The following is a 70,320-nucleotide window of genomic DNA, read 5'->3' as shown; positions in this document are numbered from 1 at the left end:
AAACTCCATAACGGCGGTTCCGACGCGTAGGAGGGGAGCCACTGAGTATAATCTCCTAATACCCAACCCTATCCCTAACCCTATCCCTAACCCATCTCTATCCCTAACCCATCCCTGTTCCTAACCCTAACCCTATCCCTAACCCATCTCTATCCCTAACCCATCCCTGTTCCTAACCCAACCCTATCCCTAACCCATCCCTGTTCCTAACCCTAACCCTATCCCTAACCCTACTCCTAACCCAACCCTGCCCCAAACTGAGAAGACGACATATCGAACAGATCGGAGCACAAGCATTCTATTTGTCAAAATAAAGAAAGAAAAAACATCTTAACTAAATAAAATGGAAGTGTGAGTGAGGAACTTGGATCATTGTTCACTAGGTTGGCATTTAATTCACATCTGAAGTAGCTCCAACAGAGTCCCACCTCCAGGACCACCTGACCACATCAGCACGGGAACTTCTCCCAGATGTTGGGATAGATCTAACATCTGGTTTTCGGCTCTAATTCGGGTTCTTCTCTGAGACTAGGCTTCAGCCTGAGGAGCAGAGCACTCCCTCCTCCCTCCATGCCTCCCTCTCTTCCCCTCTTTCTCCTCCCACCTTTCAGTCCTCTCAGCCAGTCCACAGTCTGCTGATCAGTCCTGCAGATTTAGCTTTTCCTGCTCAGAATGTCCTGGATTCGAGCGCTCGTGCTGTCGCTGCTGTCCATCCTCGTCCTCCTCGCCTGTGAGTATCTCGCCGTGGTCGGGGGGGAGAGGGTGTTTAGGGATTTAACATCTTTAAGGAGAAGTTTTTAAGGTGTGAAACCCTGATATGTGTGTGGTCCTCCCTCATAATCAGAGGAAATATTTCATCATTCTGACAATAAAATGATTCTAAAATGTGTAAAAGAAGGTTTTCCTGTGATTATGCAAGAATTATGGATAATTTCTGCCACATTAATGATGATTAGGTCTGTCTGCCAAAGATAGAAGAAGAACCCATTAAATGCTGTTGTAAGATTACTTTACTAAAAAGAGTGAATTAGAATAGTTTATAAATAGTTTATTTCATGATTCTGGCCAGAGTTTCTGATCTGTTTTTTTTGTTTTGGGGGGGGGGGTCACCTCATTAGATACAACAGCAGATCCGGCTGTGTACAATGTTAATGAAAACAGAAACCAGCGATTTAAACATCTCAAAACAATATTTAATTAACAATAAAAGATAAAATGCTGAAAATGAAATTTTTTCTCAATTTCAACAAATCTGAAAAAGGTCTGGAAAAGTAATGTGGTCCAAAAAAGAACCATCAGGATCACCATGTTACAGCCTGTTTATCATCAACAGGTCAGTAACATGGTTGGGTATAAAAAGAGAACCCAAAAGAGGCAGAGTCTCTCAGAGGTTCAGCAAACTGCTCAAAACTGTTTGCAAACAGTTTAGCAATTTAGCAGCTCTAAGCAGCTCTAAAACACCAGGTGAAAACATCTGGACTACAGAAGCTCAGTCCAGATGTTTCACCACCTGAAAACATCTGGACTACAGAAGCTAAGTCCAGATGTTTCACCACCTGAAAACATCTGGACCGACCAGCCCGAAGTCCAGATGTTTCACCAGCTGAACACAGTTCCAACACAGCAGAATCCTCCATCAGGCAAGAACGGGACAACATTTCTCTGCCAGAGGTCCAGCAGCTGGGCTCCTCAGGTCCAGATGTTTACAGATGTTGTTAAAAGCAGAGGGGATGCTGCACAGTGGGAAAATGTTGGTTTAAGGTTTACAGATCATTGCATTCTGTTTATATTTACATTAAAAAGTGCCCCCACCTCTTTGGAACTGGGGTTGTATTTGGGTTGTTAACCCTGGGCTTCAGAATAAGAGTTTGTGTTAACCCTGGGCTTCAGAATAAGAGTTTGTGTTAACCCTGGGCTTCAGAATAAAAGAGTTTGTGTTAACCCTGGGCTTCAGAATAAAATAGTTTGTGTTAACCCTGGGCTTCAGAATAAAAGAGTTTGTGTTAACCCTGGGCTTCAAAATAAAAGAGTTTATGTTTACCCTGGGCTTCAGAATAAAAGAGTTTGTGTTAACCCTGGGCTTCAGAATAAAAGAGTTTGTGTTAACCCTGGGCTTCAGAATAAAAGAGTTTGTGTTAACCCTGGGCTTCAGAATAAAAGAGTTTATGTTTACCCTGGGCTTCAGAATAAAAGAGTTTGTGTTAACTCTGGGCTTCAGAATAAAAGAGTTTGTGTTAACCCTGGGCTTCAGAATAAGAGTTTGTGTTAACCCTGGGCTTCAGAATAAAAGAGTTTGTGTTAACCCTGGGCTTCAGAATAAAAGAGTTTGTGTTAACCCTGGGCTTCAGAATAAAAGAGTTTGTGATAAACCTGGGCTTCAGAATAAAATAGTTTGTGTTTACCCTGGGCTTCAGAATAAAAGAGTTTGTGTTAACCCTGGACTTCAGAATAAAAGAGTTTTTGTTAACCCTGGACTTCAGAATAAAAGAGTTTGTGTTAACCCTGGGCTTCAGAATAAAAGAGTTTGTGTTAACCCTGGGCTTCAGAATAAAAGAGTTTGTGGTAACCCTGGACTTCAGAATAAAAGAGTTTGTGTTAACCCTGGGCTTCAGAATAAAAGAGTTTGTGTTTACCCTGGGCTTCAGAATAAAATAGTTTGTGTTAACCCTGGGCTTCAGAATAAAAGAGTTTGTGTTAACCCTGGGCTTCAGAATAAAAGAGTTTGTGTTAACCCTGGGCTTCAGAATAAAATAGTTTGTGTTTACCCTGGGCTTCAGAATAAAAGAGTTTGTGTTAACCCTGGGCTTCAGAATAAAAGAGTTTGCGTTAACCCTGGGCTTCAGAATAAAAGAGTTTGCGTTAACCCTGGGCTTCAGAATAAAAGAGTTTGTGTTAACCCTGGGCTTCAAAAATAAAAGAGTTTGTGTTAACCCTGGGCTTCAGAATAAAAGAGTTTGTGTTAACCCTGGGCTTCAGAATAAAAGAGTTTGTGTTAACCCTGGACTTCAGAATAAAAGAGTTTGTGTTAACCCTGGGCTTCAGAATAAAAGAGTTTGCGTTTACCCTGGGCTTCAGAATAAGAGTTTGTGTTTACCCTGGGCTTCAGAATAAAAGAGTTTGTGTTAACCCTGGGCTTCAGAATAAAATAGTTTGTGTTAACCCTGGGCTTCAGAATAAGAGTTTGTGTTAACCCTGGGCTTCAGAATAAAAGAGTTTGTGTTAACCCTGGGCTTCATAATAAAATAGTTTGTGTTAACCCTGGGCTTCAGAATAAGAGTTTGTGTTAACCCTGGGCTTCAGAATAAAAGAGTTTGTGGTAACCCTGGGCTTCAGAATAAAAGAGTTTGTGTTAACCCTGGGCTTCAGAATAAAAGAGTTGGTGGTAACCCTGGGCTTCAGAATAAAAGAGTTTGCGTTAACCCTGGGCTTCAGAATAAAAGAGTTTGTGTTAACCCTGGGCTTCAGAATAAAAGAGTTGGTGTTAACCCTGGGCTTCAGAATAAAAGAGTTTGCGTTAACCCTGGGCTTCAGAATAAAAGAGTTTGCGTTAACCCTGGGCTTCAAAAATAAAAGAGTTTATGTTAACCCTGGGCTTCAGAATAAAAGAGTTTATGTTAACCCTGGGCTTCAGAATAAAAGAGTTTGTGTTAACCCTGGGCTTCAGAATAAAATAGTTTGTGTTAACCCTGGGCTTCAGAATAAGAGTTTGTGTTAACCCTGGGCTTCAGAATAAGAGTTTGTGGTAACCCTGGGCTTCAGAATAAAAGAGTTTGTGTTTACCCTGGGCTTCAGAATAAAAGAGTTTGTGTTAACCCTGGGCTTCAGAATAAAAGAGTTTGTGGTAACCCTGGGCTTCAGAATACAAGAGTTTGTGGTAACCCTGGGCTTCAGAATAAAATAGTTTGTGTTAACCCTGGGCTTCAGAATAAAGGAGTTTGTGTTAACCCTGGGCTTCAGAATAAAAGAGTTTGTGGTAACCCTGGGCTTCAGAATAAAAGAGTTTGTGTTTACCCTGGGCTTCAGAATAAAAGAGTTTGTGTTAACCCTGGGCTTCAGAATAAAAGAGTTTATGTTAACCCTGGGCTTCAGAATAAAAGAGTTTGTGATAAACCTGGGCTTCAGAATAAAAGAGTTTGTGTTTACCCTGGGCTTCAGAATAAAAGAGTTTGTGTTAACCCTGGACTTCAGAATAAAAGAGTTTTTGTTAACCCTGGACTTCAGAATAAAAGAGTTTGTGTTAACCCTGGGCTTCAGAATAAAAGAGTTTGTGTTAACCCTGGGCTTCAGAATAAAAGAGTTTGTGGTAACCCTGGACTTCAGAATAAAAGAGTTTGTGTTAACCCTGGGCTTCAGAATAAAATAGTTTGTGTTAACCCTGGGCTTCAGAATAAAAGAGTTTGTGTTAACCCTGGGCTTCAGAATAAAAGAGTTTGTGTTAACCCTGGGCTTTAGAATAAAAGATTTGTGTTAACCCTGGGCTTCAGAATAAAAGAGTTTGTGTTAACCCTTCCTTATCAGAGGTGACACCTTCAGAATAAAAGAGTTTGTGTTAACCCTGGGCTTCAGAATAAAATAGTTTGTGTTTACCCTGGGCTTCAGAATAAAAGAGTTTGTGTTAACCCTGGGCTTCAGAATAAAAGAGTTTGCGTTAACCCTGGGCTTCAGAATAAAAGAGTTTGCGTTAACCCTGGGCTTCAGAATAAAAGAGTTTGCGTTAACCCTGGGCTTCAGAATAAAATAGTTTGTGTTAACCCTGGGCTTCATAATAAAATAGTTTGTGTTAACCCTGGGCTTCAGAATAAAAGAGTTTGTGTTAACCCTGGGCTTCATAATAAAATAGTTTGTGTTAACCCTGGGCTTCAGAATAAGAGTTTGTGTTAACCCTGGGCTTCAGAATAAAAGAGTTTGTGTTAACCCTGGGCTTCAGAATAAAAGAGTTTGTGGTAACCCTGGGCTTCAGAATAAAAGAGTTTGCGTTAACCCTGGGCTTCAGAATAAAAGAGTTTGTGTTAACCCTGGGCTTCAGAATAAAAGAGTTTGTGTTAACCCTGGGCTTCAGAATAAAAGAGTTTGCGTTAACCCTGGGCTTCAGAATAAAAGAGTTTGCGTTAACCCTGGGCTTCAAAAATAAAAGAGTTTATGTTAACCCTGGGCTTCAGAATAAAAGAGTTTATGTTAACCCTGGGCTTCAGAATAAAAGAGTTTGTGTTAACCCTGGGCTTCAGAATAAAATAGTTTGTGTTAACCCTGGGCTTCAGAATAAGAGTTTGTGTTAACCCTGGGCTTCAGAATAAGAGTTTGTGTTTACCCTGGGCTTCATAATAAAATAGTTTGTGTTAACCCTGGGCTTCAGAATAAGAGTTTGTGTTAACCCTGGGCTTCAGAATAAGAGTTTGTGTTTACCCTGGGCTTCATAATAAAATAGTTTGTGTTAACCCTGGGCTTCAGAATAAGAGTTTGTGTTAACCCTGGGCTTCAGAATAAGAGTTTGTGTTTACCCTGGGCTTCATAATAAAATAGTTTATGTTAACCCTGGGCTTCAGAATAAAAGAGTTTGTGTTAACCCTGGGCTTCAGAATAAAATAGTTTGTGTTAACCCTGGGCTTCAGAATAAGAGTTTGTGTTAACTCTGGGCTTCAGAATAAAAGAGTTTGTGTTAACCCTGGGCTTCAGAATAAAATAGTTTGTGTTAACCCTGGGCTTCAGAATAAGAGTTTGTGTTAACCCTGGGCTTCAGAATAAGAGTTTGTGTTAACCCTGGGCTTCAGAATAAAAGAGTTTGTGTTAACCCTGGGCTTCATAATAAAATAGTTTGTGTTAACCCTGGGCTTCAGAATAAAAGAGTTTGTGTTAACCCTGGGCTTCAGAATAAGAGTTTGTGTTAACCCTGGGCTTCATAATAAAATAGTTTGTGTTTACCCTGGGCTTCAGAATAAAAGAGTTTGTGGTAACCCTGGGCTTCAGAATAAAGCCCTATTCGGACGGGACTAGTTTAATGGGGGGACCTGGGGTAAAGTAATAATAACTGGGAAATCTAGTCCTGTCCGAACGCGCCATGTCAGTAAAGATAGCGGAGTATGTCGGTAAACTTTGCCGAGAATTCTACCTCCTGTGAAACGGTCCGGAGTATCTACCATAGGTAATACTAATCCCGTGCGAATGCGACCTTCGGTAATAAGTACGGAATATATAGTCACATCCTTTTAAAGAGAGAAACAATTAGGTGTAAAATAGAAAATGACACTTAAGTTTCGTTGTGCAATCCTTTTTTTAAACTATACTTTACATTCAGGTAAAATAAGTATCCTGAGCAAAACTTTTGGTGAACAGTACTTTACATTAAGGTCAGAAATGAATAAATCTTCTGTTCTGTTATACTGTACAATACGTTTTAGTAATACTTATCATTCAGGTAAACAAACAAAAAAGTCTTCTGCATTTGTATACAATAATTTTGGAGCAGAATGCTTTATATTCAAGAAAACTCCTCCCATGTCAGATGAATATTACAGGGATTTCTTGTCCCGTCCGAATTGGTCATTTCTTCTCCCTGGCGTCGTCTGGTTAACCAACATTACCATACGTCCCCCCATTGAACTAGTCCCGTCCGAATAGGGCTTAAGAGTTTGTGTTAACCCTGAGCTTCAGAATAAAAGAGTTTGTATTAACCCTGAGCTTCAGAATAAAAGAGTTTGTGGTAACCCTGGGCTTCAGAATAAAAGAGTTTGTGGTAACCCTGGGCTTCAGAATAAAAGAGTTTGTGTTAACCCTGGGCTTCAGAATAAAAGAGTTTGTGGTAACCCTGGGCTTCAGAATAAAAGAGTTTGTGGTAACCCTGGGCTTCAGAATAAAAGAGTTTGTATTAACCCTGAGCTTCAGAATAAAAGAGTTTGTGTTAACCCTGAGCTTCAGAATAAAAGAGTTTGTGTTAACCCTGGGCTTCAGAATAAAAGAGTTTGTGTTAACCCTGGGCTTCAGAATAAAAGAGTTTGTGGTAACCCTGGGCTTCAGAATAAAAGAGTTTCTCCTTCCTTTAGTCTCCGGTGAGGTGAGGAGCGCAGCCGTCCCTGATGGCTCACAGCAAGCCGACCCCAAAGGTGACGCCTTTCCAACTCTTTCTGCTACTTTAACTCCTTCCTGAGGTGCCAACCCTTTGACCTCTGACCTTTGACCTCTTACCTGCAGGTGCTGCACGGCAGGTGTTCGTGCCCGAGTCTGAAGCCTCAAACTTCTTCAACCGTCGCAGTCGCCGTTCAGTCAAGTACTACGAGTTCCAAGGTATCTGTTCTGTTCTGTTCTGTTCAGTTCAGTTCAGTTCTGTTCTGTTTAGTTCTGTTTAGTTCAGTTCTGTATCTGTTCAGTTCAGTTTAGTTCTGTTCTGTTATGTATCTGTTCAGTTCAGTTTAGTTCTGTTTAGTTCTGTTCAGTCCTGTTCAGTTCAGTTCTTTCAGAAGCTGCAAAAGAAGCTGAAAAAAGCTGAAAAAGCAGCTGAAAAAGCTGAAAAAGAAGCTGAAAAAAGCAACTGAAAAAGCTGAAAAAGAACCTGAAAAAGCAGCTGAAAAAGCTGAAAAAGAAGCTGAAAAAGCAGCTGAACACAGCGTTCAAACACATTCATGCTTACAATTCCAGTTTTAGGAACAGATTTAAATTATCCATTTAAGTAAGTGAAGTAAGAATGTCTAAACTTGCCAAAGTGCTGAAGACAGTATTTCCATCTTTTCGCTGAAGTGGAAAAGCCATTAGAGACGTCTGAGCCGTCCTCCAGAGACACTTTAATCTTAATCTCAGCTGCCTATTGGAGCTAAACCTGAATAAACAGTTCGGTTTATCGTGTTTATCTGTTTATGGAAGAAAGTTTAGGTCATTCAGATGATTTAGTCTACACCCAAAAAGGAGGAAGCTGAAAACAAGTTTCTTTGCTCACCAACAAATCGAGTAGATGAGAAGTTTCCAACAGATGCTGAATGATTGCATAACCTGGAACAAGTTCGGTCTGATGCTCGTCCTTTTCCAGTTTATCGTCCCGACTCGTGTTCCTTTCACCTACTGAGGACTTTACTGCTTAGAAAGTCTTCTAATTAGTTTGAACTACTTTAGCATTGCATGTTCCATAGGAAAAACACGTGTGACTAAATGCTAAAGGTAGAATATCCAAAGAGTCTTTTTAAGCATCTGTGTGCAGCAGTGTTTGGTCTCAGTGGTAAAACCAGCATGCTAACAGGGGCATGCTAACATAGGCATGCTAACAGGGGCATACTAACAGGGGCATGCTAACAGGGGCATGCTAACAGGGGCAACGCTACCGTGATGTTTAGCAGGTGTTATTTAGCATACTAATTAACACTAAAAGAAAAGATAGTTATAGCTGCTTTCCCCGTAATTAGTTTAGTTTATATGAAACTAAAAGGTTTAATCAAACCATCAGTTTTAAATGGTTTTATTGTCTCCATAAAACTCAAAGTAAAAACAAAATTAAGCTTCATTATCATCACATCTCTACAAAACTCCTTTTTCTTTGTCACTTTATTTTGCCTCAAACATAAAAAGGTGGAATTCTGCAGCGGGTTTCACAAACTGGAAGCTCGAGTAACTTAACAGATTCACGAGTGGAAAGTTCAAATACGGTGAGCTAACAATAATGTTTAGCTAACATAGTTAGCTATGATGCTAGCCATACCCATCGATCCTGTGCAGCTTTATGTTGATGTGTGAGTGTTTTTACTGAAATAAAATGCTGCAAATACTGACAAATTCTAAATATTTCAGTACTTTAAAAAGTATCAGACCCTAGGGGGTGAAAAGGTCTATTGGAAAGTAAACGAGACCCTGCTGGGTGACACTGGATAAAGTTCCTGAGCTGGAGCATTAAAGGGGAACTCCGGGGCATTTGAAGCGTGTTTCCATTGCTAGAGGTTGTCAAATAGTGATAGTAGGACACAGAGAGGTGCAGATCTGTGCTCCCTGTGTGGAGATCGCTCTGTCCGCCTACCCTGTCATGCGAGGCTAATACGTGGTGGCTAAGGGGCAAGCGCTAACCCTTCCACGTAAAACAACAACTTGCACACTGCAGAAACGTCACACCACTTTATAACCCATCCGACAATAAAGTCACAAGCCTTACCATCAAAACCATATGCATGGTTCTCACATTACTGGCATGGGGACGTTACAAAACAACTTTATAAACAGCAAGTAACTCACCGGCTGGTTGTAGGCTCGCGCATGTGAAAGCCCAAAAGAGTCGATGGAGAATAATCCCATATACAAAACAATTATATTCTCTAGAAAAACTGCGTTCAAGTATTTAAAACATTACAACAATACATGCCCAGTAATATTCTTGTAATGTTTTAAATACTTGAACGCAGTTTTTCTAGAGAATATAATTGTTTTGTATATGGGATTATTCTCCATCGACTCTTTTGGGCTTTCACATGCGCGAGCCTACAACCAGCCGGTGAGTTACATGCTGTTTATAAAGTTGTTTTGTAACGTCCCCATGCCAGTAATGTGAGAACCCTGCATATGGTTTTGATGGTAAGGCTTGTGACTTTATTGTCGGATGGGTTATAAAGTGGTGTGACGTTTCTGCTGTGTGCAAGTTGTTGTTTTACGTGGAAGGGTTAGCGCTTGCCCCTTAGCCACCACGTATTAGCCTCGCATGACATGCTGTGCGGACAGAGCGATCTCCACACAGGGAGCGCAGATACGCACCTCTCTGTGTCCTACTATCATTATTTGACAACCTCTAGCAATGGAAACACGCTTCAAATGCCCCGGAGTTCCCCTTTAAGAGGAACCATAAAGAAGTTTTCTGATATTTTCATCCGGAGCATGTTGCTAACGTAGCTCATGTTGCTAACGTAGCTCATGGAAATCTCTCAGCTTCAGTTCATTGAGGGTCAGAATGAAGCTGCAACCAGGCTCAGGCTCGTTTAACCGTAATGAGAAGACGGGAAGGTAAAAACAAACAGAACCATTTACTGGTGAGAGAGTTCTTCTGGCTGTGAGTTTCCAGCAGCCAAACCCAAAATCATTGGGCTCTCTGGAGTGACTGTGGGTCTGTGTGTTTACATTAAATGCTGCGATGTCAGTTTGTTAAATGAGTTTAAGGGCGTAATAATGTCCACGTATACAGAGGCGGTTCTGTCGGCCCAGGATGGAGATAAACCCAAAACCTCATTCAGCTGATACTTCACATACTTAACCACGTTTTAAAGGAAATGTTTTCAATGCATTACCCATAATAACCCAAAATGTTACCACGGAGATACAAAAACTGCCAAAACATTTCATGAGTTTGGTGAAAACTTTGGTTTCGATGTGATATTTTGCTTTGCTTTAAGGGCTAAATATCCTGCAGCTTATGACAAATAAAGACAAATAAAGTTGAAGAATGTTTTAAATAATCTTTTTTTACTCATGTTGTGGTGTGAAACATACAAACTTTCAGCTACCAGATGGTGCTCATGGATTTAAGCTGAATTAGTCGTTATTGGAGCAGCAAGGAAATCTGGATTGTGTCTCTAATTACTGCATAAAAATCTTAATTTCTCCTCTGAAAGCCGAACAGAGACAGAAGCGAGTCGTCAGCGAGCGAATGAGAGAGTACAACGAGGATCAGAGGAATGCGTACGAGAACTATGCCGAGGAGGACCGGAACGGTGAGACCTGCATTCAGTCCCATTTAAAATGCTTCCATCTCACTCCTAAAACAGGCAGAAAGTAGAAAAATAATCCCAAATGAGTTCAGCACGGGGCTGAAAGGAGAAGCGTTTAAAACCTGCTCATCCTGAGGGCCGATCCCAGCAGATCCCAATGAAAACATTTACGGGCTCAGATGGCTCTGATGGACGGAGCTCTGGGTCAGATCCAGGATGGACGAGCCTGTGCACCGCAGCACAAAGCCAGACTTCACACCAAATCTAAGCCTCCATTTGTGGTCCACCCAAAGTTCCCAATCTTCCCCGAGCTCGTCAGAAAGCTGTGATCTGGTTTCTAAACTAAGAACTACGAACCACCGAGATGTGACTTGGCTTTAAATGTAAACCACTCGGGGTTTGGGTGGAATTTATAGAGCAAAACAAACAGATCTCTGCCAGCTCAATATATCCGTGCACTAAGGTAAATCTGAACTGTTGCTTTGCTTTCATTTACATCATATTTAAATTATTCAAACCCTCCGGTGCTGTGAAATCTTTTAGATTCCGTTTCCAATAATCTCATAAAGTCCAACATGTTTTACAGCTCTGTAATCAAACAGCTGAAACCAGAGAGCTTTACGAGGAGATACCAACAAAGAAAGTCTCGAAAGCCAGATCCAGGATTTCCCTGAACACTGAGTTCCACATGGAGGAATCTCAGGATGTGGTAGGAAGCCAATCCCAGAAGAAGTCCAGTTGACCTTATTCAGGCTCTTTGGATCCCGATAACCTGGAAAACTGAGAATCTACACCATCATCTGAGCAGCTGTTTTATTCCCAGCATGAAGACAGAAGGAGGCTGGACTCTGAAAGGTGGACCAAACAGATCCTGAACGTTCAGCAACAAGATGAAGCTTAAAAACCTTCAGGCAGAGAGTTCAGAGATGCTGAACAGAGATTAATATCATCCAGAACCTGACCAGCTATAACAGCGTGGAAGGAAACAGAACCAACTCCTGGATCAGGACTTTGTCCTGGGTACCAACAGTTCTGGGCTCAGGGTTAACTCTAACCCTCATCAGCAGATTAACTCAGATTACTTTTACTTTTCAATTCAATTCATTTTTATTTATATAGCGCCAAATACAACAAATGTCATCTCAAGGCACTTAGATAATAAAGTCCAATTCAAGAATAATACTTCTTGGGCATCACCACAGATGTGATCTACAGACACTGAAGCACAGATAATAACACATGTTTTATTGATCCACAGAGATAAGCGAGCGGTCGAGCGAGATGAACGAGCAGCTCAGAGAGTATCACTACGACGGTCTGCATCCTCGCTACCACTGGTTCCACTGAGGGGGGGGGGCACACCGCCTCCCGGAGCTGACCTTCATCCTCCTTTCGGCTCCATTTATACCTGAACTGTACAATATGTGTGAGGCTGTATTCAGAGTGCAGTTTCTGTAGTTTTGCATGCTTCCTTTAACGTGTACATAGAAGCTTTTCCTGCATCTAACCCATGAACCGTAGTAGCAGTTAGAACTTTTTCCATACTCAGTTTGCAAGGAACATCGTGTCTTTCAGTCAAAATGACAAATAAAGATCTGTTTCCAATATTTAAGCGTCTGGTATTCGGAGCATTCGGAGGAAGCTGGAGTGGAATAAAGGAGAGGATGAGGTGGGCTGCAGAAGTCATCAGGATGTAATGAATCCCACATTCCAGAGTGGGAATATCAGACTCAAAGTGGGAGGAGAGACAGAAGGAAGAGCTCAAAGAGGGGAGCAGAAACGGTATAATGGGCTGAACTGAAACCCTCAGAATCTGTAACACATACCCAACCCTAACCCTCAGAATCTGTAACACATACCCAACCCTAACCTTCAGAATCTGTAACACATACCCAACCCTAACCTTCAGAATCTGTAACACATACCCAACCCTAACCTTCAGAATCTGTAACACATACCCAACCCTAACCCTCAGAATCTGTAACACATACCCAACCCTAACCTTCAGAATCTGTAACACATACCCAACCCTAACCTTCAGAATCTGTAACACATACCCAACCCTAACCCTCAGAATCTGTAACACATACCCAACCCTAACCCTCAGAATCTGTAACACATACCCAACCCTAACCCTCAGAATCTGTAACACATACCCAACCCTAACCCTAACCCTCAGAATCTGTAACACATACCCAACCTTAACCTTCAGAATCTGTAACACATACCCAACCCTAACCTTCAGAATCTGTAACACATACCCAACCCTAACCCTCAGAATCTGTAACACATACCCAACCCTAACCTTCAGAATCTGTAACACATACCCAACCCTAACCTTCAGAATCTGTAACACATACCCAACCCTAACCCTCAGAATCTGTAACACATACCCAACCCTAACCTTCAGAATCTGTAACACATACCCAACCCTAACCCTCAGAATCTGTAACACATACCCAACCCTAACCCTAACCTTCAGAATCTGTAACACATACCCAACCCTAACCTTCAGAATCTGTAACACATACCCAACCCTAACCCTCAGAATCTGTAACACATACCCAACCCTAACCTTCAGAATCTGTAACACATACCCAACCCTAACCCTCAGAATCTGTAACACATACCCAACCCTAACCCTCAGAATCTGTAACACATACCCAACCCTAACCCTCAGAATCTGTAACACATACCCAACCCTAACCCTCAGAATCTGTAACACATACCCAACCCTAACCCTCAGAATCTGTAACACATACCCAACCCTAACCCTCAGAATCTGTAACACATACCCAACCCTAACCCTCAGAATCTGTAACACATACCCAACCATAACCTTCAGAATCTGTAACACATACCCAACCCTAACCCTAACCCTCAGAATCTGTAACACATACCCAACCCTAACCCTCAGAATCTGTAACACATACCCAACCCTAACCCTAACCCTCAGAATCTGTAACACATACCCAACCCTAACCCTAACCCTCAGAATCTGTAACACATACCCAACCCTAACCCTAACCCTCAGAATCTGTAACACATACCCAACCCTAACCCTCAGAATCTGTAACACATACCCAACCCTAACCCTCAGAATCTGTAACACATACCCAACCATAACCTTCAGAATCTGTAACACATACCCAACCATAACCTTCAGAATCGGTAACACATACCCAACCCTAACCCTCAGAATCTGTAACACATACCCAACCCTAACCCTCAGAATCTGTAACACATACCCAACCCTAACCCTAACCCTCAGAATCTGTAACACATACCCAACCCTAACCTTCAGAATCTGTAACACATACCCAACCCTAACCTTCAGAATCTGTAACACATACCCAACCCTAACCCTCAGAATCTGTAACACATACCCAACCCTAACCCTAACCTTCAGAATCTGTAACACATACCCAACCCTAACCTTCAGAATCTGTAACACATACCCAACCCTAACCCTCAGAATCTGTAACACATACCCAACCCTAACCTTCAGAATCTGTAACACATACCCAACCCTAACCCTCAGAATCTGTAACACATACCCAACCCTAACCCTCAGAATCTGTAACACATACCCAACCCTAACCCTCAGAATCTGTAACACATACCCAACCCTAACCCTCAGAATCTGTAACACATACCCAACCCTAACCTTCAGAATCTGTAACACATACCCAACCCTAACCCTCAGAATCTGTAACACATACCCAACCCTAACCCTCAGAATCTGTAACACATACCCAACCCTAACCCTAACCCTCAGAATCTGTAACACATACCCAACCCTAACCCTAACCCTCAGAATCTGTAACACATACCCAACCCTAACCCTCAGAATCTGTAACACATACCCAACCCTAACCCTCAGAATCTGTAACACATACCCAACCATAACCTTCAGAATCTGTAACACATACCCAACCATAACCTTCAGAATCGGTAACACATACCCAACCCTAACCCTCAGAATCTGTAACACATACCCAACCCTAACCCTCAGAATCTGTAACACATACCCAACCCTAACCTTCAGAATCTGTAACACATACCCAACCATAACCTTCAGAATCTGTAACACATACCCAACCCTAACCCTCAGAATCTGTAACACATACCCAACCCTAACCCTCAGAATCTGTAACACATACCCAACCCTAACCTTCAGAATCTGTAACACATACCCAACCATAACCCAGTACAACAAACAATTCACAGTTGAACTGTAAAAATACCTTCACAATATAATCATGAATGGTCGTAAAAATAAAAAAATAAAAAAACGAACACAACATATGCAAGGCGTGGAAAACTCACTTTCCATGAGACGTTTTTGTGCGTCTGGGCATGATGAATGAGTGTACCGAATTTCGTCGTCCCACGTGAAACTAACCCCAATGCGGGGGCCATTTTTAAGCATCGTAGGGGGCGCTACAGAGTCAATGAGCGACTCCCAAAAATATAAAGTTTAGATTCTTTCATGTTGTCGACTGGCAGGTGGCGCTCGCAAAATTTCCTGAGTTTTCGAGTTCCTTTTGCAAAGAAGAAGACGGAATAATAATCCTTACAGATACATTAGGGTCCTTAAAGTTTCACTGCTCGGTCCCTAATAATCCAGCAAAAGAATAAAAGTATTTTCCTGTTGAGTCTAATCCTTTGGTCCAGAATTAGCAGCCCTGTTCTTATCCTGACAGTTTCTTTGTTGGAAAGTGTGAATAAAGCCTACCGGATCAGATGTAATACAGGCAACATCCAGCAGAGGGCGCATGTGTTCCAACCCTGCAGCAGCACAGCTGCCTCGTTTCATTCAATCAACTGAACTGAAGATCTTACCAGTTCAGTAAATCTGTAAATTCGCTTTTAAAATCAACAGTTCTTCATCCCAGCCTAAGTCAGCCTAAAGTAAACAACATGAAATAAATATGCCTAAAATAAGACGTTCTGTGAGTTTAAACACAGAAAAAGTCCATTTCCGGTCTTAATTGCTGCTTGTTAAGGGTTAGCGGACAGAAAAACAACCCTAACCCTAACCCTACAAAGTCAACACCAAACATTCACCATCTTTACTGAAAATAACAGAAATTTACTACTTAGCTTTCCGTTTGCATGAATTTACTTTACTTTTCACAAATATCGCCTACAGAAAATAAAATCCATGTTTTCCACTCACCAAGTTCCGTTTAATCCAAGTTCATAAATCTCCAAAACCAAAACTCGGATAGAAAACGTCTATTCCTTATTGAAGTAAAAAATTTGATTTTTGATTTATTTACTCGTTGTCTACTCTTAATTTATTCCTTTTTTCCTCTGCAGCACTTTGCAGATATCTGCCTGGGAATAAAACCTGCAGCAACCTGATTGGCTGTTGAAGGGTCACCAACAACGTGCCCTTCAGAATAAGAGTTTAAATTAGTTTAACCCATTTTTAAAACGTAAATTAGAAGAATTTGCACATTTCAACATGTTTTAACCCAAAACAAACGTTTAAACCAGTTTTTAATGATTATGTAACCACATTACTTATTTATTGGCTCTACTTTTCAAAGTATTTGTTGCTGTTTTTATGAACATGCTTTATACCTTCTCTGGGCTGGATTCTATCAGACAAACATCTGCAGCTGGTCCAGAAAGCAGCAGCCGGGCTTCTTCCTGGTTCTGATGGGGTCACATCAGCCCAATCCTGGCTGCTTTAGAACTGATTTAGAGGTTTTATTGATGACTTTTAAAGCTCCTAAAGGTCTGGCTGCCCCCATGTGAGCCACCTCACAGCCTTGGAGGCGGAGCCATATCTAATATAAACATAAACAGAATAGTTGCAGCTATCCAAATGACATCACAAAACTACCACCTGAGGTACTGGATGACACCAGAACACCAAGGGTGAAACAGCTGACTGTGCACGTGGGTGCAGAGGACATCAGAGAGAAAAAGACTTTGAGAAACTGTTTGAGAGTCTTGATAAAGTGGAGATACCAACATTCATAAGTGGACCTCTTCTCATCCCAGCCGCTTCACACTCAGCTGCGAACCGCTCCAGTGAGAGCTGAAGGTCACGGCCCGACGACGCCAACAGAACCACACGGTCCGCAAAAAGCAGAGACCCGATTCTGAGGTCGTGAAACCGGACCCCCTCACCGCCCTGGCTGCGCCTAGAAGTTCTGTCCATAAAAATTACGAACAGAATCGGTGACAAAGGGCAGCCCTGACGGAGTCCAACCCTAGGGCTGGGCGGTATGCCCTAAAATGTATACCCCGGTAAAATTTGAGCCACTGACGGTATACGGTATATATCGCGGTATGGTACTTTTGTATATAAATTACAACAGAACAGTTTCTCAGTGGTTACCATAGCACCAAATAAACACTTTCAATCAGGATGTTTGCAGCAATATTAAATTAAATGTATTGTGCAAAACAGAAAACACAGGAAATATAAAAATATATACGTTACATTTATATTTAAAAAATAAGAAAAGGTACATTTCCTCGAATAAACTCTGAGAGAAAAGCCGCTGCCTCTTGGATAACGTAACTTTCATAGGCGCCTTCCACTTATTCAACATGCTCAAATATGCGTCATGTTTCAGACGCCCCATTTGTGCATGTTAAACTGCCTGTTAATACGATAAGTTTTTTTTATTACTTTGCATGTCTTCCAAAAGAGAAAATAATCAGGATTTTGAGGATGTTACCGTTACACACCAGCTGAGACGCAGGGCAGCAAAACATTATGGGCGTGAAAACGAAACTTAGAAAATCGGCTCGGCGCATGCGCAAAACCACAAAGTAGCAAATCTCGACAAGTAGGAGAAATCGACAGAACACCGGCTTTGACTCGTTTCATATTCCGGAGCATGGTTAGCCCGCAGGTGGTAAAACAAATTACTCGTGTTACCTTGTCTTGCGATTACTGTCGCCCGGCATATCTGCATTACTGCCATCTACAGGACTCATGAGCTATTGCGGTATAAGGTATGGCAAAAAAATCTCTACCGTTGTTGAAAAATACCGCATAAGGTATGATACCGTGCATACCGCCCACCCCTATCCAACCCTCACAGGAAACATGTGCGACTTACTGCCGGCAATGCGGACCAAACTCTGACACCGGTCATACAGAGACCGAACAGCCTGTATCAAGGAGTCCGGTACTCCGTACTCCCGGAGCACCCCCCACAAGAGTCCCCGAGGGACACAGTCGAACGCCTTCTCCAAGTCCACAGAACACATGTAGACCGGTTGGGCGAACTCCCATGCACCCTCCAGGATCCTGCTGAGGGTATAGAGCTGGTCCACTGTTCCACGGCCAGGACGAAAACCACACTGCACCTCCTGAATCCCAGATTCGACTATCCGGCGGATCCTCCTCTCCAGTACCCCCGAATAGACCTTACCAGGGAGGCTGAGGAGTGTGACCCCCCTATAGTTGGAACACACCCTCCGGTCCCCCTTTTTAAAGAGGGGGACCACCACCCCGATCTGCCAGTCCAGAGGCACTGCCCCCGATGTCCACGCGATGCTGCAGAGGCGTGTCAACCAAGACAGCCCCACAACATCCAGAGCCTTGAGGAACTCAGGACGGACCTCATCCACCCCCGGGGCCACCGAGGAGTTTTTTGACCACCTCAGCAACCTCAGCCCCAGAAATGGGAGGTCCCACGTCCGAGCTCCCCAACTCTGCTTCCTCATCGGAAGGCGTGTCGGTAGGATTGAGGAGGCCCTCGAAGTATTCCCCCCACCGACTCACGACGTCCCTAGATGAGGTCAGCAGAGCCCCGCCCTCACCATACACGGTGTTGACGGTGCACCTCCCAGGCCCGAGTTTTTGCCTCAGCAACCGCCGAGGCCGCGTTCCGCTCGGCCTGTCGGTACCATCAGCTGCTTCCAGAGTCCCGCTGGCCAAAAAGGCCAGATAGGACTCCTTCTTCAGCTGGACGGCTTCCCTCGCAACTGGCGTCCACCAGCGGGTTCGGGGGCTGCCGCCACGACAGGCACTCTTTGCTTTTAATTTGATTATCTTTTATGTTTTTTGGAATGATTTTATTTGCCTTCCTGTGAGTTCATGTAGCCGTAAAGCTCTTTGAATCGTGCTCTTCAGATAAACTCGCCTCAGATCCTCGGGGCCACTTTGCCATCAGGACCCGTCAGACTTCTTTTAAATCACTTCTTCAAACCATTTCAACAGACTGACATTGATGTGACCTTGTTCTTTATTCATTCAGTTCGATTGTTTTTAACTGTAGTTTCTGGCCTTTTATGCTCAACTTCTAACTGTTTGCATAATAAAAGTATCATCATTAGTTAAAACTACACAATTATTGCTGTATTACAGGACTGCATCACTAAACAGCGTGACAGTAGAAGAAAGAGGCAAAGAAGGGGGTGAAACGCAGTGGGCGGAGCTTAAATGGTCGAGTAATTCCTTAAGAACTTAAACAGAACGACAACGAAATGTAGAGGTGAAATATTTCTGCAGTAAATCTGCAAACTGAACATATCAGGCTGTAAAAGGCTTCCGTACATGTTGGGCCCATAAAATCCACATTCCAAAGTATTGCTTTAATCCTCCAGATATTCATCATCATAATCCATAAAACCTCAAGGTGAAACTTTAAAAACATTATTAAAACGCTAACAAACCCTTAAATTACAAACATACAAGTCCTGAAACAGGCCGCCGAGGTCAGGCAGAGGTCAGGCAGAGGTCAGGCAGAGGTCACGCCAGGTCAGTTCATGCTGCTGAGGAACTTGGCGTGCTCCTCGCCTCGCGGCTGGAGAAGCTCTCCTCCGATTTTAGGTCCAGTTTTCTCCTGAAATGAAAGCAAACATCAGGTCCAACTCTCCACAGATAGTTTGATTTATTTTGAATGTTTTCAGATTTACCTTCAGCATCCCGTCACGCTGCCATTTAAACAGGCCGCAGTTACTGAAAGGGAAACACATTAAACATTAAAAACGTTTGGTTCATGGAAAAGTTTCAACTCAGCTGGATTCTACTCGTCTTGTTTCTGCGAAACATCTGGAGGAGGTTCCAGCCTCGTCTTGTTTCTGTACCAAACATCTGGAGGAGGTTCCAGCCTCGTCTTGTTTCTGTACCAAACATCTGGAGGAGGTTCCAGCCTCGTCTTGTTTCTGTACCAAACATCTGGAGGAGGTTCCAGCCTCGTCTTGTTTCTGTACCAAACATCTGGAGGAGGTTCCAGCCTCGTCTTGTTTCTGTACCAAACATCTGGAGGAGGTTCCAGCCTCGTCTTGTTTCTGTACCAAACATCTGGAGGAGGTTCCAGCCTCGTCTTGTTTCTGCGAAACATCTGGAGGAGGTTCCAGCCTCGTCTTGTTTCTGTACCAAACATCTGGAGGAGGTTCCAGCCTCGTCTTGTTTCTGTACCAAACATCTGGAGGAGGTTCCAGCCTCGTCTTGTTTCTGTACCAAACATCTGGAGGAGGTTCCAGCCTCGTCTTGTTTCTGCGAAACATCTGGAGGAGGTTCCAGCCTCGTCTTGTTTCTGCGAAACATCTGGAGGAGGTTCCAGCCTCGTCTTGTTTCTGCGAAACATCTGGAGGAGGTTCCAGCCTCGTCTTGTTTCTGTACCAAACATCTGGAGGAGGTTCCAGCCTCGTCTTGTTTCTGTACCAAACATCTGGAGGAGGTTCCAGCCTCGTCTTGTTTCTGTACCAAACATCTGGAGGAGGTTCCAGCCTCGTCTTGTTTCTGTACCAAACATCTGGAGGAGGTTCCAGCCTCGTCTTGTTTCTGCGAAACATCTGGAGGAGGTTCCAGCCTCGTCTTGTTTCTGCGAAACATCTGGAGGAGGTTCCAGCCTCGTCTTGTTTCTACCAAACATCTGGAGGAGGTTCCAACCTCGTCTTGTTTCTGCGAAACATCTGGAGGAGGTTCCAGCCTCGTCTTGTTTCTGTACCAAACATCTGGAGGAGGTTCCAGCCTCGTCTTGTTTCTGTACCAAACATCTGGAGGAGGTTCCAGCCTCGTCTTGTTTCTGCGAAACATCTGGAGGAGGTTCCAGCCTCGTCTTGTTTCTGCGAAACATCTGGAGGAGGTTCCAGCCTCGTCTTGTTTCTGTACCAAACATCTGGAGGAGGTTCCAGCCTCGTCTTGTTTCTGTACCAAACATCTGGAGGAGGTTCCAGCCTCGTCTTGTTTCTGTACCAAACATCTGGAGGAGGTTCCAGCCTCGTCTTGTTTCTGTACCAAACATCTGGAGGAGGTTCCAGCCTCGTCTTGTTTCTGTACCAAACATCTGGAGGAGGTTCCAGCCTCGTCTTGTTTCTGTACCAAACATCTGGAGGAGGTTCCAGCCTCGTCTTGTTTCTGCGAAACATCTGGAGGAGGTTCCAGCCTCGTCTCGTTTCTGCGAAACATCTGGAGGAGGTTCCAGCCTCGTCTCGTTTCTGTAAAACATCTGGAGGAGGTTCCAGCCTCGTCTCGTTTCTGTAAAACATCTGGAGGAGGTTCCAGCCTCGTCTCGTTTCTGTAAAACATCTGGAGGAGGTTCCAGCCTCGTCTTGTTTCTGTAAAACATCTGGAGGAGGTTCCAGCCTCGTCTCGTTTCTGTAAAACATCTGGAGGAGGTTCCAGCCTCGTCTTGTTTCTGTGCCAAACATCTGGAGGAGGTTCCAGCCTCGTCTTGTTTCTGTAAAACATCTGGAGGAGGTTCCAGCCTCGTCTTGTTTCTGTAAAACATCTGGAGGAGGTTCCAGCCTCGTCTCGTTTCTGTAAAACATCTGGAGGAGGTTCCAGCCTCGTCTCGTTTCTGTGCCAAACATCTGGAGGAGGTTCCAGCCTCGTCTTGTTTCTGTAAAACATCTGGAGGAGGTTCCGTACCTGCAGTGCTGGTGAGGAAGTCGGTCCAGGGCGATGGCTCTCTGTCCACAGGCGCATCTGAAGAAGCGCTTGGTGGCGTCGTGCCACCGCAGCTCGTGGTTCTCGGCCACACAGCGATCTGCCGGCTTGAAGTAGGTGTAGTTGCACTGAAAGAAGAAGAAGAAGGGGAGTTAGCACCTGTTCCAGCTGCAGTCTGAGGCTGTGTTCCAAACCGCCTATTTCTCCTACTAACTTTAACTTTTTTAAGTTCCCGGATGCATACTAGATTCTCCTAAATGTTGGGTATGCATCATGAGGTTACTACTCATACTCAAAGTACCCAAGATGCAACGTAACGTGACGTCACCGATCGTCATTTCCTGTCAAAACGGCAGTTACAACGAGGGTAGGTTCACTTCCTGTTTTCAAAACAAAAGCACCAATTGTATGGTAATGGCTTTCCCTATGATAAAAGGCAACGGGTATTTTATTTTGTGAAAATAACCGGAAGTGGGTTAGCTCACTGCGGCTAGCTTTAGTAGCGCCGAATTCGTGGGAACAAAATTGTAAACAGCCGGTATTTTGTCAGGTTTTCAACACGTTGGGGATCTAAACGACTACTTTCTCACCTGAAAATGTTTCAAATGTTGCTAAAGTTTACAGAGTTTAGAGCTTAAGAGAAATCAGCTTCAGGCCGGCTGATTTCGGCTCGGGTAGGAGCGAAATGCATTGTGGGTAAACGCTCTGCATACTGTCTGATCGATGAGTATGCAGTATGTAGTATGTAGTATGTAGTATGCAGGATGCAGTATGTAGTATGTGGTATGCGGTATGCGGTATGTAGTATGCAGTATGCGGTATGCGGTATGGAGTATGCGGTATGCAGTATGTAGTATGCGGTATGTAGTATGCGGTATGTAGTATGCGGTATGTAGTATGCGGTATGTAGTATGCGGTATGCAGTATGCGGTATGCAGTATGCGGTATGCAGTATGCGGTATGCGGTATGTAGTATGTAGTATGTGGTATGCAGTATGTAGTATGCGGTATGTAGTATGCGGTATGTAGTATGCGGTATGTAGTATGCGGTATGTAGTATGTAGTATGCGGTATGCGGTATGCGGTATGTAGTATGCGGTATGCAGTATGTAGTATGCGGTATGTAGTATGCGGTATGTAGTATGCGGTATGTAGTATGCGGTATGTAGTATGTAGTATGCGGTATGCGGTATGTAGTATGCGGTATGCAGTATGTAGTATGCGGTATGTAGTATGCGGTATGTAGTATGCGGTATGTAGTATGTAGTATGCGGTATGTAGTATGCGGTATGCAGTATGCGGCATGTAGTATTTAGTATGCGGTATGTAGTATATAGTATGCGGTATGTAGTATGCGGTATGTAGTATGCGGTATGTAGTATGCGGTATGTAGTATGCAGTATGTAGTATGCGGTATGCAGTATGCGGTATGTAGGATGCGGTATGTAGTATGTAGTATGCGGTATGTAGTATGTGGTATGTAGTATGCGGTATGCGGTATGTAGTATGTGGTATGTAGTATGCGGTATGTAGTATGCGGTATGTAGTATGCGGTATGTAGTATGCGGTATGTAGTATGTAGTATGTAGTATGCAGGATGCAGTATGTAGTATGTGGTATGCAGTGTGCAGTATGTAGTATGCGGTATGTAGTATGCGGTATGTAGTATGTAGTATGCGGTATGTAGTATGTGGTATGTAGTATGCGGTATGTAGTATGCGGTATGTAGTATGCGGTATGTAGGATGCGGTATGTAGTATGTAGTATGTAGTATGCAGGATGCAGTATGTAGTATGCGGTATGTAGTATGCGGTATGTAGTATGCGGTATGTAGTATGCGGTATGTAGTATGTGGTATGTAGTATGCAGTATGTAGTATGCAGTATGTAGGATGCGGTAGGGCTGACGGCAAATAATCGATTGGTCGTCGGTCGACAAAAAAAATTACCAGTCGACCAAATTCCATTGGTTGATTGGTCGCAGGAAAAAAAAAAGCCACGTCTCGTCAAAGGGCTCGCGGGACTTTTAATTTGAAGGGCTTGACAAAGAAAGACGTCAAACAAATCAAAACGGTAAATTAGTGTCACAAGGACAGAACGATCAGTTTGCGCGTAACCCGTCCTGGAGTAACGTCCAAGGAGTTCGTTGCGCAGGGCACACTTTGCAGCGGTGCATCAGTGCGGCTCTTAAAAAAGATCCCATTTGCCGAGTCATAGCAGCTGCCGGCCCAGACGTCTTGTTGGACATTTTAAGAAAAGTGCCGAGGCTACAGCGGCTCTCACTGAAAAACAAATACAACAGAACGTCGTTGAACACAAACTCATCCAGGATGTCTCCACGAAATGGAACTCCACTCACTGCATGTTAGAGCGCCTTCTGGAACAGAGGTGGCCGGTCAGCGCTGTACTTTCCGACCCGTTACCACACACATATCACGGCTGCGCTGTCATCCTCGCGCAGCAACAGGTTTATTTATTTTATTTTGGTGACGTCTTTTCATGTTTATGAGCATGGGCAGCGTGGCAGAGAGAGATGCATTAACATCTTGTGAAAGCAACTCGGTAAGTGTGACCATCGGCTTCAGCACCGACACTATGTCTTCTGTTATCCTCCATTGGACCGTGGTGAGATCCAAATCGCGGTCAGAATGTTCAAACTCCGCCTGTCTTTCTGATTATTTTTGTGACACATTCAGAAAATCTGAAATAATTTGCCCGTGTAAAGAGAGGGCAGACTTGAAGCACCCGGCTTGTGCGCTTGTAAAATTCTGCTTGTCAGCCAATGGTCACTAACGTCGGGTTTTTTCTCACTCTCCGACTGAAGAACTGAGCAGTCAATTGATTTTTGTGTAGGCTATAGGCCTAGTGTTTAGATGAACCAGGAAACATTTTGTTAGTCACACATGGTTACTCCCGGCCTTAGTGGTAAATGCGCATAGATGCGGCAGCCGGGCATTAAAGGTAAATGTTTTTGGGTTTTTTTCAAATTTTTTTATTTTTTTTGGGGGGGTGTCGATTAGTCGATAAATCGGAGTAAATGACGACCACTGGTCGACCAACAAGATCCTTGGTCATGGACAGCCCTAGTATGCGGTATGTAGTATGTAGTATTAAAACAAAAACTTTAACTGAACAAAAACATCAAACTATTAAATGTGGTTTGCTGAATATCAGATCTCTCCTTTCGAAGTCTCTGTTAGTGAATGAGTTGATGTGTGATCATCATATTGATATATTTTGTCTTACAGAAACCTGGCTGCAGCAGGAGGATCATGTTAGCATTAATGAAGCAACTCCCTCTGACTGTTTAAATGTTCACGTTCCTCGAACCACAGGCAGAGGAGGAGGAGTGGCAGCTATTTTCAGATCAGGGTTACTCATCAGTCCCAGACCCAAGATTAGTTTGAGCTCTTTTGAATATCTGATTCTCAGTTTTTCCCACGCAAAGTGGAAATCCCAGAAACCTCTTGTGTTTGTTGTTGTGTATCGTCCACCTGGCCCTTATTCTGAGTTTCTGTCTGAATTCTCAGAGTTTTTATCCCAGTTAGTGCTGAGTACAGATAAAGTCATTGTAGTGGGTGACTTTAATATTCATGTAGATGTTGAAAATGACTGCCTGAATATGAACTTTAATTCTATATTAGACTCTATTGGATTTTCTCAGAGTGTTCACGGACCGACTCACTGCCTTAATCACACCCTTGATCTTGTTCTGACTTATGGCATTGAGAGTGAACAGTTAACAGTGTTCCCTCATAACCCTGTCTTATCTGACCATTTTCTGATAACCTTTGAGTTTACATTACTTGACTATACAGTTTCTGAGAAGAAATTTACATATAGAAGGTGTCTATCAGAGGATGCTGTAACCAGATTTAAAGAATTAATTCCATCATCCTTTTCTTCACTGCCATGTGCAGATATGACAGAGGACGACTACATAAACTTTACTCCAGCAGCATTTGACTCTCTTGTTGACAGCACTATAGTTTCAATGCGTACAGCACTGGACAATGTTGCCCCTCTGAAAAGGAAGGTAATCAGTCAGAAGAGGTTGGCTCCTTAGTATAATTCACAGCTGCGTGCTTTAAAGCAGACTGCAAGAAAGCTGGAGAGACAGTGGCGTTCCTCTAATTTAGAAGAGTCTCAGTTAGTCTGGAAAGATAGTTTAACAATGTATAAGAAAGCCCTTCGTAAAGCTAGAACTGCTTATTATTCATCATTGATAGAAGAGAATAAGAATAATCCCAGGTTTCTTTTCAGCACTGTAGCCAGTCTGACTAAGAGTCCGAGCTCTGCTGAGCCAGTTATTCCTTTAACTCTCAGCAGTGATGATTTCATGAGCTTCTTTATTAATAAAATTGTTTCTATCAGAGAGAAGATTGATGGAGTCCTTCCCACTATTATCAGTGATGTATCATCAAGTACAGCAGCTTTAGAAGTATCTTTAGAACCTGATTTGTATTTAGACGGCTTCTGCCCAGTTGATCTCTCTGAACTAACAACAGCAATAGTCTCTTCTAAACCATCAACTTGTGTTTTAGACCCAATCCCAACCAGACTGTTCAAGGAGGTTTTCCCCTTAATTGACACTTCCATATTGGATTTGATCAATCTGTCTTTGTTGACAGGATATGTACCTCAGACTTTTAAGGTTGCTGTAATTAAACCTTTACTTAAAAAACCTACTCTTGATTCAGAAGTGTTGGCTCATTATAGACCTATATCCAATCTCCCTTTTATGTCTAAAGTTCTTGAAAAAATAGTTGCAGCTCAGCTTTGTGATCATTTACACAGAAATAATTTGTTTGAAGAGTTTCAGTCAGGATTCAGAGTGCATCATAGCACAGAAACAGCACTGCTGAAAGTTACCAATGATCTCCTCTTAGCCTCTGATAGCGGACTTGTGTCTGTGCTTGTCCTGTTGGATCTCAGTGCTGCATTTGATACGGTCGATCACAGTATCTTATTACACAGACTTGAACATGTTATTGGGATTAAAGGAACTGCATTAGGCTGGTTTAAATCATATTTATCTGATAGATTTCAGTTTGTTCTTGTAAACGAAGAATCTTCCTCACACACCAGAGTAAGTCATGGAGTTCCCCAGGGTTCTGTGCTTGGACCGATTCTTTTTACTTTATACATGCTTCCATTAGGTAACATTATTAGACAGCATGGCATAAATTTCCATTGCTATGCTGATGATACTCAGCTGTACTTATCTATAAAACCAGATGAAACCAATAGGTTGGTCAGACTACAAGCATGTCTTAAAGACATAAAGACCTGGATGACTCAGAACTGTCTGCTGCTAAATTCAGACAAAACTGAAGTCGTTATCTTTGGACCTGAGCGTTTCAGGGAGAAATTGTCTAGCTATATAGTTACTTTAGATGGTATTTCCTTGGCTTCTAGTTCTACAGTGAGGAACCTTGGAGTTATTTTTGACCAGAACTTATCATTTGACTCGCATATAAAACAGGTTTCTAGGACTGCCTTCTTTCACCTTCGTAATATTGTTAAAATCAGGAACATCTTGTCTCAGAGTGATGCAGAAAAACTAATTCATGCATTTGTTACTTCAAGATTGGACTACTGTAATTCTTTATTATTGGGCTGTCCCACATATTCTCTGAAAAGCCTTCAGTTGATCCAAAATGCTGCAGCCAGAGTTTTGACGAGAACTAACAGCAGAGATCATATTTCTCCAGTTTTAGCTTCTCTTCATTGGCTCCCTGTTAAATTCAGAATAGAATTTAAGATTCTTCTCCTCACATATAAAGCTCTTAATGACCGAGCTCCATCATATCTTAAAGATCTCATTGTAAGATATTTTCCTAACAGAGCACTTCGTTCCCAAACTGCAGGTTTACTTGAGGTTCCCAGAGTTTCTAAAAGTAGAATGGGAGGCAGAGCCTTCAGTTATCAGGCCCCTCAATTGTGGAATAAGCTGCCAGTAAATGTCCGGGAAGCAGACACCCTTTCCACTTTTAAGACCAGGCTTAAAACTTTCCTTTTTGATAAAGCTTATAGTTAGGGATGGCTCAGGTGATCCTGAAACATCCCATAGTTAAGCTGCTATAGGCCTAGACTGCTGGGGGGCCTCATCTGACACACCTTTCCTCACTTTACTCTCTTTATGTATATGTGATATTATTGTGGTCATTAACTCGTGTTTCCCTGTTCCAACAGATATCCTTTGAATGGTGTTACAGTGCCGCCGTCGCGGTGGCCCCCTGCCCCCCTCCCCCCCCTTTTTCTGTCTTCTCAAACCCCAGCTGGTCGAGGCGGATGGCCACCCTTCCTGAGTCTGGTTCTGCCAGAGGTTTCTTCCTGTTAAAAGGGAGTCGTTTCTCTCCACAGTCGCCTCAGGCACGCCGCTCAGGCCGGGAGATTGGACCGAAAAACAAAAAGTTTTCAGTGCAATCTGTTGGTTTTCTTAGCTAGGAAATTGTTTTTGAATTGGCTCTATATGAACGAATTGGATTATTTTATGAATTATGATTATTATTAATTAATTGAATTCCAATTGGCTTGAATTGGACTTACTATCTAAGTGCCTTGAGATGACATTTGTTGTATTTGGCGCTATATAAATAAAAATGAATTGAATTGAAATAGTATGTAGTATGCAGTATGCAGTATGTAGTATGTAGTATGCAGTATGTAGTATGCAGTATGCAGTATGTAGTATGCAGTATGCAGTATGTAGTATGTAGTATGTAGTATGCAGTATGTAGTATGTAGTATATAGTATATAGTATGCGGTATGTAGTATGCGGTATGTAGTATGTGGTATGCGGTATGTAGTATGCGGTATGTAGTATGTGGTATGTAGTATGTAGTATGCGATATGTAGTATGTAGTATGTAGTATGCGGTATGTAGTATGCGGTATGTAGTATGCAGTATGTAGTATGCGGTATGCAGTATGCGGCATGTAGTATTTAGTATGCGGTATGTAGTATGTGGTATGTAGTATGCGGTATGTAGTATGCGGTATGTAGTATGCGGTATGTAGTATGTAGTATGCAGTATGTAGTATGCGGTATGTAGTATGCGGTATGCAGTATGCGGTATGCAGTATGCGGCATGTAGTATTTAGTATGCGGTATGTAGTATGTAGTATGTAGTATGCAGTATGTAGTATGCAGTATGCAGTATGTAGTATGCGGTATGTAGTATGCGGTATGTAGTATGCGGTATGTAGTATGCAGTATGTAGTATGCAGTATGCAGTATGTAGTATGCGGTATGTAGTATGCGGTATGTAGTATGCGGTATGTAGTATGCGGTATGTAGTATGCGGTATGCAGTATGCAGTATGTAGTATGCGGTATGTAGTATGTAGTATGTAGTATGTAGTATGCAGTATGTAGTATGCAGTATGCAGTATGTAGTATGCGGTATGTAGTATGCGGTATGTAGTATGCGGTATGTAGTATGCGGTATGTAGTATGCGGTATGTAGTATGCGGTATGTAGTATGCGGTATGTAGGATGCGGTATGTAGGATGCGGTATGTAGGATGCGGTATGTAGTATGCGGTATGTAGGATGCGGTATGCAGTATGCAGTATGTAGTATGCGGTATGTAGTATGTAGTATGTAGTATGTAGTATGCAGTATGTAGTATGCAGTATGCAGTATGTAGTATGCGGTATGTAGTATGCGGTATGTAGTATGCGGTATGTAGTATGCGGTATGTAGTATGCGGTATGTAGTATGCGGTATGTAGTATGCGGTATGTAGGATGCGGTATGTAGGATGCGGTATGTAGTATGCGGTATGTAGGATGCGGTATGTAGGATGCGGTATGTAGTATGCGGTATGTAGTATGCGGTATGTAGTATGCGGTATGTAGGATGCGGTATGTAGGATGCGGTATGTAGTATGCGGTATGTAGGATGCGGTATGTAGTATGCGGTATGTAGTATGCGGTATGTAGTATGCGGTATGTAGTATGCGGTATGTAGTATGCGGTATGTAGGATGCGGTATGTAGGATGCGGTATGTAGGATGCGGTATGTAGGATGCGGTATGTAGGATGCGGTATGTAGTATGTAGTATGTAGTATGCAGTATGTAGTATGCAGTATGCAGTATGTAGTATGCGGTATGTAGTATGTAGTATGTAGTATGCAGTATGTAGTATGCAGTATGTAGTATGCAGTATGTAAGTATGCAGTATGCAGTATGTAGTATGTAGTATATAGTATGTAGTATGTAGTATGTGGTATGCGGTATGTAGTATGTAGTATGCAGTATGTAAGTATGCAGTATGTAAGTATGCAGTATGTAGTATGGTAGTATGTAGTATGCGGTTTCGAACACAGTCAGAGTCTGGGTTGGGGTTAAATACCTTTTTACAGGAGACGGCGCGGCACTTCATCTCTCTGATGCCCCTCATCTTCTCCTCCATCTGCTCCTTCTTCAGCAGAGCGTTGAAGTAGCGCTCCTGCAGCTGATACTCCGCCTGAGGAGCACAACAAACCACATCACTCACAGCTTCAGCCACAGAAAAGCCTCGTTTCTACGGCGACGGCTGTCCTACCGCCTGCAGAACCACGCCGTGGCGAGATTTGGCGCTGAGCAGCTTCTGGAACTCCTCGGACTGGATGTACTGGAGCTTCTCTCGTTTCTTTTTCTGGGCCGGTTCCTCCTCCTCTTTGCTGGACGCAGCACCTGCACAGGTAACCAAGCAACAGGTATAAATGATCTCCGAACCATCACATGACCTCCTCCTTCCTGCTCTGATTGGGCGGCTGGGCCGGATCGTGTGCAACACAAATAAAATCATTTTCAGGATCTAAATGTGTCAGTCAGGTTCATGTCTGATTTATCAGATTTATTTTCTCCTGAAACTCCTGAAAATGAGCAGAAATAAAACCTAAATCAGCTGAACACCCTGGGAAGGTGTGCGTGTACCGTCTGGTGAGGTCCGGTTCCTCTCTACGCGGGCGCTGATCTCGCTGCTGTCGCTCCTCTTCCTCTTCACAGCGTTGGGGTCCTCCCTCTCAAGCCCCGCCCCCTTGGCCCTCAGCCGCCTCAGGGCGGCCATCTTGGCGGCTGACAGGCCGGCAGCCGGAGCCGGGGGCGGGCTGCCGTCAAAGAGGAGGATGTCATCGCCCTCTGAGAAACCTCGGCCCAGCGTCGGAGCGTGGGGGGCCACGGGGACCTCAGGGGCTGCTGGGGACATCGGGCCACGCTGACCCGGCGCCGGTCGGGCAGCAGCCGGGTTCTGCAGCGCCGGTCGGGCAGCAGCCGGGTTCTGCAGCGCCGGTCGGGCAGCAGCCGGGTTCTGCAGCGCCGGTCGGGCAGCAGCCGGGTTCTGCAGCGCCCTCTGGCGCCGGGTCTGGAGGAGCTGGCGCTGCATCTGTTTCTGCTGCTTCAGCAGGTCGGAGGCTGAGATGGACTGCAGAGGAGCCCCAGCAGCGTTTTTAGATGCTGAGGAAGGTTACTGGTTATTGTTACTGGTTAATTTTTATATCGCTGATCTAAAACTGGAGAAAGCAGCAGGGTGTATACCTGACTGGCTGCCCTGTGCGAGGTGCTTCTTCAGCTGCAGAACTCCAGGGGTCGGCATCGACATCAGACTCTTAAATTCATCAGAACAACCGGAAACTTCCCCCGACTGCAGCGCTAACAAACCAGACAAGCAGAACGGCATCAGAACATAACAGGCATCACAGTCTTTCTGTTTAAGGCAGCAGAATTAAAGTGGGCTTCGTTTTATATCCACTCTGCATCTAACCCAATCGGGTTAGGGTCGGGTAACCCGAACCCAATCCGGTTAGGGTCCGGTAACCCGAACCCAATCGGGTTAGGGTCCGGTAACCCAAACCCAATCGGGTTAGGGTCCGGTAACACGAACCCAATCCGGTTAGGGTCCGGTAACCCGAACCCAATCAGGTTAGGGTCCGGTAACACGAACCCAATCCGGTTAGGGTCCGGTAACCCATCTGTGTGGAAAGTGGAAGCAGCTGCTCACCCAGCTGTTTGGCCTGATGGACGAGCTGAGCTGAGCCTCTCACAAACAGCTTGTCCAGAGATGTCTGGGCGGGTTTGTTTGCTTTGGAAGCAGTTCTGAAACACAGAGACGGTCCCTTTGGGTCACTTCAACACCACAGGAGGAGCTTTCAGTCGGCTCTATGACCGGCCGGGTTTCCCTTAACGAACTCTGGTTACTCACAGTGAGGCGGCGCAGGCCGGCGAGGACACGCCGCCGTAGTAGAAGCCGTCCTGACACAGCCGCTCCCTCAGGCTGCCCCCCTTCCCCTTCACCTTGTTGGGGGCTTTTCCAGAGTAGGAGGACTGCAGCTCGGCCCTCCTGGAGCTCATCTTCTTGTATTGGGCCTTGACGTGATACTGACAGAACTGACATTCGTACTGCAGAGAGAGTCAAAGATGATGTGGTGGCAAACAGCACCGAGCAGAGGCTGAATTACGGTAAATTAAACTAGGAACCCACCAGGTTAACGATCTGAGAGCAGGGGTCTCCGTTCCTCTTGGCGGCCGCGCAGGTGCCGTAGTCCTGAGCTTCCCCCAGAACCAGAACCTTCTGCGGGTGGTCCACTGTCAAACTCACCTGCAGCACAACACCAGGTTTTATTTGGTGAACACAAACATCTTTTCTTTCCTTTCCTCACCGTCCTTTCAGCTACAATCAGGTTAGGGTTACCTGACCCAAACCCAATCAGGTTAGGGTTACCTGACCCAAACCCAATCAGGTTAGGGTTACCTGACCCAAACCCAATCAGGTTACCGGACAAAAGTCTTTGCAAAGTTCTGCTGAATAAGCTGTGAAGTCCCCGTCCCTACACAACGCAGCTTACATCAGAACAAACAGCAGAACGAACCCTTTCTGAAGTGTTCCTCTGTGACAACATGAGTCATCCGGTTTGAAATGGATGTCTCTTGTTGACAGCACTATAGTTTCAATGCGTACAGCACTGGACAATGTTGCCCCTCTGAAAAGGAAGGTAATCAGTCAGAAGAGGTTGGCTCCTTGGTATAATTCACAGCTGCGTGCTTTAAAGCAGACTGCAAGAAAGCTGGAGAGACAGTGGCGTTCCTCTAATTTAGAAGAGTCTCAGTTAGTCTGGAAAGATAGTTTAACAATGTATAAGAAAGCCCTTCGTAAAGCTAGAACTGCTTATTATTCATCATTGATAGAAGAGAATAAGAATAATCCCAGGTTTCTTTTCAGCACTGTAGCCAGTCTGACTAAGAGTCCGAGCTCTGCTGAGCCAGTTATTCCTTTAACTCTCAGCAGTGATGATTTCATGAGCTTCTTTATTAATAAAATTGTTTCTATCAGAGAGAAGATTGATGGAGTCCTTCCCACTATTATCAGTGATGTATCATCAAGTACAGCAGCTTTAGAAGTATCTTTAGAACCTGATTTGTATTCAGACGGCTTCTGCCCAGTTGATCTCTCTGAACTAACAACAGCAATAGTCTCTTCTAAACCATCAACTTGTGTTTTAGACCCAATCCCAACCAGACTGTTCAAGGAGGTTTTCCCATTAATTGACACTTCCATATTGGATTTGATCAATCTGTCTTTGTTGACAGGATATGTACCTCAGACTTTTAAGGTTGCTGTAATTAAACCTTTACTTAAAAAACCTACTCTTGATTCAGAAGTGTTGGCTCATTATAGACCTATATCCAATCTCCCTTTTATGTCTAAAGTTCTTGAAAAAATAGTTGCAGCTCAGCTTTGTGATCATTTACACAGAAATAATCTGTTTGAAGAGTTTCAGTCAGGATTCAGAGTGCATCATAGCACAGAAACAGCACTGCTGAAAGTTACCAATGATCTCCTCTTAGCCTCTGATAGCGGACTTGTGTCTGTGCTTGTCCTGTTGGATCTCAGTGCTGCATTTGATACGGTCGATCACAGTATCTTATTACACAGACTTGAACATGTTATTGGGATTAAAGGAACTGGATTAGGCTGGTTTAAATCATATTTATCTGATAGATTTCAGTTTGTTCTTGTAAACGAAGAATCTTCCTCACACACCAGAGTAAGTCATGGAGTTCCCCAGGGTTCTGTGCTTGGACCGATTCTTTTTACTTTATACATGCTTCCATTAGGTAACATTATTAGACAGCATGGCATAAATTTCCATTGCTATGCTGATGATACTCAGCTGTACTTATCTATAAAACCAGATGAAACCAATAGGTTGGTCAGACTACAAGCATGTCTTAAAGACATAAAGACCTGGATGACTCAGAACTGTCTGCTGCTAAATTCAGACAAAACTGAAGTCGTTATCTTTGGACCTGAGCGCTTCAGGGAGAAATTGTCTAGCTATATAGTTACTCTAGATGGTATTTCCTTGGCTTCTAGTTCTACAGTGAGGAACCTTGGAGTTATTTTTGACCAGAACTTATCATTTGACTCGCATATAAAACAGGTTTCTAGGACTGCCTTCTTTCACCTTCGTAATATTGTTAAAATCAGGAACATCTTGTCTCAGAGTGATGCAGAAAAACTAGTCCATGCATTTGTTACTTCAAGATTGGACTACTGTAATTCTTTATTATTGGGCTGTCCCACATATTCTCTGAAAAGCCTTCAGTTGATCCAAAATGCTGCAGCCAGAGTTCTGATGAGAACTAACAGCAGAGATCATATTTCTCCAGTTTTAGCTTCTCTTCATTGGCTCCCTGTTAAATTCAGAATAGAATTTAAGATTCTTCTCCTCACATATAAAGCTCTTAATGACCGAGCTCCATCATATCTTAAAGATCTCATTGTAAGATATTTTCCTAACAGAGCACTTCGTTCCCAAACTGCAGGTTTACTTGAGGTTCCCAGAGTTTCTAAAAGTAGAATGGGAGGCAGAGCCTTCAGTTATCAGGCCCCTCAATTGTGGAATAAGCTGCCAGTAAATGTCCGGGAAGCAGACACCCTTTCCACTTTTAAGACCAGGCTTAAAACTTTCCTTTTTGATAAAGCTTATAGTTAGGGATGGCTCAGGTGATCCTGAAACATCCCATAGTTAAGCTGCTATAGGCCTAGACTGCTGGGGGGCCTCATCTGACACACCTTTCCTCACTTTACTCTCTTTATGTATATGTGATATTATTGTGGTCATTAACTCGTGTTTCCCTGTTCCAACAGATATCCTTTGAATGGTGTTACAGTGCCGCCGTCGCGGTGGCCCCCTGCCCCCCTCCCCCCCCCTTTTTCTGTCTTCTCAAACCCCAGCTGGTCGAGGCGGATGGCCACCCTTCCTGAGTCTGGTTCTGCCAGAGGTTTCTTCCTGTTAAAAGGGAGTCGTTTCTCTCCACAGTCGCCTCAGGCACGCCGCTCAGGCCGGGAGATTGGACCGAAAAACAAAAAGTTTTCAGTGCAATCTGTTGGTTTTCTTAGCTAGGAAATTGTTTTTGAATTGGCTCTATATGAACGAATTGGATTATTTTATGAATTATGATTATTATTAATTAATTGAATTCCAATTGGCTTGAATTGGACTTACTATCTAAGTGCCTTGAGATGACATTTGTTGTATTTGGCGCTATATAAATAAAAATGAATTGAATTGAATCAAATAATGCATCTGCTTACACTGCAAACACTGAAGTTGGGTTCAAAGACGCAGATCACCTGTGCTAAGCTAAAGCTAAAGCTACAGAGCACATGTCTTTTAAAATCACAAGTCATAGAATATCCCTCCATCCTGGTTCTGATGTTTCCTGATTCCAATTCAAATGGATCAAACGTTAAAATGGTTTATTTTCATTTATAACTTGAAGGCTACATGCCTGTGTTGTTTTTTCTAATGTTCAAATGTTCTTAATGAATTAGTAGAATAGAAAAATACTTTATTCATCCATTCAAAAGTATGTTGAAGTACATGGAATTCATTGTTCTGGTTTTGTTTTTATCGTGGTATCGAACTGGGTATCGAGAATCGTGGAATTTCACTGATATCGGTATCGACCACTAAAAGTCTGGTATTGTGACATCACCAGATCTGAGTGGCTTTTCCAGATTATTGGGCTGAAAAACAAAAAGCCAGGGTTGTTTCAGACTCTTCTATATGTGCCATTTAATATCAGCAGATATCCTATTTCCATTTCCTGGAGTCAGGCTCAACACTTTCTGTTTCCAGAAGCATAGAGAACATTCCCACCCACTCACCCCATCGTATCCTTCCTTCTGCTTCATGGAGTTGGGGTTCAGGAGTCCAACGACCGTCCCCGGCTCCGTCTTCCAATGCTCTTTGTGGACTTCACCGAAAAGCAGCAGAGACACAAACACGTCCATGTTGTGGAGGTCATTCAGCTTCCAGACGCTGAAGGTTTTTCCCTGGGAGAGGAGCAGTTTTAGGAAATATTACAGTGTTTTATGTCTTACCAGTGGAACTAATAACTGGATGTATTTAATGGGTTAAAAAGAGAAACAAACAGCAGGTTATATGTTTTGTTTGAGAACTGAAAACTCATTCTACAGATATTTTACAGATTGGGTCTTTGGCTTTAATAAAGACAACATACACCCTTTTTAAAAGCACTAAAAACAGTGAAGCTTGTCGCAGTTTTTAACAATATAATATAAATAATATAATATAGATTATATAATATAATATAAATAATAATATAACATAAATAATAATATAATTAATAATATAATATAATATAAATAATAATATAATATAACATAAATAATAATATAATATAATCATTTCCTCCAGCTGTGTCACATCTGGAGAGCCTTACGCTGCTGCTGCTTTGCGGCGTGGCTTTGCTGATCAGCACTGCGAACGTCACCCAGTCGCAGTCTTCCAGCTTCTCCCGCGCCAGGCGCTCCGGCACCTGCGACAGGCGGATCAGGCGCCGGTCGGCCATTTTGCGGTCCAGTTCGCTGGAGGACACCCGCGGCTTCCTGAAGCAGAAAGGAGAATAAAGGGAGAATAAAGTAGAAAAAAAGGAGAATAAAGGGAGAATAAAGCAGAGTAAAGGAGAATAAAGGAGAGTAAAGCAGAATAAAAGGAGAATAAAGCAGAATAATAATAGAATAACCCGCACTAAAGAGAGAGAACACATCACACCTTTTCTGGCTTCACTACACCGGCTCCCTGAGTCTTTTAGAATAGATCTTAAGATTCTCTTACTGATTTTTAAATTAGCACCTCCGTACATTTCAGAACTGCTCACAGAATATGATCCAAATCGAGCTCTGAGATCATCAGGTGCTACTTTATTAAATATTCCTAAAATGAAACATAAAAAGACGGGTGAAGCTGCTTTCTGTTTATATATACCAGTGTATATTCGTCAGTCAACAGATATTACAAACTTTAAAAAGCAGCTAAAAACACATCTATACACCCTCGCCTTCTACTAGTTTTATCAATTCTATTATTATTATTACTATTTATACATTACATTTATTGTTTCTCTATTTTATTGGTAAATTCATTTTTCTATTTTTAGTACTTTATCTTTAATTTATATCTATTTCCTCCTCACTCTACCTATCCCCCCCTCAGTAACATGTTCTATTGTGCTCTATTTTGTTATTCTTGTAGTTATTTTACTTTATTTACTTTGTACATTGATCTTATTTGTAAAGCACTTTGAGCTACATTTTGTGTATGAAAGGTGCTATATAAATAAATTATTATTATTATTCTGCCGGTCGGACCTGAGCCGCAGTCCAGAGTATTTCTCCACAGCCACGTCTTTAGGAAGAGGAGGTGGGGGGGCAGGTGGAGCTGCAGGTGGAGCTCTGCTGTGGGAGGCTGCAGGCGAAGCTCTGCTGGAGCTCTCCAGCGGCTGGAAGGAGCTGCCCATCTTTATCTCCACCAGTGGTCCTCTGTCCTCTGAGGGAAACAGAAGAAAAGGCAGATAAAAACCAGCAAAGCTACACCAGCACCGCTGGAAGGTGGAGCTCTACCTGGTGGAGCTCCACCTGGTGGAGCTCTACCTGGAGGTGTTTTACCTGACGGAGCTCTACCTGGTGGTGTTTTACCTGGTGGAGCTCTACCTGGCGGAGCTCTACCTGACGGAGCTCTACCTGACGGAGCTGTACCTGGTGGTGTTCCAGCCTTCGGGTGGTGAGCCATTCTCGGTTTGCGTTTGAACGAGTCTGCGATGGTGAGCTGCGAGGAGAAGTCTGAGGATTCCTTCAGGCGTCCTGCTGCCCCCGGACTGGATGGAGACGTTGCTACGAGACGGATCATCAACTTTAGCTGCTGTCATGGTTACGCAGCTTTTTTAATCTTACAATATTTGGAAATATCGCCAAATGTTGAAACAAAGCCAAATCCAAAGATGTAGTTTTGCACAGAAACAGGAAGTGTGCAGCGGTCCTTCGGGCTGAAGAACAACAGGAAGTTTACCTGCTTTGGTCTTCTGTGAGGCAGCTGGACCGGCCTGGCTCGGTCTGGATGCTGGCTGTTGGCTCGCTGCTGCTTTGGGGTTCACAGGTCTGGGGTTCACAGCTTTGGGGTCCACAGGTCTGGGGTTCACAGCTTTGGGGTCCACAGGTCTGGGACTCTCAGAGGATGATGGTGCTGAAACCTTCTGGCTCGCCTCCAGTTGCTGCTGTAATTTCTGCATCTGCTCCTGCATCCGCCTCAGCTCCCCTGAAGAAGATGCAGGTCAGCAACAGAACTGAATTAAAGTCCAAAACGCTTTAAACACTTTGAACTTTAGGATCAGTTACTGACCTTGTAAATCCTCCTTTGACCTGTTCAGGTTCTCACAGGCTCCTCCTTCTTCATTTGTGTCTTCATTTTCCACATCATCAACATCTCCAAAGAGCTCTTTCACCAGCTCCTCTTCCTCCTCGCTGCCCTCTTTGTACTCCTCCTCCTCTTCGTTGTCTTCATCGAACAGGCCGTCCAGGTCATCGGCCTCCTGCTGCCCGCCTCCTTCTTCCCCAGCAGCCTCGCTCTCAGCCAGAAGAGCCGTCAGGACATCCAGATCGTCCTCGCCTGAGAGAAAAACACATTCAGTGGCCATGTTGTTCTGCAGTAACTGTGCTCTGATGGGTTTTACAGCTCATTACACTCACTGTCCATTTTCCAGATGCTAACTGCTGATTTCAGACGGCCGAAGGAGAGGCGGTTTGTGAAGTAAAGACCAATCTGTCAGCTCTACAAAGACCTGAGAAAACACAGAAGACATTGAGATATAAATCATTTCCTAAGATGTTCAATCAGTCTCAATCATTCACGTTTATGCCAAGCAGGTTTTTACTCAAATATACTGAACACTCTGCATAATTCCAGATGAAAACAACAGTGAGACCAAAGAAAGCATCACACTATAATATAAAGTATTAACAGTCTGTTAAAGCTAACTTTCAGGGTGTGTTAGCTAACAAATATAATATAAAGTATTAACAGTCTGCTAAAGCTAACTTTCAGGGTGTGTTAGCTAACAAATATAATATAAAGTATTAACAGTCTGTTAAAGCTAACTTTCAGGGTGTGTTAGCTAACAAATATAATATAAAGTATTAACAGTCTGTTAAAGCTAACTTTCAGGGTGTGTTAGCTAGCAAAGAACACGAGTAAAACAATGGTTTAACAATGTCCGGAAGAAATGACAAAATATCAAACTTACGGTTTTTTTCTTCGGGAAACAACAGAAATTGTTAGCACAGAACAACGTTAAGCTATTTCTTATTTTTCTAAAGTTTACACTTTAATAAATTTAATAACACTTACTAAAGTTAACACTTTATTAAATGAGCTGTTAAAAAATATACTTCTGGACTCTTTCTGCTGAACTCGCGGGGAAAAAAATCCAAACTGGCGCTAAACGAAGGACCCCACTGTGTTGTCAAAGAACTTTTTGGTGCCCAAAGATTTGCCCAATAAAAAAAAATAATAATAATCAGCTTAGTAAATTAATACCAGAACAACATGAAAGGACGCATGTTTACTATAAGTATTCGTATAGGGTAAAAAATATGTATTCTAACAAAAAAATACTATTGCTGATATCAATTTTATTGTTTTATTTATTAACAGGGAAACAAGGAGCCCGCGATATATTTTCAATGCTGAAGCTATGAGCTCTCTGCTATGAGCGCTTAGATTACCAATTTATAATTTTTCTTCCTCTTTTGATTAGTTGTTGCACTGTACCCCGCCTTTACAATGTTTGTTTTTGATGTGTTGTTACAATAAAAAAAAAAAAAAAAAAAAAAAAAAAAAAAAAGAGTGCTTAGATTACAGCAAACTTTATTTACAAAAAGACACCATACAATAACAAAGAGTAACAACGCTCTTTAACATGACATGCTAGGCTAATTGAAATAATGTGTAGCTTTGATTTGATTTAATGTAATGTAGGCCCTCCTCTCTCTCTCTCTTGCTATTATTTATTTTATTTTATTTCATGTTATATTATTTATTTTATTTTTTGACTGTCAATATGCTTTGTTATTCATGAAAACTTCCAATAAAAAAAAAAAAAAAAAAAACACATGACATGGTAAGCTATGGCTTATTGATAAATGTATAAATTAATTTAAATATACATTTTATATTTTAATAAAGAAACAAGTTTGATTGTTCCTTCTGTGAGGATCTTTTTATTTGTCATTGTATTTTTACAACCAAATTTTATTGGCACTCAAGAAAAACAGACTAAACCTAACCCAACAATGAATACAATAAAAGATAAAGTTCTCATGTGTCTATGCATGAAATCTGCACGCTATCTTTTAACTTATCTAGACTGTTGCTTGTTTTTAAATTCATTTAAATGATTTTATTTGTTTCTCTTTATATTCTTTTATGTATTTTAATGCTTCTTCCACTCCCTGCTGCAATGCTTTTATTTCATGTGAAGCACTTTGAATTGTTTGTACATGAAATGTGCTATATAAATTAATTTGATTTGATTTGATTTTGATTTGATAAATAAATAAAGTGTTGAGTAGTAAAAAAAGTTAAATAATAAATAAATTATAATAAATTGAAAAATAAATATATGAGAAAAGATATATACAGTTCTAAAAATGGTGGAATTATTATGTCTATGAGAAAGAGGATATCCATCCACCCATCCATTTTCTTCACCAGCTGTCGGGTTGCGGGGGTCCTGGAGCCTCTCCCAGCCGTCATTGGGCAGGGTACAGGGTACATAAATAAACAGATGACAAAAAGAAAATTAAAGCTCATATTCCTCACTTGAGGATTTGAGTTTCACAGATTTATAATTAGTGAGTCTAAATAGTGTCTCAGATAGATCCTGAACACAGTGAGATTTGCTGGCATGGATGTGAAATTTTGCCAATAGAACAAGAAAGTTAATAAATACATTTTTTTCAGACATTTGAACAGTAGAAATTAAATTCCAAATTAGATATGCTGAATATTGAGTGTAGCAAGATCTAATCTTCTTTTTAAGAAAAGATTAAGGTCAAAAGGTCTTTACTACAAATACAATCCCAAAAAGCTGAGTCAGAGTTTCGCTTTCAGAATGACAAATAGAGAACATTTGGAATGTATTTAACTGACCAAATTATCTGGGTAACATCTGTGTAAATGCTGTAAATCTAGCTTCCGTTGCATCATCGTAGAAGTAAAAGCAGACAGATATTTTCTCATTTTATTTTCTTTCAGAGAAACACAACATATAATGAGAGCCTTCATAACCCAAAGAACACAGTGAGCCCCCTGCATGTGAATATCTTATGATTACCAGATATCATAAATATAGAATTCGTCTTTATATTAAAGTGCCTACATGGTACAGGCCTCTCAACACTGAACCCAGAAACCAAATTATGAGGTAAAATATCCTTACTGAGGAAAATATAAAATAATTTCAGTTGAATTTGAAAAGGAAGCCATCAAACAAATATATAAAAAGTGATTAGCAACAAATTCAACTTGCAAAGGCTCAACTTGGTTGGTTAATAATGTGCATGTGAGGCAGACAGCAAACTAACTATTCTGTCTTTTCTTCAGCTGCTCCAAATAGTCCTTCTAAGCAAGTCTTCTGATCCTTTAATGAGAGTAACTGAGCAGGGTCGGATCGGTGGAGTCACGTCTCAGGAGTCAGAGGAAGACTCGGGTTAAGGTGCTGAAGCAGCTGCTGCTGACGCTGATGGAGGTCTAGTTGATGCAGTCCATGATGTGGATCTGCAGGGAGTCCAGGTCCGGCAGGATCTCGTTGCACTTGGGGCAGACATGCTCGGGAATTTTCCCTTGATTCTGCCAGTCAGTTCCTGCCAAACAGACATAGATCACAAGTTTAACCTGATGGTTGATGTTCCACCTGCACCTTAAGCTCCTCCTCCCAGACTTACATCCCAACCAGGTCCACCGTTTACCAGAGGTTAGGTCCACCGGTTACCAGGGGTTAGGTCCACCGATTACCAGAGGTTAGGCCCACCGGTTACCAGAGGTTAGGTCCACTGATTACCAGAGGTTAGGCCCACCGGTTACCAGAGGTTAGGCCCACCGGTTACCAGAGGTTATGCCCACCGGTTACCAGAGGTTAGGTCCACCTGTTACCAGGGGTTAGGTCCACCGATTACCAGAGGTTAGGCCCACCGGTTACCAGGGGTTAGGCCCACCGGTTACCAGGGGTTAGGTCCACCGGTTACCAGAGGTTAGGCCCACCGGTTACCAGAGGTTAGGCCCACCGGTTACCAGAGGTTAGGTCCACCGGTTACCAGGGGTTAGGTCCACCGGTTACCAGAGGTTAGGCCCAGTTACCAGAGCTTAGGTCCACCGGTTACCAGAGGGTAGGTCCACCGGTTACCAGTGGTTAGGTCCACCGGTTACCAGTGGTTAGATCCACCGATTACCAGAGGTTAGGCCCACCGGTTACCAGATGTTAGGTCCACCGGTTACCAGAGGTTAGGTCCACCGGTTAGCAGTGGTTAGAACCACCGGTTACCAGTGGTTAGGTCCACCGGTTACCAGAGGTTAGGTCCACCGGTTACCAGAGGGTAGGTCCACCGGTTACCAGAGGGTAGGTCCACCGGTTACCAGTGGTTAGGTCCACCGGTTACCAGTGGTTAGATCCACCGATTACCAGAGGTTAGGCCCACCGGTTACCAGATGTTAGGTCCACCGGTTACCAGAGGTTAGGTCCACCGGTTAGCAGTGGTTAGAACCACCGGTTACCAGTGGTTAGGCCCACCGGTTACCAGAGGTTAGGTCCACCGGTTACCAGAGGTTAGGTCCACCGATTACCAGAGGTTAGGCCCACCGGTTACCAGAGGTTAGGCCCACCGGTTACCAGAGGTTAGGCCCAGTTAGCAGAGCTTAGGTCCCACCGGTTACCAGTGGTTAGAACCACCGGTTACCAGAGGTTAGGTCCACCGGTTACCAGAGGTTAGGCCCAGTTACCAGAGCTTAGGTCCCACCGGTTACCAGTGGTTAGAACCACCGGTTACCAGAGGTTAGGTCCACCGGTTACCAGAGGTTAGGCCCAGTTACCAGAGCTTAGGTCCCACCGGTTACCAGTGGTTAGAACCACCGGTTACCAGAGGTTAGGTCCACCGGTTACCAGAGGTTAGGCCCAGTTACCAGTGGTTAGGTCCACCGGTTACCAGTGGTTAGAACCACCGGTTACCAGGGGTTAGGTCCACCGGTTACCAGAGGTTAGGCCCAGTTACCAGTGGTTAGGTCCACCGGTTACCAGTGGTTAGAACCACCGGTTACCAGTGGTTAGGCCCACCGGTTACCAGAGGTTAGGCCCACCGGTTACCAGGGGTTAGGTCCACCGATTACCAGTGGTTAGAACCACCGGTTACCAGTGGTTAGGCCCACCGGTTACCAGAGGTTAGGTCCACCGGTTACCAGAGGTTAGGTCCACCGGTTACCAGAGGTTAGGCCCACCGGTTACCAGAGGTTAGGTCCACCGATTACCAGAGGTTAGGCCCACCGGTTACCAGAGGTTAGGTCCACCGGTTACCAGAGGTTAGGCCCACCGGTTACCAGAGGTTAGGTCCACCGATTACCAGAGGTTAGGCCCACCGGTTACCAGAGGTTAGGCCCACCGGTTACCAGGGGTTAGGTCCACCGGTTACCAGAGGTTAGGTCCACCGGTTACTAGAGGTTAGGTCCACCTGTTACCAGAGGTTATGTCCACCGGTTACCAGAGGTTAGGTCCACCGGTTACCAGAGGTTACCAGAGGTTAGGTCCACCGGTTACCAGAGGTTACCAGAGGTTAGGTCCACCGGTTACCAGAGGTTAGGTCCACCGGTTACCAGAGGTTAGGCCCACCGGTTACCAGAGGTTAGGTCTACCGGTTACCAGAGGTTAGGCCCACCGGTTACCAGGGGTTAGGCCCACCGGTTACCAGAGGTAACTCTTCACAGGTTGACATGTAACTTTGGCATCGAACAAACTATAAAAGAGACCAAAGGTACCTTTTTTTTTGCTTGTTTTGGTATCAAACCTTCAGATGGAGCTAACTTTACACCCCGTCTTACTTTTCTCTGAGCTGTAGATCAGATGTTTTATTAATTCCTGTAAACTATACGACAATATAAAGCAAGGAATCATAAATGAGCAGGAGCATCTAAATTTGAATTTGTTTTGTTCTGAATGACAATAAAACTTTGTCGAACAGGACCAGCAAATATGCTGTAATTTATGCAACTATAACACTTCAGACGCAGCTCAGAGGTGATGATGATGCTTCATTTGTCCCGTACTGACCTTCAAAGAGGATAACACTGGATATGCTCTAACCCTAACCCAAAATAAGCCAACCAATGAGACTGGGATGGCAGAGCAGGAACAGGCTTTACCTCTTCCAACCAGAGATGCGCCGGTTCCATGAGGACTGCCCCCTGCTGACAGATGTCTGCGCTGCATGTCGGTCAGCGAGCTCCTGCAGAGAGAGGACGGAGGGATCAGAGGAGTCTGGACATGTGTTTACAGAGGCTCTGACTGCTGTCTGGACTCAGTTCAAGAGCTGAACAAAGAATGTGATTAAAAAAGACTCGTTTCCAGTAACTGGTTTGAAGCAAACAAACTTCGGCTGTGTTCGAAATCGCCTACTACATACTCATGGATCAGACAGTATGCAGAGCGTTTACCCACAATGCATTTCGCTCCTGCCCGAGCCGAAATCAGCCAGCCTGAAGCTGATTTCTCTTAAGCTCTAAACTCTGTAAACTTTAGCAACATTTGAAACATTTTCAGGAGAGAAAGTAGTCGTTTAGATCCCCAACGTGTTGAAAACCTGACAAAATACCGGCTATTTACAATTTTGTTCCCACGAATTCGGCGCTACTAAAGCTAGCCGCAGTGAGCTAACGCACTTCCGGTTATTTTCACAAAATAAAATACCCGTTGCCTTTTATCAGAGGGAAAGCCATTACCATACAATACGTTGCATCTTGGGTAGTTTTAGTATGACAAGTAACCTCATGATGCATACTCAACATTTCGGCGAATCTAGTATGCATCCGGGAACTTAAAAAAGTGAGTTAGTATGAGTAGTAGGAGAAGTATGCGGTTTCAAACACAGCCTTTGTGTTGTCAGAGGGTCTGTGCTGTGTAAAAGGAGTAAAAATAACTTCTACACGAGTAAAATACAGAGAGCTCCTCTTTTAGGTCACTGAGTTGTTTGCTGACTCAGACTGGACACAGTTTAATCTGTTATTCCCAAAGTTTGTCCTTTCTCTCTAATGTGTATAAAGTCCTCCTAAAAACAGGTAAAAAACACCTCTTTTTCCTTTGCTGACCCTTTCTGTTCATCTTTATTTTCTAAAAGCAAGTAGAAATGTGCTACAGCTGGGAGTCATCAGAGTCCAGAAGTGTCCCGTTCCAAGTAAAGCAACCGGGGAATGACATTAAACACTGATTAATGCCCCTTCCAGTGAACAGAGCCCAGATAAGTGTGAACAGGTTTCCTACCGGCCCAGAGAGTCCAGCTCCTCCTGCAGCTGGCTGTTCTGCTTCTTCACGTACTCCAGCTGAGCCGCCAGCCGCTCCTTCTCCTCGTGGAGCTTCTCCCTCGCCTGCCGCTCTGCGTAGAAGTCTGAGGAGTAGACCTCCGCCTGCAGGGAAACAACGACCGGGTAAACACTGGGCTCTGAGAGAGAGAAACATCACTGTCCTCCATCAGGAGCTCCATCAGGGTTAGGGAGCTCCATCAGGGTTAGGGAGCTCCATCAGGGTGAGGGAGCTCCATCAGGGTTAGGGAGCTCCATCAGGGTTAGGGAGCTCCATCAGGGTTAGGGTGAGGGAGCTCCATCAGGGTGAGGGAGCTCCATCAGGAATAGGGAGCTCCATCAGGGTGAGGGAGCTCCATCAGGGTGAGGGAGCTCCATCAGGGTTAGGGAGCTCCATCAGGGTGAGGGAGCTCCATCAGGAATAGGGAGCTCCATCAGGGTGAGGGAGCTCCATCAGGAATAGGGAGCTCCATCAGGGTGAGGGAGCTCCATCAGGGTTAGGGAGCTCCATCAGGAATAGGGAGCTCCATCAGGGTGAGGGAGCTCCATCAGGGTTAGGGAGCTCCATCAGGGTGAGGGAGCTCCATCAGGGTTAGGGAGCTCCATCAGGAATAGGGAGCTCCATCAGGGTTAGGGAGCTCCATCAGGGTGAGGGAGCTCCATCAGGGTTAGGGAGCTCCATCAGGAATAGGGCGCTCCATCAGGGTTAGGGAGCTCCATCAGGGTTAGGGAGCTCCCACTCTGTCCTGTAGATGATTAAAAATATCTCTGGGATCGGGTTGGTTCAGCAGATCTGACCTGAGCTTGGAACACAGAGATGGTCTCCAGGTCCTTCTCCTTCAGGAATATCTCCTGCTTCATCTCATCGATCTTCTTCTGTTTCACAGCCAAAGCTTCTTCAGCTGCGGTCAGACGCTGCTGCAGCTCCTCCACCTGCTCCCGCGGCGCCATCTGAGTCTGCAGGACAAGACGGATGGTCAAAGACGGATGGTCAAACAGGACAAGACGGATGGTCAGACAGGACAAGACGGATGGTCAGACAGGACAAGACAGATGGTCAAACAGGACAAGACAGATGGTCAGACAGGACAAGACGGATGGTCAGACAGGACAAGACAGATGGTCAAACAGGACAAGACAGATGGTCAGACAGGACAAGACGGATGGTCAGACAGGACAAGACAGATGGTCAAACAGGACAAGACAGATGGTCAGACAGGACAAGACGGATGGTCAAACAGGACAAGACAGATGGTCAAACAGGACCACCCTCCCCCTTCTGACAGATTTATACTCCTCTGAGTCAGTTACCTCTCGCTTCTTGTTCTCCTCCTTCAGTTCGGTGTAGTCCTCAAACAGCTTGGTGTAGGCGTCCTTCAGCTGGGACAGGTTGTTCCTGTGAGGACGGAGAGAGAGGAGGTCATTCTGGGAGTGTTCCCACCGACCGCCCAACATCCAGCAGGTTTCCCTCTTCTGTCCCGATACTGAGGTGTTAGATATGGTCTATGGTTAGATATGGTCTATGGTCTATGGTTAGATATGGTCTATGGTTAGATATGGTCTATGGTCTATGGTCTATGGCATATGGTCTATGGTTAGATATGGTCTATGGTTAGATATGGTCTATGGTCTATGGTCTATGGCCTATGGTCTATGGCTAGATATGGTCTATGGTCTATGGCCTATGGTGAGATATGGTATATGATTAGATATGGTCTATGGTCTATGGCCTATGGTTAGATATGGTCTATGGTTAGATATGGTCTATGGTCTATGGTTAGATATGGTCTATGGTCTATGGTTAGATATGGTCTATGGTCTATGGTTAGATATGGTCTATGGCCTATGGTTAGATATGGTCTATGGTTAGACATGGTCTATGGTCTATGGCCTATGGTTAGATATGGTCTATGGTCTATGGTTAGATATGGTCTATGGTTAGATATGATCTATGGTTAGATATGATTTATGGTCTATGGTCTATGGCCTATGGTGAGATATGGTCTATGATTAGATATGGTCTATGGTCTATGGCCTATGGTTAGATATGGTCTATGGTTAGATATGGTCTATGGTCTATGGTCTATGGCCTATGGTTAGATATGGCCTATGGTTAGATATGGCCTATGGTTAGATATGGTCTATGGTCTATGGTCTATGGCCTATGGTTAGATATGGTCTATGGTTAGACATGGTCTATGGTCTATGGCCTATGGTTAGATATGGTCTATGGTCTATGGCCTATGGTTAGATATGGTCTATGGCCTATGGTTAGATATGGTCTATGGTCTATAGTCTATGGTTAGATATGGTCTATGGTCTATGGTTAGATATGGTCTATGGCCTATGGTCTATGGTTAGATATGGTCTATGGTCTATGGTCTATGGTCTATAGTCTATGGTTAGATATGGTCTATGGTCTATGGTTAGATATGGTCTATGGCCTATGGTCTATGGTTAGATATGGTCTATGGCCTATGGTCTATGGTTAGATATGGTCTATGGCCTATGGTCTATGGTTAGATATGGTCTATGGTCTATGGTCTATGGCCTATGGTTAGATATGGTCTATGGTCTATGGCCTATGGTTAGATATGGTCTATGGTCTATAGTCTATGGTTAGATATGGTCTATGGTCTATGGCCTATGGTTAGATATGGTCTATGGTCTATAGTCTATGGTTAGATATGGTCTATGGTCTATGGCCTATGGTTAGATATGGTCTATGGCCTATGTATTATGGTTAGATATGTTCTATGGTCTATGGTTAGATATGGTCCAACACCGAGCTGTCAGCTCTGAGGTCCGTGGGTCAGACTCATTTGTCCATCACTCGATAATGCTCGATGGGATTAAGATCTGCAGAATTTGGAGTCTGAGTCTGAACCTTCAAACCATTCCTGAAGCCGTCCAAATGCCAGACGTCTGACGGGTGGAGGTCCAGATGTACTTCATGTCTGAGGAGAAAGGCTTTTCCTGGCTCTACATGCTTTCACATAACATGGTGTCTCAGTGTGACCTTCAGTGTGACCTCTGACCTCTCGTCCTCGGCCTTCCTCTGCTCCAACTGGCTCTGGGCCTGAACGCTGTCCAGCTGCAGTTTCAGCCGGTCATTCTCCGCCTGCACCGCCTGCTTCTCCACCAGCTGAGCCTTCAGAGTCGCCACATCCTGCTCCACCTCCCGACATCTACACAGCAGATCAGAGTGTAGCAGCATCAGATATAAACACTCCTACCCTGAGAAGAGTTGATCCTTTTCTGTGAGGCCCAACCTGTCCTGCAGGTTCTTCTTCATGCCTTCGGCCTCATCCAGCTTCCTCTGGGCCTGCTGCAACTCTTTGAACAGCGTCATCATCTGAGACTTTAGATTCTCCACCTCAGACGCCGCCTGAAACATCAGGAACCCAACACGTCTTCCTTTAATGGAACCCGTTAAAACCCCGACAGTAGCCTCCTCTGTGGGTGTGTAATGTACCTTCTCTTCCTTCCCAGAATCCTCTTTCGTCTCTGCCTGGGTCGTCTGAGTTGACTCCTCCACACCACACTTCCTGTCCTCCAGCTCCTTGATTCTGTTGGAGAAAGAACACTAAAGTCATTCAGACTGATACCAAACCACCAGCTGACACTAAAGGGGATCATTTAGAGGTGAACTGTCCCTTTAAAGTCACCCTCAGGCAGGTATAAATCCCCTAAAACTCATCAGTGTTCCTCAGAAGAGCTTCTTTTGGAGTTTCCTCCCACAAAAACTCTGCTGGCTTTCGGATGGTTTGGCTCTAACATTCAGTAAAAGGGGAAAGTTTAGTTGAGCTTTAAGGCGTCTACCTGGCAGCGCAGGCCTGCAGCTCCGCCTGCTGCCTCTCACATCGCTGCGACTCGTTCCTCAGAGACTGCAGCAGCTGGCTGACCGTCGCCTCCTCGCTGTCCAGCCGAGACGCCGCGGTGCCCATATCAGGACGTCTGCTGCGCTCTGCACCGCAGGCCTCGTTCAAACCGTCGATGCCTCCGTCCTGAGGGGGAAAGGACTCTGTTAGGAGCTGCCGTCGGGAGCTGCCGTCGGGAGCTGCCGTCGGGAGCTGCCGTCGGGAGCTGCCGTCGGGAGCTGCCGTCGGGAGCTGCCTTTAGGAGCTGCCGTCGGGAGCTGCCGTTAGGAGCTGCCGTCGGGAGCTGCCGTTAGGAGCTGCCGTTAGGAGCTGCCATCGGGAGCTGCCGTTAGGAGCTGCCATCGGGAGCTGCCGTCGGGAGCTGCCGTTAGGAGCTGCCATCGGGAGCTGCCATCGGGAGCTGCCGTTAGGAGCTGCCATCGGGAGCTGCCATCGGGAGCTGCCATCGGGAGCTGCCGTTAGGAGCTGCCATCGGGAGCTGCCATCGGGAGCTGCCGTCAGGAGCTGTTGGACGTTTCCTCGCTCAGGGAGAAGCTGTTTCTACAGGAAATCTCTGGATTTGCTCACCGACACTTTGATGATCTCGATAAACGAGTCGTCCTGGGAGTCCTGCTCCGCCCTCAGCTGCAGCTCAGAGTTCAGCGCCACCAGGTCATTCTTCTCCGCCTGCAGGCGAGCAACCTGCACCCTCAGGGCCTCCAGGTCTGCAGTCTGATTGGACGATGCCATCACATGTCACACGTGCAGAACAAGCTTTAAGAAGTCTTAAGACATAACGGACACGGGGACCCCCTCACCTGGCCTCCACCCGGGGCTCCTCCTGTCCTCCCAGCCTCCTCCATCCTCTTGCTCAGGTCTTGGTTCTGGAGGGTCAGCGTCTCCATTCGGCCCCGGGCCTCCTCCAGCCGACCCTCCAGGAAGTCCCGCTCCTTCTTCTGCTTCTCCCGCCACGCAGACAGCCCCTCGAAGCGCTCCTTCATGGTCAGGTTGGTCTGACGCAGGGCCTCTGGAGGAAGGAACCTGGATAAGTTCATCTGTTTCTGCTTCTGTCTGGCTGCTGCCTCACAGCACTAACCCAACCCGTAAACCATCCACAACACCCCTAACACCATCCACAACAACCCTTAAACCATCCACAACACCCCTAACACCACAACCCTAACCCAACCCTTAAACCATCCGTAACACCCCTTAAACATCCACAACAACCCTTAAACCATCCACAACACCCCTAACACCCTTAAACCACATGGGGCGCCTCCTTCACCCTGATTGGTTGTTCTAACCACATGGGGCCCCTCCTCCACCCTGGTCCGTGGTCCTCTCACCTTTCAGGTCTCTGTTCTCCTGGATGAGGATGTTCATCTGCTGCAGGGTTTCCTCCAGCGTGCCAGTCTGACTGGGAGAGCGAGAGATGTCGCCGTTCATCACGGGGCCTCCAGACGCCATGATGCTGGGGGGCGGAGTTTTCGAGTTAGTCATTTTAACTGGAGTTTAACTCCTCTCACTTCACCTGCTGAGAGGCCAGCTGCCCCCTTATTACCCTCTGCTACTAAAACATGTTGTTAAAGACATATTTTTTATTCTAAAACAGTGTTTAATACATACTTTGAAGCTCAGTGCCCATCATAACTTTATGGTATAACTTAATATAACTTTCTCACGGGTATCATGTGAAAAAGGTTACAGCTTCTGGTTGGAGCATCACTTTAGTAGCAGGAAGCAAAGATGCTCTCACCACCTCTTCTTCATCCAACGAGTGTAAATAGAAAAGCTCATGAATAATATTTTGTCCCACTGCGTTTCTTTCACAGCAGCTAAACATGAAGTTATTTTTCCATCCGTACAAAAGTGCACGGCCGGCCCAGTGCACGTTCACTCTGCCCATCCAACATACTGCCTGAGGCTCATAATTTCCATCAAAACCATCAGTCGCTGTTTTAATTTAATTCAGACCATGAAAAGAACATTTAAAGCTCAAACACCATCAGAGACGAACAGTTTGGATGTAATCTGACCCACGAGTCTTTGCGTTGGTCAGCGTGAAACTGTCCTCAGCAGAGGCTCCGCCCCCTCAGCAGAGGCTCCGCCCCTCAGCGCTCTATAATCAGAAGTGGTGAAGCTCCAAATCTTTGCTCCTCTCTCACTTCAGCATCTTAACCTCAGGTTGACTCGGGTTTAAACTGAAGTCAGATTCACCTCAGAGTGGCGTCCAGCAACCAAAGCTGGTGGTGGCCAAAACCAGAAAGATGGCCCTGAAACATCCCATAGTTCTGCTGCTATAGGCCCAGCCTGCTGGGGGAGCTCCCATGATGCACCTCTCCATGTACATGTGACATCATTGTTGTCATTAACTTGTGTTTAGCTCAGACCCGGCTTTACCTCATTACTCACATGTTACTGTTACTGCTGTCTGTGAAGCAGGATTCCCTTCTGATCAATGTGAACCCACAACAACCCCAGAACTAGAGTTTTTACCCCTCATTATTCTGTCCCCTAACACTGCCCTCTCCTGTTGTTGTTCAGAACTGCAGATCACCACCTTTTGTTCAGTGTCTCCATGTTTTATATTTGATATTGTTCTTATTACAGGGCCTTATTAGTGTCTCTATACTTTATTCTTCTTATCTAAGTTTCTGTTGCCTACGAGAGTTCGGACTGTTGGTTTATGCAGAAATGGCAAATAAAAAACAACCTTGAACCTTGTATTTATCTTTCACCGCAGGCTGAAAACCCATCTCTTCAGGAAACACTACCCTGATCTGCCCTCTGAGGACATCGCCTGTTTCCTCCCAGCTTCTTACGCACTATTTGTTTCCTAAATTGTCTTTTTTTTTTTTAAATTGTCTTCCCATTTGTCTCGGTACCTAACTTACTGCACTTACTCTAGCACTAGTTATGCTCTTAGCTGTTTGGTTCTGGAAGGAAATTCAATTAAATTCAATTCAGTTTTATTTATATTGCGCCAAATACAACAAATGTCATCTCAAGGCACTTAGATAATAAAGTCCAATTCAAGCCAATTGGAATTCAATTAATTGTAATCATAATTATTCATAAAATAATCCAATTCGTTCATATAGAGCCAATTCAAAAACAATTTCCTAGCTAAGGAAGAAACAGATTAAGCTGAAACTAAAGATGGAACTATGACTCACAGGATGGAAGAAGGAACTTTCTGTTGTGGAATAAAAGCCTTGTTCTGCTGTGGTTGGATTTATTTGGTCAGTGTTTAATGACTGCTGGCTTATCTCTGTTTAAATGGCTGGAAAAGTGTAAAATCTGAAACATTGTGTCATCAGTGAGTCAGGAAAGAGGAATGATCCATCAGCAGATCTGGATTAATCACATTAAAACAACAAGCAGCAGCTCTGAGGCACACAGACACACAGACACACAGATGTTACATTTTAGGCCTGAACATGAACACATCACACATGTTTAAAGCCTTATAATATATAATATATATATAATATAATGCTGATTAAAGCAGGTGAGATGCTCTGTAAACTCTGTTTGGATCGTTTTACTTTCACTCTCCGCTGGGCCCAGCCCGGGATAAACAGAAAACTTCTCACTAACTTGGACCCGCGTATGTGGGTCAGCCTGGCCGCCCTGCGTCACATCAGACGGTGAACAGGATCAGACGGTGAACAGGTTCGGAGGTTCGGACTCACCTGCGCAGGTAAGGAGGTTCGGCCCAAAAACACGGAAAGAGTCGGAGGGAAAGCAGAATGTGTCGAGCAACCTTCTGCTGCGGGCTCCGCTTCAGATTAAAGAAAGGTTCAGAATTAAAGGGACACTTCCGGTTTCTGCTTTCAAAATAAAACCAGATCAACAGAATCAGCCCTTTGTCCGTTGGTGCTGAAGATGTTTCTGTTGGTGATTCATATCAAGTTTATCCACAGAGTCCAAGTTAGGAAGAAAAGATAAAATTCAAATTCAAGTCAACTTTATTATCAATGCTGCCACATACACAGAAATTAAATAGTGTTTAGATGGATAAGTACTTTATTCATCCCAATTTGGGAAATTATTGTGTTGCAACAGCGTACAGTATAAAATATATGTAAAATTAAAGGAAAAACAAGCAAATATAATAGAATAAAAATAGAGAAATAAACATTAGCTATATACAAATCTACCCTGGTGTAAAACAGCAATAAACATGAAGCAAAATATAATATATATATATATATATATATATATATAAAAATAAAAAATAGATATATACAAGCTAAAAGATATTAAAAAAAATCACTGAAATGAGACGACAGCAGATTCTAAACGTCTTTAAATATGCAGATGATGAGGAGTTTGTGGCCTTTTCAGTGTAAATGAGGACTCATTCTGTTACTCATGTTTCCAAACTCTCTGCTGATTAATGTGGGTAAAACTGAAGAATTCATCTGAAATCAAACTGATCCACTTTCATCCCTGACTCTCTGTGGTCAGACTGTGGAAACCTTTGAGTGTTTCAGGTATCATCAAACAACAAGCTGAGCTTCCCACATGTGTCAGAAAGATGTCAGAAAGAGTTAAAGGTCAGTCCTCAGAGTTTTTAATCTGTCTGCATGGTGTGCACACCTGGATTTATCCAGCAGAAACCAGCTGAAACCCGGAAAGATTTCAGGATTATTACTGGTTATTAGTCTCTTATTCTGAAGTTCATTACGACACTTCCTGTTTGCGCAGCGCTGATTCTCTCTGACTTTGACTCCAAAGTGTTCAGCGGAGGTTTCCGTTTCCTTTAAGTGACGTCAGGCACCAGAGGGCGGCTCTGACAGAGGCTCCGCCCACTGACTGTAGCCCGGCCACGTGTTTTACACAGATGGGGGTGGGGCCAGAGGTCAGCTGACTGCGGGAATTCCCCCGGGGAGTCACCTTGCACCTGAAAACAAAGCAGGAAAGAGTGGAGATCCCCTCAGAGGACTGACAGCAGGTTTAAATGCAGCCTGGTGGAAATAATCCGGATCAGGTGATCATCAAAGGTCACTTTGGTTTCCTGAAATAAACTCAATTATTATTATTATTATTCATCATGTGGAGCTGTGGAAGAGTAAATTATGAACTTCAGGATTTACTTTGACAAAAATAAGAACTATAAGGAACTATAATATATTAATAGAAAATGGATGGATGAATGGATGGACAAAGTAAAATAAAAAAGAAATGTAAAAATAGCAAAGAGGGCCACCAGGTGGCAGCGCAGTTAAGGTAGAAACACCACCTTCATTTATTCTGTTCTGGGCAGTTTAAAGGGACCAAATGCAGAATCACTTCTGTTGGGTCAGGGCTAGAAGAGTCGGAGCCATTGGCTCTAACCCTCATAATTTTCATAATTTTTCCCAAAATTACACCACGACCTCCCTTGATTATAACCTTTCCCTGCCACTTACCCTAACCCTAACCCTAGCCCTCTAGAAAATATTGATTTCCAAATATTAATTTTCATAATTTTCATAACTTTTGCCTTAAAAACCCCAATTATACCCATAACTCCCCTTACTCCACTCTCACCTCCTCTTCCCTACCCCTAGCCCTCTAACCCTTTCTGTGATACACAGAGCTTTTTACTTCTGTTACATCTTTAATCCCCCTTTAAACCTGGAACAAGCCCCCCACAGAACATAAAACCCCCCCACAGAACATAAAGCCCCCCACAGAACATAAGCCCCCCCACAGAACATAAACCCCCCCACAGAACATAAAGCCCCCACAGAACATAAGCCCCCCACAGAACATAAGCCCCCCCACAGAACATAAACCCCCCCACAGAACATAAAGCCCCCACAGAACATAAAACCCCCCCACAGAACATAAAGCCCCCCACAGAACATAAGCCCCCCCACAGAACATAAACCCCCCCACAGAACATAAAGCCCCCACAGAACATAAGCCCCCCACAGAACATAACCCCCCCCCACAGAACATAAAGCCCCCCACAGAACATAAAGCCCCCCCACAGAACATAAAGCCCCCCCACAGAACATAAGCCCCCTCAGTGACACCCTGACCGGGCCTCGGGTCTCACTCATTAATGCCGCTCAGTCCGTTAAAAATGCTTTGATGTTGCTGCAGAACTCAGTGGAACCCGGTGGAAGTGCCCTTTAATGCCTCCAGCACCGCACAAGAAATCAGAATTCCAGAGAAACACTTCAGGAATCTCAGAGCCTTAAAAGATCCTTAACAAGCTAAAAGAGCCATAAAATCCTCCAGGGTTCGCATAGCTACAGCCTTTTCCTGTCTCCCTCTGTGTGAAGGAGCAGTTTTACCCTTTAACCGCCCTAAAAGGAGCAGTTTTACCCTTTAACCGCCCTAAAAGGAGCAGTTTTACCCTTTAACCGCCCTAAAAGGATGGAACTCCCCCTGTAATAGCTCCCTACATACTGTAGCTTCACTTCCTTTAGAAACCAGATAAATCCTTAATGACTAACCCCATATTTCAGATTCATAATTCACATTTGTTAAAGGACTGCTACATTTTTAGGTTATGTTTGGATTAATAAGCACGTTTTTCTTGGTAGTTTGGCGGTATTAACATTGATGTTGTATCCTTCCGCCTCACAGCTTCAGGTGGACCGCCTCTGGGAGAGTGCGCATATCTGAGATGCGCATCGGTCCGTGCACGCAGCACGGGCTGCAGCTCAGACACCGTCAGTCAGAGCAGCAATGAGCAGCAACAGGGTTAGGGTTTCTGAGGTTCTGGAGTTCTGGACTATTTAAACTCCTGGGAGGTCAGATGCTCCGACTGTATCTAAGTGTTGTTCGTGGAGAAACGGCTGTAAAAGGCGCATTCTGCTGTTTTTGGGTAACTCACGCGCATCCTCACGCGCTGGATATATTTTCATGCTTATTGGAGACTTTGTCTTCCTTCCAGATAAAGAAGTGAAACATGGTCACGTGGTCCGGGAGGATCCGGGAGCTTCCCAGGATGTTTTCCACCGCTGTCCTCCTCGCGACGCTCGGCGTCTTTGCGCACGTGGACACCTTTACGCGCGGCTGCCAGCTGCCCTCCGCGTGGCGGCCGCTGAGCGAGGGCTGCCGCGCGGAGCTGGCGGAGATCATCGTGTACGCGCGCGTCCTGGCGATCCACCGGGAGCCGCTGGGCGCCTGGGCCGGGGCCGGGGCCCCCGGGGCCGGCAGCCGGTACAACGCGCTGCCCTTCGGCTATGAGGGCGCGGAGGACGGGCTGCTGTACTCCGCGGAGGTGGAGCTGCTGTGCGACCAGGCCTGGGGCGGCATGCTGGAGGTGCCCGCCGGGTCCAGGCTCAACCTGACCGGGATGGGGTATCTGCCCTGTCAGTCCCACAGCGTGATGGAGAACTACTCCTACTTCTTCTTCCTCAGGTGAGAAGCACCGGACACCAGCCGCCAAGCCTTAGCTAACCCCCTAACCCTTAGTGGCTAAGGTGACTTCTCCTCCTTTTCTCCTGCAGGATGGATGAGAACTACAGCATCCTTCCTCATGGCGTAAACTTCCAGGACGCCATCTTCCCCGACTCCGCAGAGAACCGGCGCACCTTCTCCAGCCTGTTCCAGTTCTCCAACTGCTCCCAGGGGAACCAGCCGTTCCACAGCTTCAGCCCCGAGTGGGACGCCCAGGAGGACAGCAGGGTGAGGTTTACCGGGGGGGGGGGGGGGGGGGGGGGGGGGGGAATTGGGCAGCAGGGTGAGGTTTATCCGGGGGGGGGGGGCAGTAGGGTGAGGTTTACCCTGTGGGGGGGGGGCAGCAGGGTGAGGTTTACCCTGTGGGGGGGCAGAGAAATGGGCTGATTGAACCCAGAGAGGTACCCTAACCCTCTGTTTTGACATTTGTTCCTCTGAGAGGACGTAAACAAACCTGAAGCAGAGGGTTCGGGTAGTTACCCTAACAGATGCTGAACCAGCTGCTGCAGCTTTGTTGTGACTGTTGGGCTCAGTGTTTGTGCAGCAGGGTCGTGCACGTGTGTGTGTGTGTGTGTGTGTGTGTGTGTGTGTGTGTGTGTGTGTGTGTGTGTGTGTGTGTCAGGAATCTGGTGATCAGTGGAACAAACTCTCCTCTCTGGCACTGTGCAGAGTTATAAGCACAATCTGATTGATCTGTTGGAAACAAAACTAAACTAAACTAAACTAAACTAAACTAAACTAAACACACATTAAACAGTGTTTTGTACTCTGATCAGATTCAGTTTTGGACTCGGGCTGATTGGACTCTGAGGTCAGAGATCGAACAGCATCGACCCAAAGCTGTGGCAGTTTGTTCTGGATGTTCATCCCCTCCTCTCACTGAGCTGAGCTGCTCACACTTCAGTTATCAGAGCATTGATCAGTGAATCAGAGCATTGATCAGTGAATCAGAGCATTGATCTGTTAATCAGAGCATTGATCTGTTAATCAGAGCATTGATCAGTTAATCAGAGCATTGATCAGTGAATCAGAGCATTGATCTGTTAATCAGAGCATTGATCAGTTAATCAGAGCATTGATCAGTGAATCAGAGCATTGATCTGTTAATCAGAGCATTGATCAGTGAATCAGAGCATTGATCTGTTAATCAGAGCATTGATCAGTTAATCAGAGCATTGATCAGTGAATCAGAGCATTGATCAGTTAATCAGAGCATTGATCAGTGAATCAGAGCATTGATCAGTGAATCAGAGCATTGATCAGTTAATCAGAGCATTGATCAGTGAATCAGAGCATTGATCTGTTAATCAGAGCATTGATCAGTTAATCAGAGCATTGATCAGTGAATCAGAGCATTGATCTGTTAATCAGAGCATTGATCAGTGAATCAGAGCATTGATCAGTGAATCAGAGCATTGATCTGTTAATCAGAGCATTGATCAGTGAATCAGAGCATTGATCTGTTAATCAGAGCATTGATCTGTTAATCAGAGCATTGATCCATTAATCAGAGCATTGATCAGTTAATCAGAGCATTGATCTGTTAATCAGAGCATTGATCAGTGAATCAGAGCATTGATCTGTTAATCAGAGCATTGATCCGTTAATCAGAGCATTGATCAGTTAATCAGAGCATTGATCTGTGAATCAGAGCATTGATCGGTTAATCAGAGCATTGATCTGTTAATCAGAGCATTGATCAGTGAATCAGAGCATTGATCAGTTAATCAGAGCATTGATCTGTTAATCAGAGCATTGATCAGTGAATCAGAGCATTGATCTGTTAATCAGAGCATTGATCCGTTAATCAGAGCATTGATCAGTTAATCAGAGCATTGATCAGTGAATCAGAGCATTGATCTGTTAATCAGAGCATTGATCTGTTAATCAGAGCATTGATCCGTTAATCAGAGCATTGATCAGTTAATCAGAGCATTGATCTGTGAATCAGAGCATTGATCGGTTAATCAGAGCATTGATCTGTTAATCAGAGCATTGATCTGTTAATCAGAGCATTGATCCGTTAATCAGAGCATTGATCAGTGAATCAGAGCATTGATCAGTGAATCAGAGCATTGATCAGTTAATCAGATCATTGATCAGTGAATCAGAGCATTGATCCGTTAATCAGATCATTGATCAGTGAATCAGAGCATTGATCAGTGAATCAGAGCATTGATCAGTTAATCAGAGCATTGATCAGTGAATCAGAGCATTGATCAGTGAATCAGAGCATTGATCAGTGAATCAGAGCATTGATCAGTTAATCAGAGCATTGATCAGTGAATCAGAGCATTGATCAGTTAATCAGAGCATTGATCAGTGAATCAGAGCATTGATCAGTGAATCAGAGCATTGATCAGTTAATCAGATCATTGATCAGTGAATCAGAGCATTGATCCGTTAATCAGATCATTGATCAGTGAATCAGAGCATTGATCAGTTAATCAGAGCATTGATCAGTGAATCAGAGCATTGATCAGTGAATCAGAGCATTGATCAGTGAATCAGAGCATTGATCAGTGAATCAGAGCATTGATCAGTTAATCAGAGCATTGATCAGTGATCATATTTGTGACCAAATCCTCTGAACTTTCTCCTGAGAATCTCCAGAGTTTTGAGGACATCTGAGGACGACCCTAAAGATAAACCAACAGAACGACCAACATCTGTTCACACATTTTCCAAGCTTACTCCGAACTATCTGCTGACTGATTTCAGTCTAAACAGGAGGAATCAGATCTGGCTCTTACAGGACAGCACTGTGGATATTTCAAATAAAAATACCTCGATTTGTTACACCTTTGACAAACAGTTGCTGAGGGGTTGCATGTAAATCTTATAAAATGTTTTAACTGGTGTTACTGGGCTCTCTTGACTTATAAACGATTCAAACCTTACTTGATCTTATCTAAGTTCTTATCTAAGTGATCTCCTCAGACCTCAGAGACTTGTGTTAAGCAGCATCATTAGAATCATTCAAACATTCATACGGAGCTTTGCTTCTTTTTAAATAGATTTCATTCGTCCTTTTGATACATTTTTATGTCGTTTGTTTCTCAGAATCACTGAACACAAACGTTAGCATCATCAGCAGACGTCATGGCTCCATGTTCAGTGTCAGGCAGAAAAGTGTCAGAGGTGCAGTAGTGACTTCCTCCTGTAAGCATGAGGTCAGAGGTCAGCAACACGGGGGTTAAAGACAGTGTTCATTTGGAGGATGAGCTCTCAACCCTGAGGCAAAACAAGTCCAAACAGGTGTTCTGGGTGTTTGTGCGTGAGAAAGAACTGATGGACCCTCTTATTTCTCAGTTATTTGTCTGGCAGCATCGGCCTCTGTGTGCTTTTATGTTTTTAGAATATTTAGAGTTTAAACACAAAATAAATCCCTTAAAATGGAGGTGGTTTTCAGCTTTAAACAGACCTTTAATTATCCTATGAGTGGCACTCAGGTCCGTCCTTATCAGTAAGCCCACTTTAACAGATTTATTTCATACCAGAGCACATCTGGCTGGTTTTACTTTATAGGTCACAGTAGCATTGAGCCAAACAGATGTCCTCTGTATGTGTGCATGTTCATGATTTAACTGGAATATTCCAGCTCTAACTGCCGTGTCAACACCTTTAAAGGTTTTGTGGGACTCATTAACATTTTATGTGGATGCTCAGAGGACATGTGGCCGGTTTCTCTCAGCAGTGAAACCCCAAAGGTGGGGAAGAACAAGATATGAGGCGGTGATAATGTAAAACCTGCAGAGGCAGAGGACAAATGTCTCCCTGTGGCTCTCCCCTTTGTTCTTTTTTATCTCTTCATCTCTCTTTCGCTAACCTCCCCGCCCACCGAACACAAAAAACAAATAAACCCTGAAGAAGAAGAGGAACAAACACCTGGCTTCTCTTTAACTTATGAAGAAGATCCAGCTGCTAATTTATTTAATGAACAGATACAGACCAACACTGTGGTCTGAAGTGCTGGACATCTGAGAAATGATCCCACTTTAGGTCCCACCTGGCTCTTTTGCAGCAAAATGTTCCACTATGTTCAACAATAAGCCACAAAGCTTTACTCTCTGTTGTTGGATGCTGTGGAGGTTGAGTAGGTTTAACAGAATCTTTAAACTAACTACACCTCACCAAACATGAAAAGAACGACTGCACTACTTCTCTTGTAAATCTGATTTACAGGTTTATCATAACAAAAAAAGAGAGAAAACAGGGTAGAGTTAGGGTAACCTAACCCTAAGGTAGTATACCCTAACCCTAAGGTAGTATACCCTAACCTAAGGTAGTGTACCCTAATCCTAAGGTAGTGTACCCTAACCTAAGGTAGTGTACCCTAACCCTAAGGTAGTATAATCTAACCCTAAGGTAGTGTACCCTAACCCTAAGATAGTGTACCCTAACCCTAAGGTAGTATACCCTAACCTAAGGTAGTATACCCTAACCCTAAGGTAGTGTACCCTATCCTAAGGTAGTATACCATAACCCTAAGGTAGTGTACCCTAACCTAAGGTAGTATACCATAACCCTAAGGTAGTGTACCCTAACCTAAGGTAGTATACCATAACCCTAAGGTAGTGTACCCTAACCATAAGGTAGTATACCCTAACCTAAGGTAGTATACCCTAACCCTAAGGTAGTATACCCTAACCTAAGGTAGTATACCCTAACCTAAGGTAGTATACCCTAACCTAAGGTAGTGTACCCTAACCCTAAGGTAGTATACCCTAACCTAAGGTAGTATACCCTAACCCTTAGAGGTGAGGACTTCAGTCAGGCTGGCTGACATGACCTCAGTTTTTAGCTTTGTACCAAGCACAAATATACAAAAATGACACCTATCTTCTCTAAGTGTATTTATTGTACTATTGTACTATTAATCAGCGAATGTGGGACAATATCTGATGAATATAAGTCTAATACTTTAATTTTAGCTAACCTTTTGGATTCCACTGGGTTTCTTTGCTCCAAAATGCTCTATGATCACCACCAAGCTGCTGTTTTAGTACCACAGTGGATTTATCAGAATGTTTCAATCACTGTAATAAGGCTGCCCTATGATAATGAGAAGTTAATCTGAACGATAAAGTTACCAAATCAACAAGCTAAAAGACAGTAAAAATCCTTCAAAGAGTTAAGGGCAACTGTGTCATGATTGTAGCCCATTTTATGTAAAATTATTGTTAAATAAATAAACTTTGTGGAGTTCCCCACCAAAAGTTAGTTTTGGACACAGGTAAGCTGTCTGTCTCATGCTCTGTCTCTTTGTGCTTCACTCGTCTTTACATGTCCTCCCAGCACTGTTTGTACAGATGACACTTAACAGCAGGCAGGTAGCAGCCGGATGTTTTGACAGGTGGCGTGAGTCTGGGAGTCGGAGGCCTCCAACGGAGCATCTTCCTGTGAGCTCAACAAAGGTTTCAAACTGGAAAAAATGTTAAGAGAAAATATTAAATGATCTGGATTTTAATTTATCCATCCATCCATTTTCTATACCCGCTTAATCCAACTGTCGGGTCGCGGGGGGGCGGGGCCTAGCCCAGTGGTCATTGTGTGAGCGGCGGGGTTCACCCTGGAAGGGTCGCCAGTCCATCACAGGGCCGAATTTTAATTTAGTCCACGTGAATCAGAAGAAACAGACTTTTTCTAATGTGGTTTTGTTTTTCTGTTCAGTAAGTAAAATGTTATCTGAAAATGTATAAATACGCTAAACCACCTAACTTTGTTATAAATGGCTGCTTCCACACTTTAGTCTTTGAACATAGTAAACAAAAAGGGACGATGGGTTAATTAGTGAGCTTTAAGCGCTGGGAGTAAAATATATTTGGACGTCAGAGAAACTCTGCTGGCTAAACCCAGCTCTATCCAGAGATTGGGCTAGGCTAATGCAGTCCTTCCCAGCTTTTAGCTCTGTCGCTAACTCACAAGTGCACAAAAATTTCTGACTCATGTATCTCAAAACTGTCGGGCTATCTTACTGCATGAAGATCACAGTTATTAAAATAACCACAACATCAGGACTCAAAGTGAAAAACAAAATGTGCATTTCTTTACAACTTCTTCTGTGCTTGGGCAACACACAGACTCGTGCAACAGCATTTAAATGATCTCGGTTAACAATGAAAATAGTGTGTTTATTTTCAGTGTGACAAATATTCTATGATAACTCTATGATAACTTTATGATAACTCTATGATAACTTTATGATAACTCTATGATAACTCTATGATAAATGGTTTTGCATTTAAACAATAAGTGAGGCAAATGGAACATCAGCTCAGGTGAGCTGGAAAATGATGGCCCTTGTAATGTATGTGTAGGTATAGCCTCGTTTCCACTGTCAGTACGGGTTGGGTCGGGTCGCTTCGTATCGGTACGGTACGGGTCGCTTTGGGGTCAGCTTTGCGTTCCCACTATACAAAGTGGACCTTTCTCCCCAAGGGAACCGGTCCTGTGTGCTCGGTACCCGAAGCAGAGGGGTTACAGAGATGGTAATGGGTTCCATGGTAACGGGTTCCATGGTAACGGGTTCCATGGGACGCTTTGGTGGTAGTGGAAACACTGAAATAAGCCAACCGTTCTGAACCGACCCGGTACCCGTACCATACCGTACTCCTTCCTTCCTTTAACCATGTAAGGTTTGTTAAAGATGAAACATCGTCACAATAACAGCACCGAGAATAACTCGTCTCCAGGTGGCTGCTGGGAAATCCAATCACCAATGTTCCCACTCTGCATAACCATCAGTTTCACAATGGTTTAATTTTCCTGTTCAGAAAACAACGCTTCCAACCCTCTCCTGTCTTCCTTCCTGCAGTTGCTGTGCTCCTCGGTGCAGGTGGCGCTGTTCGAGGAGGAGGAGCGTGGCCGGAAGCTGCAGGAGCGCCTGGTGGCCGCCGAGAGGAGGAACCACCAGCTGAAGGAGCGCGTGAGCAAGGTGAAGCGCTCCCTGAAAAAGGCCCGCAAGGCTGCACGCAAGGCGGAGCAGGAGGCCCGGGAGCTGGGGCAGAAACTGAAGGCCGCCGAGAGGAGGGCGGGGCATCACCTCAACGCCATCACGCAGGAGGAGCCTCAGCCCGGCGGCTACACCAGCGCTGCGATACGAGAGAGGATGCAGCTTTAAGTCTGACCTCCAACCGAGACTGAAATGTGCGGAGGGAAGGACTGCAGGGCGGTCTTTGTGCAGGGGACAAACAAACATGAGTAAACACACTTATTAGTCAACATAAAGTGCTGGTAGATAAACTGCTATCGCTCTCTTTTGTAACCTTAGTGGCAACAAAATATTAAGTTTGATTCCAAGTCATCAGAGAAAAGTTTACTTAAGAAGAATCCAACGTTTGTTGTATGGATTCTTCTTGTTGCACATGAAGAGGTGCTCATCCCTGGGATGCCCTCGGCTCCGGTTTAATTACCCCGATGTGAGCAGAAGTAACGGCTGGGATCGTGTCCAAAGTCCAGACTGTTGGTTCAGCTCCTAAACCTTTAAAAGACCTACACAGATAACATGATCTAACAATTCAGTTAAAGGGTCACAGCCTCGTTGATTTCATTCTTTCATTATCTTTCCTCTTGGGAATTTTCTCAGGAGAAGGACACCTGTGTTTACCAGGTGGGAACTGGAGGAGTGACGTACTTTAGAAATGAAAATCAGTTAAATGAGGAACTTTCAGACAAAGGGGAACTAAATAAATACCAGGGTTGCGTTTCCGGGGGTTTTACACCTCAGACGCCCTGATATCTGCTCCCAGGAACAGGAAGAAGGAGTTTCACACAATATGTCACCTTTAAGAACTGTTTAATATAGAGGTGGCGCTTAGTGATGGTTCCAAGGGTCTTTGTAATGGCGGGTTCCAGTTCTGCATTCAGATTCACCCTGAAGTTATGTCACGGATCGCTCATTTTGTTAGAGCTCCCACTCTGAGGTAAAAGCTACAAAAAGACCTGATAAAAGGTGTTAACAAAAAAGAGATAATCATAATAATAATAATGTTTGCTTGAACAACAGTTATTTCCTTAAAAATGTGACAAAGACATAAATTGATGGTGAGTTCAGGCTTCACCAAACCGATGTGTGCAGAAACAGAATTTGACTCTCAGTCTAAGATATTCATTAATTTCACTGCTGTCTGATAACACTGTTCAGATTAGATTTCAGCCTTTTCTAGCTGTTTGATGTATGAATAAAGTATCTTATCTATCTATCTATGGCGTTCCAGATTCCCTAACTAACTGCTACAGGGTATCCACCGGAATCTGACATAAGTCAAGTCTATACAGATATTTGGGCCAGCATACCTGTTTTATTAGAGTCTGAGGAATGGAGCAGCACAGTCCCCCATTCCTTCTGGTTGTTCAGTCAGGCCTGAGAGCACCAGAAGAAAGCAGCCACCTCCTATTTAAAATGATCGTACAGCTTTCTGTAACTAAACTGACCCTTACCCCAACCCTTACCCTAACCCTTACCCCAACCCTTACCCTAATCCTAAACTGACCCTGACCCTGACCCTAACCCTAACCCTAACGCACTGCACGACTTTACAAGTGATCTTAATGTTGTCGACAGTTTCAGGATGATATCAGATAGAGTCTCAGGGAGTTGTTTGGTTTAAGGTGGTCATCAAACTCAGTCCAGACTGTTCAAGATCAAACATGTTTAATATCCTCATAAGTCTTGTTTTATGCACATTGTGTCCATTCAGTGATGCATTCTGCATTTTAAAGCCACAGGAGGCAGAAAAACGCCCCAAAGGAGGAGCGACTGACTGCATTATGGAAACAGCAGGAATGTCTATGAGCTTTTATCTGCACTTAAACATGCAGCTGAGGCTAAAATCAGCCGACTTCATCGCTGTTAAAACAGGGCTCAGTAATACAGGGTTTGTTTACCATGCAAAGCTGTAGGGGGAGCTCCGTAGAAAATAGGCGACAGTCTAGCCAGACTGTCGTAAACCCACCAGAGGCAATTTACGGTTTATTTTTCAAGACTCTGGCAGAGAGTTGGAGAAGACGACGGAGGTTTGCGATGTCTAACCTGCACACGGCAACTGCTCAACATTTGTCTATATACTAGCAGCTACATCCACTGATGAAAACGGTGGTTAGCTCAATGGCTGCTAACCAAACATCGTTTTCACAAGTTTTGACTTGGAAAATGTAACGATCACCAAAAAGGTTCAATAGCTCCACATTTACCATGTCTAGGAAAAAAGCTTTAGAACTTAGGTTCTAAATATGATCATAATGTACTTACGATTGCAATAAAAAACGAGCCACTTCGGCATCAGTTTTGAATCCTTCCCTTCTTTGAAGCTCACGCCATTCGGTGAACGCCGGACCGATGTTCACCTCTAGAAGCTAACCGCATTCAATTTAGCCGTCGACAGCTAATGGAGAGGGGGTGTGTCTATCAGGCTACCTGGCTCGGCTCAGAGCCCTTTACGACCTGCCGTGAAGCAGTAGTTCTCGGCTCTCGTGTGTCGCGAGACTTCCAGAGCTAAACAAAGCACGCGGCGCCACAGGCAAAGTTGCAAGCGCTGTTTCGGGCTAGGGCCACCAGATGGAGATGGAAATGTCACCGTTTTCATCAGAACGGGTCAGCCAAGCAAACTGATGATTGCCAAGCAATATTATGACCATGAAAAAGTTGCATAGCATGTCTTTAAGAAGTTCCACCAGGTGCATGATGGGAAATAATCTCAGAGTCTAGTTATGGCCTTACAGATGGTGACCCTGTAAGATCTGGAGTCTTTGAAAAATCTTTAGTCTGTAACTAAAAACTCAGAGTTTGAGTTCAGATGTGAGAAGATGTCAGGAGTTCTTATCAAAGCCGTCTGTGTTTGGGAGGCTTCAGAAAAGACAGGATACATCAGCATATATGAGAGAATATTCCTGTATGATGGATTATTCTGCATATAAGATTTAATTTGGATGAACATCACTGTGTCATGACGGAGATTATTAAGATCTGGGTCAGTGGAGGAAAAATAAATAGAGAAGCAGAGAGAGTAAAGAGAGGTGGAGGCTGCAGAGTGTGTGTGTGTGTGTGTGTGTGTGTGTGTGTGTGTGTGTGTGTGTGTGTGTGTGTGTGTGTGTGTGTGTGTGTGTGTGTGCATGTGTCTGGTCCACGGAGTGAGTGGAATGTGTTTGTGTGGGCAGCAGCGCTCTAAAACAGCAGGACGTCGCTGAAATGTTCCTCCGACTCGAACTGGAAAACGCTGCAGGAGGCGAGTGGTCATCACATCATGAGACCTGACTGAAGGAAAGGCAAACAAGTCTCTGATTTACAGCGTAACCGGTCCATGATGAGGAGGTGAGGATGGAGCAGGGCTGAGTTATGACCTGCAGCTGGTGATAAATTACATGTTGAAACAGCAAAGCAACACAAACATCTTCCTTTCCTGTTAAAAACACTTCAGTGAATCAACCTCAAACAACTATTAAGTCTTATGTTTGATGTCTGAAGATTTTAAAGAAGCTGCCCTGACTCTATGACATCATTATATTAAAAAATATATGTCAACAGAAAATAAGTGATGTGAGAATCCATAGAAATGTGTTGTTTGAGCTACGAAACCTTTGATTCTGACACAAAAAAATCCCAAATGAAAGAACCACAGTAACTAAATGTTTCAGTTTGACCCTGGTGTTTGCTTCCATTCAACTGAATTCTGCATCATATCAAACCTCAAAGACATTAAATGTGGTCATACTGTATGTAACTTCATGGTGAGATAAACCCCGAACCCTAACCCAGTGATAAATCTGTTGCTGGGTTAATAAGAACATCTTCTTTGGGCAGGCATCACTCGTGCTGACTCTTACATTCCCACCTCTCCTCTGGGTGCGTTATCTGGTTGTTTCAGACATCTGTCTGTAATTAGTTTTATGGAAAACAGAATAACAAACCTTCTGAGGAAGGCCTGCAGCAGCAGAGAGGCTGAAGATGAGCAGGGTCGGTTACAGTCGGCCGTATAAGAGATGAGGAGAAATCTGTTTAAGAAGCATCTATGGAGCTGTGAGCGGTGGAGAAAGCTCAACATCAGCGTCAGCAAGCAGAGCTTTCTCTGTGTAAATGCTTGGAATTTATCATTATTCATCAACAGAAAAGTAACAGTGTGGATATCAGAGTATAAATTATTTGGATTTTGAATGAGCTGAGTCCTCTTCTGTGGAAAATCTCCAGCTGAGACGGCAGAAGTGGGATGAGCTGAACCACAGGAAACTCAGCAAAGGACCAATATTAGCTTATCTGTGATGAACAAATGCTTCAAGCTAATGTGGCACAGCCAGGAAAAGTTTCTTCACTTTATATCATCAAAAAGAAAAAGCCTTCAAAATTAGATTGCTTTTTATAATAAGCAGTGAGTTAGTAACTGGAGCAGAAAGAAGTCACAGCTTTCTCTGCTTCCTGCTGATAACATGCCTTCCCTTCAGAGCCAAGATTAAAACTGCAATATGATGAAGTGCAGAAGAAAGTTAAAGGAAGATCTACTGAAATATAACATATCAGTTACTGTGCACTGTTCATGTTAATATTTACTAATTACAACAAACCTAGAGTTGAGGGTTACAGGGATGTCGTTAGTTTTGCGTTTACTGTCTGAGCTCTGAGGCAGATTATAATTCCAGCATCAAACACTCAGAGAGGAACTGAAGCAGCTTTAAGGTGAATATCTGCTCTGAGCTCCTTTCTCCTCCAACACAGCCTGAACCCTCTCAGACCAGCTGTCTGTCCTTTCTTTAAGGAGTCTTCAGGAACAGTTCTCCAGGCTTCTTGAAGGACATCCCAAAGCTCTTCTCTGGATGTGGGCTGCCTTTTGTTCCGTTCTCTGCCAACATGATCCCACACTGCTTCAGTAATGTTGAGCTCCGGGCTCTGGGGAGGATTCATCCCTCCATCAGACCTGCTGCCACTGATTTTCACCCCACTTCTTGTGTCCTTTGGCCCAGCTCAGCCTTTTCTCCCTGTTTCCCTTCCTTAAGAACGGCTTCTTGACAGCCACCCTTCCATGGAGCCCATTTCTGATGAGGCTTGGGCCAGCAGCAGATGGATCAGCTGAAGGTCCAGATGCATCTCTCAGCTCCTGTGTCAGGTCTTTGCTGGATGTTTTCCTCTTTCTTAAGGACATCACTTTCAGATCCTGTTCATCTGCTGTAGATAGTTCTTTAGGCCTGACACTTCTTCTTTTGTCCTCCACTTGTCCAGTTTCCTCAGATGTTTTAAGGACACACTGCACACCATGCTGAGATATGCCAAGTTTTCAGCTAACAGCTCTTTGGGAATCACCTTGTTGCTGCAGAAATCCTGTTTTCTGTATGTCACACTGTGTTATCTTTGCTGTTTTTCTAAAGAAATGGGAACAAATGATGCGTCTCTGTGACAGGCTGCTGGGAACAAAGTGCCTAAAGATCCAGTTTAAAATGAGTTCTTTGCTGAGTTGGACACAACACTGGTTCATCCCTTGAGTTAGGAGCCTTTTTTTGTAATTATGTAATGTCTTATATATGTCTGCACCCTTGCTTGCAAGTTTGATGTGATTCTCAAAATCTATAACTGATCTTTTACTCTTGAAGCTTTTTTAATGAACTCATCCAGTTTGATTGAGGACCGAACCCAAGAGGAGTGTACATGTCAGCACAGTGCACATAGCACTCAATGTGTTATTTTAGCCAACATCTGTGTGCTGCATGTTAGCTGTTTGACCCTTCTAATGTTTTCCAGCATTTGGTAATAAAGACATGTGCCCCAAGTGTTCGCAACATCTGTCTGCCAAACATCTGCTGTAAGCCACTTTCAGGTTAAATGCTGGTCCCCAATGGTAAAGAGTGCCTTATCAGACATGCATCCGTACCAACCTGCATCCATACCAACCTGCATCCATACAAACATGCATCCATGCCAACGTGCATCCATACCAACATGCATCCTTACCATCCTGCATCCATACCAACCTGCATCCATACCAACCTGCATCCATACCATCCTGCATCCTTACCAACCTGCATCCATACCAACCTGCATCCGTACCAACCTGCATCCGTACCAACCTGCATCCATACCAACCTGCATCCGTACTAACCTGCATCCATACCAACATGCATCCTTACCAACCTGCATCCGTACCAACCTGCATCCGTACCAACCTGCATCCTTACCAACCTGCATCCTTACCAACCTGCATCCATACCAACCTGCATCCGTACCAACCTGCATCCTTACCAACCTGCATCCATACCAACCTGCATCCGTACCAACCTGCATCCTTACCAACCTGCATCCATACCAACCTGCATCCATACCATCCTGCATCCATGCCAACATGCATCCGTACCAACCTGCATCCATACCATCCTGCATCCATACCAATCTGCATCCGTACCAACCTGCATCCATGCCAACATGCATCCATACCAACCTGCATCCATACCAACATGCATCCTTACCAACCTGCATCCGTACCATCCTGCATCCGTACCAACCTGCATCCATACCAACCTGCATCCGTACCAACCTGCATCCGTACAAACCTGCATCCTTACCAACCTGCATCCGTACCAACCTGCATCCATACCATCCTGCATCCGTACCAACCTGCATCCGTACA

The 70,320-nt window shown here is 44.1% G+C and overlaps 4 protein-coding genes across 5 annotated transcripts; 2 read left to right on the top strand and 2 right to left on the bottom strand.

Annotated features, from left to right (window-relative positions):
- The first annotated feature begins 620 nt into the window (after positions 1-620).
- ucmaa (upper zone of growth plate and cartilage matrix associated a) lies at positions 621-12,268 on the top strand. The gene is made up of 5 exons (XM_075472442.1): positions 621-730; positions 7,038-7,097; positions 7,186-7,278; positions 10,566-10,664; positions 11,920-12,268. The coding sequence occupies exons 1-5, from the start codon at positions 673-675 to the stop codon at positions 12,006-12,008; spliced, it is 399 nt and encodes a 132-aa protein (XP_075328557.1). The 5' UTR covers positions 621-672; the 3' UTR covers positions 12,009-12,268.
- Positions 12,269-18,529: 6,261 nt separating this feature from the next.
- Positions 18,530-39,452, bottom strand: mcm10 (minichromosome maintenance 10 replication initiation factor). Of its 2 annotated transcripts, XM_075472439.1 has the most exons (18): positions 39,130-39,452; positions 38,576-38,667; positions 38,229-38,495; positions 37,899-38,144; positions 37,589-37,723; positions 37,202-37,379; positions 36,274-36,439; positions 35,696-35,863; positions 32,003-32,119; positions 31,724-31,920; positions 31,523-31,617; positions 31,060-31,173; positions 30,460-30,978; positions 30,086-30,216; positions 29,894-30,007; positions 21,517-21,662; positions 19,557-19,599; positions 18,530-19,483 (listed from the first exon to the last, which is right to left on the bottom strand). In XM_075472439.1, exons 2-18 carry the CDS (start codon positions 38,580-38,582, stop codon positions 19,400-19,402), a joined length of 2,727 nt encoding a protein of 908 aa, XP_075328554.1. In that variant the 5' UTR covers positions 38,583-38,667; positions 39,130-39,452; the 3' UTR covers positions 18,530-19,399. The 2 variants fall into 2 exon arrangements, with proteins under 2 accessions (XP_075328554.1, XP_075328556.1); XM_075472441.1 differs by lacking the exon at positions 39,130-39,452 and having other exon boundaries at positions 38,576-38,799.
- Positions 39,453-41,113: 1,661 nt separating this feature from the next.
- On the bottom strand, positions 41,114-53,097 carry optn (optineurin). The gene is made up of 13 exons (XM_075471247.1): positions 53,002-53,097; positions 50,653-50,777; positions 50,122-50,330; positions 49,892-50,035; positions 49,266-49,450; positions 48,919-49,012; positions 48,716-48,831; positions 48,482-48,631; positions 46,755-46,839; positions 46,242-46,400; positions 45,406-45,548; positions 44,292-44,374; positions 41,114-41,749 (listed from the first exon to the last, which is right to left on the bottom strand). Exons 2-13 carry the CDS (start codon positions 50,771-50,773, stop codon positions 41,637-41,639), a joined length of 1,602 nt encoding a protein of 533 aa, XP_075327362.1. The 5' UTR covers positions 50,774-50,777; positions 53,002-53,097; the 3' UTR covers positions 41,114-41,636.
- Positions 53,098-55,946: 2,849 nt separating this feature from the next.
- ccdc3a (coiled-coil domain containing 3a) lies at positions 55,947-65,967 on the top strand. Its single transcript, XM_075471245.1, has 3 exons — positions 55,947-56,674; positions 56,764-56,941; positions 63,531-65,967. The coding sequence occupies exons 1-3, from the start codon at positions 56,220-56,222 to the stop codon at positions 63,834-63,836; spliced, it is 939 nt and encodes a 312-aa protein (XP_075327360.1). The 5' UTR covers positions 55,947-56,219; the 3' UTR covers positions 63,837-65,967.
- Positions 65,968-70,320: the final 4,353 nt, after the last annotated feature.

Source organism: Odontesthes bonariensis, chromosome 8 (genome assembly GCF_027942865.1).
Source record: "Odontesthes bonariensis isolate fOdoBon6 chromosome 8, fOdoBon6.hap1, whole genome shotgun sequence".
Lineage (NCBI taxonomy): Eukaryota > Metazoa > Chordata > Actinopteri > Atheriniformes > Atherinopsidae > Odontesthes > Odontesthes bonariensis.
The sequence above is the reverse complement of the archived record's forward strand: the minus strand, read 5'-3'. Positions and strand labels throughout refer to the sequence as shown.

Coding starts and splice junctions, on each gene's coding strand:
- ucmaa (XM_075472442.1), top strand. CDS start 673: ATGTCCTGGATTCGAGCGCTCGTGCTGTCGCTGCTGTCCATCCTCGTC. Junction 731..7,037: donor CATCCTCGTCCTCCTCGCCT/GTGAGTATCTCG, acceptor TCCTTCCTTTAG/TCTCCGGTGAGGTGAGGAGC. Junction 10,665..11,919: donor TGCCGAGGAGGACCGGAACG/GTGAGACCTGCA, acceptor ATTGATCCACAG/AGATAAGCGAGCGGTCGAGC.
- mcm10 (XM_075472439.1), bottom strand. Junction 31,921..32,002: donor GCTCTCAGATCGTTAACCTG/GTGGGTTCCTAG, acceptor CTCTCTCTGCAG/TACGAATGTCAGTTCTGTCA. Junction 30,217..30,459: donor GAACCGGACCTCACCAGACG/GTACACGCACAC, acceptor TTACCTGTGCAG/GTGCTGCGTCCAGCAAAGAG.
- optn (XM_075471247.1), bottom strand. CDS start 50,773: ATGGCGTCTGGAGGCCCCGTGATGAACGGCGACATCTCTCGCTCTCCC. Junction 49,013..49,265: donor CTGCAGGCCTGCGCTGCCAG/GTAGACGCCTTA, acceptor TTTCTCCAACAG/AATCAAGGAGCTGGAGGACA. Junction 46,401..46,754: donor AGGAGAACAAGAAGCGAGAG/GTAACTGACTCA, acceptor CTTGTCCTGCAG/ACTCAGATGGCGCCGCGGGA.
- ccdc3a (XM_075471245.1), top strand. CDS start 56,220: ATGGTCACGTGGTCCGGGAGGATCCGGGAGCTTCCCAGGATGTTTTCC. Junction 56,675..56,763: donor TCCTACTTCTTCTTCCTCAG/GTGAGAAGCACC, acceptor TTTCTCCTGCAG/GATGGATGAGAACTACAGCA. Junction 56,942..63,530: donor ACGCCCAGGAGGACAGCAGG/GTGAGGTTTACC, acceptor TCCTTCCTGCAG/TTGCTGTGCTCCTCGGTGCA.